At 30.2% G+C, this 72,089-nt stretch overlaps 1 protein-coding gene, 1 non-coding gene and 3 pseudogenes across 2 annotated transcripts; 1 reads left to right on the top strand and 4 right to left on the bottom strand.

The window, feature by feature from the left end:
• The first annotated feature begins 8,023 nt into the window (after positions 1–8,023).
• Positions 8,024–10,250, top strand: LOC129289219 (geraniol 8-hydroxylase-like; annotated as a pseudogene).
• Positions 10,251–19,534: 9,284 nt separating this feature from the next.
• On the bottom strand, positions 19,535–20,119 carry LOC129289220 (uncharacterized). Its single transcript, XM_054926013.1, has 2 exons — positions 20,006–20,119; positions 19,535–19,927 (listed from the first exon to the last, which is right to left on the bottom strand). The coding sequence occupies exons 1-2, from the start codon at positions 20,117–20,119 to the stop codon at positions 19,535–19,537; spliced, it is 507 nt and encodes a 168-aa protein (XP_054781988.1).
• A 3,611-nt stretch (positions 20,120–23,730) lies between these two features.
• On the bottom strand, positions 23,731–23,815 carry LOC129289728 (small nucleolar RNA Z159/U59). The gene has a single exon (XR_008588216.1). It is a non-coding gene; the product is annotated as a small nucleolar RNA Z159/U59 (small nucleolar RNA).
• A 1,359-nt stretch (positions 23,816–25,174) lies between these two features.
• Positions 25,175–25,263, bottom strand: LOC129289727 (small nucleolar RNA Z159/U59; annotated as a pseudogene).
• A 27,775-nt stretch (positions 25,264–53,038) lies between these two features.
• On the bottom strand, positions 53,039–57,609 carry LOC129289221 (cytochrome P450 76T24-like; annotated as a pseudogene).
• Positions 57,610–72,089: the final 14,480 nt, after the last annotated feature.

Raw genomic sequence — 72,089 nt, forward strand, 5'->3', positions numbered from 1 at the left:
AAATAGTCACAGTTCCTTGAAGTGAGATATTGATGAGGTATAATTTTCAATAGAGCCCATGCAGGGTGAACCAGGTTTTAAAATACCCGAGAAAATAAAAAAACAAATTATATAGTCAAGTCTTGATATCTCTATTTTTTAGCTTATTCAGGCAGGCCAAGAACCTTAAATTGTTAGAGTTTTTTTTTTTTGGAGCCTGTTTCAATTTTATTTAAAAAATTAATAATTTTTTATGAAACATGAGACTATATCGTAGTTTTTTAACAATTGCTTATCTGAGACTAACCATTGAAAGAGTGAAAATAAATGTATATAAAGTAATTAACTTCTTCTGTTTTTTTTTCTTTAATAATAATGTAAAAACAGTTCAATTATTCGGAATTGCAAATAAAGACTTTTACAGGCTTGCACCCTCTAGATGTGGCCCCACACTTGTCATTTTTGCAGATTCATGAAAAAGTAAAACAAGCAACCCATCTTCATTGTTTAAATTAATTCAACCACATATGCAAGTCTCAGATTAACATAGTATTAATTTTTTTGCTGTTAAACATGTGCTTGTGTTAATCTTCTTTTAAAAAGTGAGGGAAATTACGAGCCTTGTATCTCTTTTCCACTCAAGCCAACCTTAATTTATAGTAGAATCTAAGTGGCTCATGTTTATTGAGTTAATTAAGGTCACTTGACCTTGTGAGCCGACAATCCTACTCGGATACATGTCCAGAATCAATTTTGGGTCAAAAATTATGGTTTTAAAAAATTTTATCCAAATAATTGTAACTTTTTTCAAACTCCATTTACATTTTGAGGCTCCATCTACACAATATTTCTTTTCTCCGATTACCTCAAATATTTGAAAAGTTAAAGATTTCACCTCTTAAATACTAATTCTTAAAGCTTCTTAAGAAGCTTGAATGGTGTCAAAGTGATGACTCTACAAACATTTACAATCATGGGAAGCAGCTCCGGCCAAGGATACTTTCACCTACTATGGACCACAGATTTTTCTTTTTTATAAATACTCAAGGTGTTGATGTCTAATCTATTTCACATAGTATTAGGACTTCTAAACAGATGTAGAACTGTGCACTAGGGCTTCCACAGTGCTAATGTATCATATAGATTTTCAAACAATGTCTTCAGCACAATTATAGGGTGCACTCCCACATTTTTACAATGATTATGCCAAACATTTGCTCAATCCTTTCACACATAGCATAAACTTGTAATTTGCATGTAAATAGTCATTTTCATTACTAATTACACAATGCCGCAAGTACTTATATATGAACATAGGATTTAGCATAAACTTTCAAAAACCACAATTATACAAAACATACTTATCCATTTTACTTCACATAAACTTTCCAAATCATAATCATTCATATTGATAATATACTAATCCAAGTCTATAATACTAGCTTTCGCAATTACACACACAACTATTCAAACATGCTATTATCTAAATATGCAAATAGAGAGTTTACGTAATTCGATTATCTCAACCCTTTTATCACTAAAAAGGTTACCATGGTTAAAACTTAGCTCCACGAGTGTCTACTAGCATATTAATACTTAATCAATATTTAATCTACGAGATTAAACACTAAATTATCAATTCACACTCTAATTAACCCTGTTTTAGCCTAATTTTGGATACCCTCTATATCCAAAACCTTAAATTAATACCACCAACTCTCCCAACACACTTCATTAATCCCATTTAGCACCCAAATACACTAATAACACCAATCTTCTACACACATTGCTCTCAAACTCTCAAAATTTCATTTAGGATTCGCCTAAATTTTAGTCAAAAATGGCAAATCACTACACAAGCCATAAACCTAAGTTTTGAAACTTGATTTAACTCCCTAAGATCTTAATTAAGACAATGGGTTCAGTTACAATTTAAGGAGAGAAAAAATCAAACCACAACACCCAAAAGTACCAAAAATTCAAATAAAGGGAGAGGGAGAAGTATAAGAAGCTTACTCAATGATGAATCTTGTTCCATATGCTTTCAAATAGCTCTCAAGGTCAAGCCCTAGTAATCCCAAGTTTGACCATTGTCCTTCTCACGTTTTTCTCTTTCTCTCTTCTATTTTTCTACCCAAATCACAAGTCTAATAAATGCAGATTTTGTCCATCCACAACGGTGCATGATGTGTCCGCCATGGCGGATGGCACAAATTGGCCCAACACGATTTTAGGCCCCCCTTTTGTGCCCCGATCCACTCAAACTTTGATGTAATTCTTTTCTAAGATTGTCTAATGACCACATTAGTTATCCAAAAATATCATAAATTTATAAATCACTTAATTTTACCAACTTAACCTTCTAAACACTTGAAAATTTAAGATTTAAAACTTAGGATGTTACACATTACCTTGCCATGGCCTTAGATCTACTGTTAAACTTCTATTGTTGCTTTAGATCTACTCATTGAACTCCATCCAATTAGGATTGGAGTCTGGAGATTAGTATTTAGCATTCTTTTTACTTTTTACTTTTTTTTTTATCTTCGTTCTTTTCTCTATCAATTTACTGATGCTTTTTACAATTATAAGAATATTTTGTGGTATTATTTAGTTTTTGATTTTATTTGGGATATGTTAATCCATTTTTATTTTTTTATTTTCAATCTTAATTATTTGATGTTAATTTTTTTGTTTTGGTTTTGATTCCTAATGATGAATTAATAATTATATTTTGGGTCTGTTTGAATTTTAGTTAGGTACAATTAATTATAAAAAAATTAATTAATATAATAAATTTTAATTATAATTGATTATATTATAACGTGATGATCTTTGGATAGTATTTTTAAAATTGATTTTGATGAAATTGAAGATATTTAGGTGATTTAGTGAAAATTAATTTTAGATGTACAAATTACTATTAAGAATATTGTTTTTTAAAATGTAAATATTGATAAAATTGTATATAATATTTTTAAATTTGTTGAATTCTATTTAAAAAAATAAAATATGTTAATGTTAATTCAATAATAATAAAATAAATTTTGTGAATGTATTGAATAAACAATATGTGCAAATTAAAAAGTAGTTTGGCCCCATCAATAATCAATAATAATATTAAAGCTAAAGAGGGAGACACGAAACCTTTACCATCCAGAGATGCGACAGTGACACCCACTCCCACAACACTCATCAAAATGTGTATATTTTTGTTGTTGGCAAAAACATAAATTTGAAATTAAAAGACAACAAAGGACATGCAGCTGTAATGGAGATAAAGCTCAAAGTATATTTGAAATTTGCTGGAGGGGCATGCCGGGGGGTAAAATTTCTGACAACTGATGAAGGGAGCTAATATTGAAATCGATTTTGACAAGTCATCCTTCTCAGCTTATAGCAAAACGTGGTTATAGTACAAATAATTGATTATATCAAAATGGGAATGTTTGGGTGATTTTTGCTAAAATCATGGTTTTGGTTTATATAATCGATTTTGGCACCAATCCAAACAGGCACTTAGTCATTATCTATATTTTTTTTCTTTAAATTCAATTCAAATTTGATCTTCTTAGCTGTTTTTTTTAACCTAAATTCCTTTTTTTTTTTTTGCTTCTTCATTTATTTTCTCTTAGTTTCTGGCAGAGGAGGGAATTTCGTTTTAGTTTTGGTTTTCATTTTTGGAATGATATTCAAGGGTAACACAGGAAATATACTGTTTAACAAATTGTAGATCTACAATTACAGATGATGCGCTTTACAATATAAGATGGTGATTTAATCAAAGTTTAGTTAGACTTATTAATTTTTAAAGAAAAGAAAATATTTAAAATAACAAAAAAATTTCATCAAGACACATATAGCATGTTTTTTTCTGCACCAAAATCCCCTGGGTCTAGCGGTATCACGTTGTGCCTTTGTGTACTAAGTTTCAGGTTTGATTTCAATTATGAAAAAATTAAAATATTTATTATATAGAGTCGTTAATTATTAATTTTTTTATTAATTTATTAATATTATTTATAAATTATAGCCGTTCATAAAATAATCAGTAACATCTTCAAATTTTTCCCAAAGGTCAAGCAAACTGCTGCGAGACAGACGACAGCTAACCTATCAGCTGTAATTATTGGAAAATGACAAAACATAAGTTATTTTCCTACTTTTGAAAGCGAGGAACCAATAAAGAGGGATGAACCCACAGTCACACGCCCGTACAATTGTTTTACTTTTTATTTGATGTGATTTGACAGCACGTGTGAGAGACTGCTTCTGGTCCTTGGAATTATTCATAATAAATTAATAATTACTCAGTCCCTAGGTTTTCCCTAGGCTCCTATCTCCCTTCTCTCTCACCTTTTTCCTGGCTCACATCTCTGGCAGACAATTACCTAATCATAGGCTTTGCTTCTCTTCATTTCTTTTTCTATTTATTTTTTCTCTACTTTTTATCTTAATTATTAAATTTATTTTTAAATAATTAAAATTTAATATTTTATAAAATTATTATATTTATTTTTTATAATAATTTTATAAAATATTAAATTTTAATTATTAAAAAATGAATTTAATAGTTGAGATGGAAAGTAAAGAGAAAATAAAGGGAGAGAAAAATGGGGAGAAATCGGGTCCACTCCGGAGGTGGTGGTGAGTACAAATTGCATTTGGTTCTCCGTGATAATAAGCTCAGAGTAATTCTAACTTTCTATTTCAATTTAAATTAATTTTTTATATTTATCTCAATTAATTTTTAAATATTTTTAATAGTATATTTATTAATATAAAAAATTTAAAATTTTAATAAATTTATTCATTATCAATCTGCCAGTACAAATTTAATTTAGTAATACAATTTAATATTAAATTTTTTTATAATTTTACAATTTGACTATCCAAATAAAATCTGAACAGTTTAGATATAATTTAAATAACTTAATTAACCATTTAAATGTATTATAAATAGTTCATATTTAATATTAAGTTTTTTATATTTTTTATTTTAATAAATATAATATTAAAAATATTAAATCACTACTCACTCCGTTAAAAAATGTGAAGCATTTTTAACCGAATTTTATCTCCAATAAAATAGTTACTTATTTTTCAACTAATATTGTCTTTTCATATTTATTCTTATTAAATATCCTATAATAAATATAATATTATTATCAATAAGGACACTTTTTTTATAAAAAAAAATAATGATTATATCTCGAAAGATTAAAAATATATTATATTTTTTAATATTTAATTTTTTAAAAATATTTTATATTTTTAAGCAGAGGAAGTAATTTAAAAAAAAATGAAGAGATCATTTTAAATTGAAATCGAGGGCAAAATTGTTCCTGACGCTAATGAGCACTTCGTGCACCGAATGTAGACGCGTGGTGAATATGGATTTCATCTGCAAATTTCTTTTTGAGCGCATGATGAGTATGAGTTCAGTGAAGAAAAATCACGGTGACTACTAAATTGTCATTGATCGGATTGTATATGTTCGTTCGTGTAAAAAATAATTCAGTACTTGCAGACAAACCTCTCTTCAATATTTTGGATACCAAAACTATTACTTTGCACATTAAGTGTGCATTTAATTTTCAGTTTATCAAAAGTTTATTTAATAAAAGTCAGTTGTTGTAATGAAATTTGTGTTTAGATATATTTTTTCAAAAGTCAGTTTGATATATTAAAAGTTGTTTGATTTGTGATAGTGAAATGTGCTTTTAAATATACAATTATCAAAAAAGACATTAATTTATAATGATTTATAATTTTTATTATACAGTAATATATTCAAAATATTTAAAAAATGTAATAAAGATTATAAATAACATAAATTTTGATCTATAATGCTAAAAATTTGATCTCTAATTATTTGTATTTTTTAATTTGTAATTTTAAAAGATGTAATAAAGATTTGTAATTTTTATTATACATTAATGCTAAAAATTAACATGATTAATTACTCAATTTATAATACTAAAAAAATTGATATCTAATTATTATTATTAAAATAATAATTATATTTTTAATGAATTAACTATTTTTTAAATAAAAAATAAGAGATTAAACTTAGGGTAGTATGATCAAATAACATTCTACTTTTCAAATCCACTTTTCAAAAGCTTCAAATAGTTATATTTCAAAAATTTACTTTCAACTACTGTTTGAATGTACTTTCAGGATGTGCTTTTCTGTAAAATATTCTACCCAAACAACTTTCAACTTTTTGAAAGTGAAATTTTGCTTTCTGAACGTGAAATGGAGGAAAACCAAACGAACCCTAAATTTATTACTTTACATCTCAAACCTATAACTTTGCACCTTAGGTGTATCACCTTGTATAACCTTGCATCTTTAGTATATTACCTTGTACACAAAACTTATTATCTTGTATACTAAACCAATGACCTTGTAACAAAAAGTTACATGTTAGCTTAAAAAAATCCTGTATAATTTACATGCTTGTAATTTGAACAATTAATTGTTCATATTATTATTTTTTTGTAGATTGTCACTTTCAAAATAAAAAGTTGTCTTTTTTTTAAAAAATTCATTCAGGAATATTTTTTGTTTACATCAATGAAAAAAATAATTAATTTTTACTTAAGTGTTAGCTAAACGGTCAACATTTAAAAGATTGGATGAATTGATCACTTTTACACTAATTCTGACAACGTTATGAATATTTTTGCTTATGACCTACGACTTCATAGGTATTTTTGCTTCTAGCCGACAATTTCATGAGTATTTGTGCCTCTTTATTAATCAACATTAGTAAAGGCTGACACATGGCATGTACAGTTAGCATTTAATAGTTAAAGTTAATGACGTTAGGTTAAAATTAATGGTTTGATTACTTTTACACTCATTCATGTAACGTTATGAATATTTTTATTATTATTTTTACTTTAAAATACTAGGTGCCTGTGGCTGATCATTTTTTAAATATTTTTGCCCTTTTATCCAAATATCTATAAACTTATACTAGCCCAATACACGCACAGCACGTTATAATTTGACGTAGATTTTGACTCATTGTATATCCTAATCACAGCTAAAATTTAACCTGTAGTGCTAAAGTGTATTTTGTTTTCAGCACTGTTAAAGCATATGTAACTTAAATTAAGATTTAGTCAAAGTTTAGTTAGACTTATTATTTTTTAAAGAAAAGAAAATATTTAAAATAACATAAAATTTACATCAAGACACACATGTAGCATGTTTTTTCTGTATAAAATATTGACTAAATGATATCTAAAAAAAAGATGAAGGAAGAATTTTATTAAGGTTTTTTAGATGTGACATGATTTCGGTTGAATCCTGAAAAAAATTTAAAATTTCACTGTTAGCCTGGAGCATTGAAATAAAATAAATTATATTATTTAAATAACCAAAATGCCATTCAATTATAATTAAAATTATTAAAATAATAAGTCATTATTTATAAATAATATTATTAGAATAACAATTCAAATTATGGTTTTTATAAGTAACATTTTTATAATAATAAATCAAGTGATGATTTTTACAAGTAATATTAGCAAAATAACAAAGCAAGTTATAATTTTTATAAGTAACATTGCTATAAAAATAAGTCAAGTTATGATTTTTTACAAGTAATATTATTAAAATAACAAGACAAGTTTTGATTTTTACAAATACTATTACAAGAATAATAAGAAGTTACTTTTATTCTATTAAGATCACTTGTAAAACCTGTAACTTGATTTATTATTCTGCTAATATTACTTATAAAAATTGTAAGTTAATTTATCATATCAGTAATTTTAATTGTAATTAAAGTATATTTTGGTCATTCAAGCAAAAGAATTTACTTCACTTTAATACTTCAGCCTGTAATAAAATTTTTTAAAATTCGATTAAAATGATATTAGTAATTATAATTATAATTGAACGATTTTAGCACTCTTTACTTTTTTGTGATTAGGCAGCAGGTGGCCAGGTGCACTGATTTTGAAATTGGCGATGTGCTAGTTGCTTGTGAGCTTTCATAAGAACTTAAGCTTGCTCAGTTATTGATATGGCGATATTGGCCATCAAAGTTGGGACCGAAGTCTGTCAACATCTCAATCTTGGCAAAATTTCCATTCATTCTAATTCCATTGAAGCCACTAACACATTAAGACGAGACAACACCTTAGATCAACCATTTGAAAGATGATATCGCTTACATCAAGGACCATTTGTTTGTCCTGCATGATGTGAAACAACACCATTCTTATAGAGACATCATAGGGTGTGCGGACTTTATGGCAAGACAATTAAGGTTACAGTGGCCCCTCTACCACGACTTTGAAACCTCATATACCTACTGATTGTTTATTCATGCATCTTGAAGATAAGAACCATCTTTAGGTTCTTTATGCTTATTTTTTCTTTTTCGAGCCTAGCTTGCCATCTATATCAAAAAAAAAAAAAATTTCTTTTACTAATTTTAATTAAAAATATAAATAATTTAATATATGTAAAAAATTTCATTGTATTTCTTATATTTATTAATGTAGATATTTGTGTAAATATATCTCTCATTGATCATAGAGTATATTAGTAATTAAGATTAGAATAATATATATATATATATATATTTATGAAAATGATAATTTTATTAGTATGCGATTTTTTTTAAATCATTTGTATTTTGGATGAAAAATACTTTAAAATTTAGAGAGAGATTTGCTAAAGTATAGGGTTACTATTTCACATTTTAAAAATATTAGCATGAAAATAGCCGTGAATGAGTCACTTTTTCTCTTACATATGAGTTATTCGTAGAAGCTATTTATATTAGCTTTGCCAAATAATTATATATTTGTATGTATGTATGTAAGATTTTTTAAGTTTTCATTATTTTTAAAATCATAAACAAACACATTAAACTTTGTAGCTTTTGTTGGCTAAAAAAAAAAAAACTTTGAAGATGTTGTTATACACTTAGACGTAGATTTTGACTCATTTTATATCCTAACCACAACTAAAATATATCCGTCTAGAACTAATTAATCTAAGTACATTTTGTTTTAAGCACAGTCAAAGCATGCGTATGTCGGTCGCTTAAATACGGTTGAAGTCAAAGTTTAATTAGTTAGACTTATTATTTTTTAATGAAAATAAAATATTTGATATAACATAAGATTTACATGAAAACACATTTAGCATGTGTAGTTTTTTTTTCCTGTGCAAAATGTTGAACAATGGACATCTCAAAAGGGATTAATCTAAATTATTGCGAGACAAATAGATAACCTACCAGCTGTAATAACTGGAAAATGACAAAAATTAAAAGATTTTCGTAACATTAAAAGTGATAAATTGAGAAAGAGGGATGAACCTAACCCCTTCAAAATTGTGATTTAATTTATGATTGGACAGCAGGTGGAACCATTGGAATTTTTTGCCTTGCTTTTGCATGATAACATAGTTTAAACGATGGAGAGATGTTTGCTAAAGTTTGTAATTCCATTCAATGAGATTATATTGCGTTGATTGTGTTATTATTTGATCAAACTTTCGTCATCAAACAACACACACACACACACACACTTAAATGTAATGATAATTGATATCTTATATCAGTCTCTCAGCTTTATTTGTTAGTATACTATGACAAATTAACGATAATTGTATTATAGGATTTATTTGTTGCTGGGATAGACACAACGTCAAGCACAATAGAATGACCAGAACAAATGAAAATAGTTAAAGATGACCTTAGATCCTTAAAGAAGATGAACAACTTGAAGAATTGCATATCTCAAGACTTCGTTTTTGAGAGCAATTGTGAAAGAAACTATGCGTTTGCATCCATCACTTCCACTTCTGGTACCCCATGAAACAGAAGATGAAGTAGAGTTATGTGGCTGCTTTGTGGTTCCCAAAAAATGCACAGGTCTTGTTCAATGCACGGGCTATTGTAAGAGATCCGAATGTTTATGGTGATCCAAATCAACTCAAGCCTGAAAGGTTTATGGACAATGAATATTTTTGTTTTTAGTAGGATATGGACAATGAAATTGATTTTAAAGGGCATGATTTTGAGCTCATTCCTTTTGGGGCTGGCAGAAGAATTTGGTCCGGATTGCCTTCGGCTAATAGGACTGTGCACATTGTATTGGCTTCTCTTTTCTATCATTATGATTGGAAGCATCCTAGTGGGCTTAAGGCTGAAGATATGGATATGAGTTGGATGTATGGGGTTAGCTCTACACAAGGCCATCCCATCACTAAAGGCTATTCCCATTAAAGCTTAGACCTCGTTTCATATTTTACTCTTCGTTTGGATGAAAAAACAAAATAATCAAAAAGACAGAAAACTGGGAAAGGAAATTCTTAAAAATAGTAAAGAAATTTACTATTTTTTAAAATTTCTTCTATGGTTTTATCTCATTCTTATTTTCTTTCAACTTTTTTCTTCATCCAAACCAAGCTTTAGTGATTGATAAAGGGAGTGGTAATGTTTCTTTACAATAATGTCTAGTATTGTTTCTAATTACATGGTAGTGAGTGTGGGCATATAGGAAGATCATTAATTAATTCCTCCAGTTATGAAAATTACATGTGTGCCTATGATGGGTTGTGATATTTAACCACCACTATTTTACTATTTTGAATTAATTATACCAAATGTTAGAAAAATCGGTCAATCTACTATTGAATTAAACAAGCCATTGGTTCATGGTTAATTAATCAATCAAGACATAGACAAACTAATCATAATTAAATTAAGTGTTAATAAGATGTATTTTTATTTCTGAACTTTGAAAGATGGCACAATGTCACCCCACAAGTATTAAAAAGGGTGCAATGTTACCTGATACGCCTGAAAATTAGCACTCACAAGTGCAGAAGTTCCAGAATAATATGGTGGCCTAATTAAGGTCAACAACCCACAAGGAGTTATTACAAAGAATTTCTAAGCACTTAATAAGCCATATTCATTCAAGTTGAGCGAGTAAAATTTGGAAGTAGAATTATCAAATGAATTTAGGAAAACAAGTTGAAAAGATCCCAGAGTCATAATCCCCTTGATTACATCATTATACATGCCAAAATTAATTTTGAACCCAAAATAATGTTTTTCTTTAAAATATTCAAACACCTTTATATATGTGTGTGTGTGTCAAAATCAATTATAAACCCAAAAATGATTTGTAAAATAATTTATATGATTTTTGGATAATTTTTTGGAAAAGTATAATTGAATATATGAATTGAAAAGTAAGTAATAGTATCTTATGAAATAGCTATGATTTTGTGTTCATAATTAATTTTGGCATGTATGGGGGTATTTAGATATTTTTAAGAAAATCATAGTTTTGGGTTTATAATTAATTTTGACATGTATAATGGGTGTTTGGATATTTTTTGAAAAATATGGTTTTAGATTCACAATTAATTTTAACATATAATAGGCCTGTTTTGATATATTTTCATGAAACTATGGTTTTATTAATTTTCAATTCTGCTTTTCAATTTTTCTTTTCAATTTTAATTAAAATAATTTTATTAATCACTTTTATAAATAAATTATATACCTAATAACATAATAATTATATTTAAAATCAATCATATTAATTAATTTTTTTATAATCAATTATGCTCAACTGAAATTCAAACATACACCTATAGCAATAGAGGAAAACCATTGGTATAGAATGAAAAAATGTTACCTATTACTACAGGCAACTATTTTTGACCATAAAATATGCAGCCGTAACCTATTGTCTAGGACAACAATATTTTAAACTCTGGCCATAAATAGCAAAACCATTGCATATAATTTGACTATAAGCAACAATTTTGAGTTGTTAAATTTGGCAACAGTCTTCAACGATTGCTCACATGAACAACAATTAAAAACTAGGAAAAATGACAATCAAGTCCCAAAGGATTAATTTTATACCAGTTAAGTCCCAACTAATTCTAAAAGGCTAATCAAGTTCCATGCTATTTTTCTCCAATTAGAATTACGACGGAAATAATGAAAATACCCCTAGGAGTAAATATAACATGTACACTCATCAGCTCCAACATTTCCCTCTGGATTTGTCTCTTTGCCATCATTAATGAGAGCTGCATGTAAGTAGTGGAGTTGTACGTTGAAGAATACCCATTCCTGAAATAGAGTTATGCTTGGAAGAGATGAGTTACCTTAATTATTGACTCAAGGAAGCCTAAGGAGTTGTGCTGGTGCGTGTAGATAGGTATTTTTTTTTACAAATCCTTGCATCTGAACAAAAATGTTTACTCCATGAAGGTCTGATTTCTTGCAAAATGACTTTTGCAAGGAAAAAGATGAAACAGTTTTCTGCAACTGAACATGAAATATTTTTTTTTATTTTACGTTTCTAAATACTTGGTATGAAGATTCGACATTTTGCAATTGAAAGTGTAAGAAATTATCATTGAGTATCCATATTTTAAGATAGAACGCTGTCATTGTTTAACTAATGCGAAAATTACTTATGTCAAAAGTAACTTATTTCTAAGTGATATATTATTATATTTTATTTTATTTCTTGTAGGTTGATATTATTGGATATGATGGAAAGTAGTTGTTTAAAGGAAATTTTTGTTATTTTCATTTTGGTAGAGATATTGTAAAAGATATGCATGAGACAATGCATTATGATGGGGGGAGTTGTAATGGAAGAATGATTAGAGAAGGAATGTCTCTTGAAGGACTTTTTAGATTGATTTCATCATGCTTGAATTGTGATTTAAATGGAATAGAGTTGAAGTACACAGTGAAGTTTGATTGTAATGCTCTTTTAGATCTTAAAGATGATGAAGGGATAAATCAATTCATGATATTGAATGATAATTTTGCTAATGTGCACACCATTGGGAAGATACAGTAAAGTACAGAGGCAACAAGAGATTCAATTGATGGGTAAGTTTTTTTAATAGTTGCATAATTAATATTATGCTAATATGAATATAGATGGTAGTAATAAACATGATTTGAATGAAAATGCAGAGCAGGATGTTCAGCTGAGAATTCACATGCTACACAAGATGTTGAAGTTCTACCATGTGCAATACAAAGTATCCCAACACCAATGCCTGAGCTAAATGCAACAAAGTAGAAGGATTTGCTAGTAGGACCTGGGCAGATTTTTGCGAGTACTAATGATTGTAGACAAGCAATCTACAAGTATAGTATTGCATACAGGTTTGAATATAAATTTGTGAAGAACAACACAAATAAAATAATTTTATTTTGCAAGGCAAAAGGATGTCAATGGAAGATAATAGCATATTCATTAAGGAAGTCTATGCCCTTGCTTTGTGTAACAACTTTCAAGAATGAATACTTACATTCTGCCTAAGAAGACCTTGAAGTTTCTTACAGTACAAGGTGCACACTGACTTCGTCTATAATTGATGACGTAGTAAGGTCTAATGTGAAAAAAAAAACCCAATGAAATCAAAGCTGACATATATAGAGACTATGGCATAAGTCTAACTTATTGTCAGGCTTTAAGAGCGAAAGAGAGGGCATTGGTGGAAATAAACGGGCTTCCTAACCAATCATATATGCTTGTTCCTTAGTTGTGTAATAAACTAACAGAGACTAATGCTGACACTTTAGCAAAATGGGTTGCTTTTGAGAACAATAGATTTGAATGTTTATTTATTGCATATGGTTGTTCCATTAAAGGATTCTTGCTTGGGGCTAGGCCTATTTTATATGTGGATGGATGTTTTCTCGATGGTCCTTATCGGGGCACCTTACTGGCAGCTTCAACGTACAATGCCGATAATGAGTTGTTTCCATTAGCTTTTGCAATAGTTAGGAGTGAAACTCATGATGATTGGACTTGATTTCTGTAAAATATTAAAGATATCCTTGGTTCGCTACAGGTAACTATTGTTTCTGATAGAAATAATGTTATTATTAGTGCTGTTAAAGCCAAATTTGGTGGTGGTAGACATACATTTTGCTATCAACATGTTAAGGAGAATTTTAGCTTTGAGTTTAACAAAGTTTGTAGGGGAATAGGAAGGAACAGCAAAGAAAAGGCACTAAAGTTGCTTGATTACATTGCCTATGCAAGGCATGAGCACAAATTTAGTATAGCCATGGGAAATTTGAGGATGTTCTCCCCACAATTAGCAAGATGTGTTGAAAATCAAGGCGATGTTGATCGGTGGGCACTATTGTTGTTCCTATTTTAAAGATGGGATAAGATAACAATCAATTTGACCAAATCATTCAATGCATGGATTCTTGAAGAGACGAGGCATAATATATGTGTTCTTATAAATAAGCATAGGGACAAGTTGAGCAAGAAATTTTTTACAAGTACGGCCTCTATGAGTAAGTGAAAAAGCATAGTTGGTTCTAATGTTGAAGCAAAGTTGAAGGAAAATATTTTTAAGGCAGAAGTTATGATAGTACAGTTGCATGGCTCACATATTGCGTTGGTTCAGACACCGTGTGGAGATGTATGTGTGAATCAGATACTAAGGGAATGAACATGCAAAGTTTGGTAAATGTCTGGCATTCCTTGCCCACATGCTTGTGCAGCCATTAAAGAAGTGCATGGTAATGTGTATAACTATGTTGAGGAATGTTATCTTCATAGCTCACAGGAGAAAATATACAGTGGCACTATGTATCCTGTTGAGACCCATGACATGCCAAAGCTAAATGTGTTGACAGTGTCTTAGCTTATGAACCAAATCTTTTTACTGCCTCCTAGAACATCTCGACCAGCTGGCAGACCTCGTCGTGTGAGGATCGAGTCTCAACATAAAAAAAGAAGGTTTATCATTGTTCTCGCTGTCATGAAGCAGGTCATACGTGAAAGAGGTGTAGAAATCCAAATCCAAGTTGATGTTATTGTAAATGGGTTACCACATGAACTTGGATTTAGGTGACATAAACATAATGGTTGTTTTAGGGTTTTTTTTTGGCATATAGCAGCCCCTATTTTGTAAATCTAAGTTGATGTTTCTATAACATGAGATTAGATCAACTTGGATTTGGTTGACATGTATAGGTTTATGTAGATATATATTGGTAGTATTAGGGGTTTTTTTGGTACATAGCAACCCTTCGTTTGTAAATCTAAGTTCATGCCTTTATGTATGTGGACAACTAAAATGTGCAGATGCATTAGATGAATTAGTACATGTTTCTTACATGTACAGTTCATATCTTATAGTTTGTCGATCTAAAATTTCATGTATGAGTTGCCAATTTTTTGTAAGGAAGTTGCAAAATTTGGTGTCTAAATTACAAAATACTGGAACGATGTCCTAAAAGATTTAACTCTTATAAGAATTTAATAGTTCTTCGATCCAAAATTTTGAGTACGGGTTACAAATGCTTCCTAAGGAAGTTGCAAAGGTTGGTGTGTTAGTTGCCAAATATTGGAACATTATCTTGAAAGAATAACTCTTGCAAGAATATAATAATTCTTCGATCCACAATTTCGTGTACGAGTTGCAAATTTTTCCTAATGAAGTTGCAAACTTTGGTGTCTCAGTTGCAAAATACTGGAACAATATCCTAAAGGATTTAACTCTTGTAAGAATTAAATAGTTCTTTGATCTAAAATTTGGAGTACGAGTTGCAAATTTCTCCTAAGCAAGTTACAAAATTTGGTTTCTCACTTGCAAATTACTGGAGCTATGTCGTAAAGGATTTAACTCTTGAACGAATTTAATAGTTCTTCGGTCCAACATTTCGAGTATGAGTTGTAAATTTTTCCTAAGGAAATTGCAAAATTAAGTTTCTTAGTTATAAATTACTGGAGCTTTGTTGTAAAGGATTTAACTCTTCTACAAATTTAATAGTTCTTCAATTCAAAATTTGGAATATAAGTTGCAAATTATTTCTAAGGACATTGCAAAATTTGGCTTCTCACTTGCAAATTACTGGAGCTTTGTTTTAAAGGATTTCACTATTCAACAAATTTAATAGTTCTTCGATCCAAAATTTCAAGTGCCTGTTGCAAATTATTTGTAAGGACATTGCAAAATTTGGTTTCTCACTTGTAAATTACTGGAGCTTTGTCGTAAAGGATTTAACTCTTCAATGAATTTAACAGTTCTTCGACCCAACATTTCGAGTACGAGTTGCAAATTTTTCTTAAGGAAATTGCAAAATTCAGTTTCTTAGTTATAAATTACTGGAGCTTTGTCATAAAGGATTTAACTCTTCTACAAATTTAATAGTTCTTCAATTCAAAATTTGGAATATAAGTTACAAATTATTTCTAAGGACATTGCAAAATTTGGCTTCTCACTTGCAAATTACTGGAGCTTTGTTCTAAAGGATTTAACTCTTCAATAAATTTAATAGTTCTTCGATCCAAAATTTTGAGTGCCCATTGCAAATTGTTTGTAAGGACATTGCAAAATTTGGTTTCTCACTTGCAAATTACTGGAGCTTTGTCGTAAAGGATTTAACTCTTCAACGAATTTAATAGTTCTTCGATCCAACATTTCGAGTACGAGTTGCAAATTTTTCCTAAGGAAATTGCAAAATTCAGTTTCTTAGTTATAAATTACTGGAGCTTTGTCGTAAAGGATTTAACTCTTCAACAAATTTAATAGTTCTTCAATTCAAAATTTGGAATATAAGTTGCAAATTATTTCTAAGGACATTGCAAAATTTGGCTTCTCACTTGCAAATGACTGGAGCTATGTTCTAAAGGATTTAACTCTTCAACAAATTTAATAGTTCTTCGATCCAAAATTTTGAGTGCCCGTTGCAAATTTTTTGTAAGGACATTGCAAAATTTGATTTCTCACTTGCAAATTACTGGAGCTTTATTGTAAAGGATTTAACTCTTCAATGAATTTAATAGTTCTTCGATCCAACATTTTGAGTACGAGTTGCAAATTTTTCCTAAGGAAATTGCAAAATTCAGTTTCTTAGTTATAAATTACTGGAGCTTTGTCATAAAGGATTTAACTCTTCAATGAATTTAATAGTTCTTCAATTCAAAATTTGAAATATAAGTTGCAAATTATTTCTAAGGACATTGCAAAATTTGGCTTCTCACTTGCAAATGACTGGAGCTATGTTCTAAAGAATTTAACTCTTCAACAAATTTAATAGTTCTTCGATCTAAAATTTTGAGTGCCCGTTGCAAATTGTTTGTAAGGACATTGCAAAATTTAGTTTCTCACTTGTAAATTACTGGATCTTTGTCGTAAAGGATTTAACTCTTCAACGAATTTAATAGTTGTTCGATCCAACATTTCGAGTATGAGCAGCAAATTTTTCTTAAGGAAATTGCAAAATTCAGTTTCTTAGTTATAAATTACTGGAGCTTTATTCTAAAGGATTTAACTCTTCTACGAGTTTAATAGTTCTTCAATTCAAAATTTTGAGTACCAGTTGCAAATTGTTTGTAAGGACATTGCAAAATTTATTTTCTCACTTGCAAATTATTGGAGCTTTGTCCTAAAAAAATTAACTCTTCTACGAATTTAATAGTTTTTCAATCCTAAATTTCGAGTTCCGGTTGCCAATTTTGCCTAAGGAAGTTGGAAAATTTAGTCTCTCAATTGCAAATTGTTAGAGCTTTGTCCTAGAATAATAACTTTCTTGAGAATTCATTACTTACCCCACCCAAAATTTTGATACACAGTTGCGACATTGGCTATATATAATTGATTTGGTTGCTTGTTCAGCTTGCTTGATTGTCACAAAGAGTGTTTTATTTAGAAAATTCCATGATTCATTTGTTATATTGAATTGTATCACCATATGATTAAAGTAATATAAGTAGCAGCTCGGCTGTATCAATTGGCAGGAAATACATGTTATTTTAATTTGTTGAAAATAATAAGTATTAATTAGTACCTGTGATATAAAATCCAAATGGAGGTGTTAGCAATCTTGTTCAGACAAAATCATAATTTAGTTAGGTAAAATGCATGCATGTGACCAAATTTTGATCAAATAACATGTTTTGGATGCAAAATTAATCAAGCATATCCCACAAAGGCCAGCCTAATTTTGCAGCCAAAAATTCTATTCTTATACTCCCTGCAATGTATTGGTAAAAATATTCTTATAAGCCCTAAAATTTGGATACAGCTTCAAATTCAATTGAGCATATCCTCACTTGTACAAATTACATAGTCCACCTTCAACTAAAACACTTAAGGGAAAAAAAATTAAAGAAGAGGCAATTTCTACAAAATCAGAATGGTGAACATTGATGAGGAACAGGACCTTCAGCGAGGCAAATGCATACACCCATTAAAGATTAATGATGAAAACATGTCACAGATTAAAAATTCATCTACACTTCTTTCTTGCCCTCTTTGGTCGATTAGCTGCTGAGACAGAGGCAAATACTTCATTTCTCACTTCATTTCTTGTGTGATTTACCAGCCACCACACCATATCCACCTTAAACTATCTCAGTTGTTCCTAAAAAAATGTAAAGAAAGTTTAAGTTTCATATTGATAATTGGAAGAAAAAACTTAGAAAGATTATGGATCACATATACATATGTTTGAAAAGTCCTCTATGGTCAGTCCTCCTTTTCTTCTTCTACCATCCCATTCTGCACAATACTTTATCATATATACCCCATAATCATCTCTATAAATATGAGCAACTAAGGTAAGGCAAATTGTCTACTAGAAATGAATACATTAAAAGGTAGTTGTTTTTATAGATAGTTACTTATACATTACTCTGTTTGGGAAGTTCTTCAAATATCATCTCCATTTGAAAATCCTCTCCATATTTCTTCGGGTCACATGCTTATAACAACTCAATTATGCTAGTTCTCTATAAATAGTTTTAGAGTTAGATAACCATTCCTATCTAAAAATTTAAGTAACCTAAAGTAGTTATACAAAAGCACTAATAAGGAATACCATAAATTCGGCCATCATCTTCTTCTCTTTAAATAACTTCCTAGCCAATGAATCAAGGATGAAAAATTTTTCATTTTCAAATCAGCACAATAACAAAACCAGTGATTGAACACAAGCATGGGCAAGAAGAGGTAATCATAATTTCTAAGGTTATATCCAAGTTGATCTGACATGAGCATCTTTGCATCCTCAAAGACAGACCATCTTAACTTTTTATCCCCTAGGTTGGCCATAAATCTTGAATCAAATATGTACCTCTGCACCTTCCCTTCACGAAATTGCTCACCAACCATCACTTTTGTGACCATGCTCATAACCTACAAGGATCACATCCAATACTCAATGTGCTATCCAATTAAGCAACTAATTAATTAAAACTATCAGACATACCGCTATACTTATCCATTTTTTAGTACCAAGACTTTAGCATTCGGCCCTAGTTAAGTAGTAATCGTACATCTCAACGAGGTTCCTACTAAAGAAAGTGTTATTATATCAATCATAATGCACCATGATTATCAAAAAGTAATATCATATTACTTACTCTTCACCCTCTGCTTGATTGGTCCGCCTAGTGTAATATTCATATATTTATTGTTCATTTGTAATTCTTCCTTGTATTGGTTCTTTCAAAAAAGGTGACCAATTTACCTCAACCCTTTTCCTCTCAGACCTTCAAATCATTGGGCTTTCATCTGTTCTCCTCCTCTTCTTAGCATCTTGTCTTTCATCACTTTCTTCCTTACTATCGGAGCCTTCATCTTCATCTTCTTTAGATCCAGCTCTAGCTGCAGTTTCATGTCCATCGTCATCCTCATCTTCATCCCCAGCTTCATATGCATCTTCAGCTTCATCTTTGTTGTTGTCTCCATCTTCATCATCTTCTTCAACTTCATTTTTATCTCCACATTCCTCTTCCTCCACTTCTTCTTTGCTTGGTTCGCCAACCCATATGATAGCTTTACTATCAGATATTTGAAGCTGGTTAAGACTTTGTTGCAACTTCAGCACTTTACTTGCAAATGTGTTGGCATATTGTAAAAAGTCTCTGTATATCTCCCTCACACCCTAACCAAGTTTCAATACCAAGCTTATTAAGCAAGTGAAAACCAAAACATAGATAATAAATTATAAACATTTATATACCAGGTGAGTTATCGTTGCAAGTGGAGGTAAAACTTTAGACACTTCATTAGCCTGATCACTATAAAGAATGTCGTGGATGCTTTCTTTTTTCAGCTTAACCCATTTTTGCACCATGTATTGGTTCTACAAATACATCACAGGCGTTCCACCATCTACTGACGGTGTTGGGCCCAATAGAAAGTGGTGCATGTAAAATATCTGCACCAGAAGGATAATTATAATCTAATCAATAACAAATACATTTGAATAAAATATAGAAGGATTTCAAATAGTCTATACCAGTAAGAAAAATAAGCATCCTCCTACATTTTTCTTCCTTTATCTATTCTTTAATACTGTCTTATAAGTTAAAATTTCTCTAATAAGCTCTGACAACATAAAAGATGACTAGTAATATTCTTGAACATTTTTCTTCCCACTCAAATTAATACTCTTCATACTAGCAGTTGTACTTGTTGTGGGATAAAGAAATGTTTCAAAAGTGAATAACAAAAACACCGTTTCAAAAATTTTTTCAGCCTTGCCGGATATTACCATACTCTTCAACTCAATGAAGGGTTTGCCAAGATAATTCTTCTTTAATGCTTGAGATGCTTCATTGTCATCATCTAAAAAAACAACTTTCCTATCATAAGGCACACCTAAGATAGTGTGCACATCCTTTCCATTAACACTTAATTTCTTCCCTCTAATTCCAAGTGTTGAGGTTGGTGTGTCAAAAGCAGTAATTACTTGTTCACATAACTCTCTCGGTAGTTTATTAAATTTAAAATCCAAGAGAGATTGGAACCCTATTTTCTTAACCTTGGTATATAACCTTTTATGTTGGGATATGTATTCCACAACTTCCTTGAACTAGCTAAGAGGGAAATGTGTATTAAATGAAACCTACAAACTAAGAGGAATAATATAACACCATACAATGCATAACAATCATACTAAAAAAACTCATTAACTTAAAATAAATACAAGTGAGTGATATCATTGCCGTGGAACAAGATGCTGATTCCTTGCCTCATCCATCCAACGAAGCCATGTTTCTATATCTTTCTTATTCAGCATTTGATAATTTTTGCCAACTTTCTCTCATTGAGTCATTGGCTTCTATAAGACCACTGAATCTTCATTTTTTTTAAGAAACTCTTTCTTGAAGTTGTCGTATCCGGACTTTTTTTTTGTTTTAGCTTTCTTGTTGTCCATAGTTTCTTAGTCTCATATGCAAATTACTTTTTTTTGGTTGGCAACAAAAGCAAATGAAACAGATTTAGCCAAATGTTACACCCAAAAACACACCACATACATATACACTAACATGGAATAGTGAACATGCAAGGTGGCAGCTTTTAATTTAGCCAAATTCCCTCCATTTTGTCCTACTATCTGCCTTTTACTTTTCACACTATTTAATTGATTTGGATATCACAAAAATGAGGAACATCTGTGATTGGTCAGCATTAAAAATATCAAGCCACTGTGATTGCATATAAGCTAAACTAAAGGACATGTATACGCAATGATTACAGTCCCAAGCCACATTATTACAAATATCATCCCAATACAAATGCTAGAAATCCTTTGAAACACACACCACACAGACATAATATACACACACATAGCTAGCTTTTAAAGATTAAATCCATAAACTTCATATTTTCACTTCAGCTTAAAACATAGCCCCATCTTTCATTTGAAGGTCATTTAAATGTCATTAGAACTAAAGTTAGAAAGCACTCCCCCGCTTCAAGCCTATGCTCTGATTTAAAAAAATGTCTAAATAGAAGAGAGACATTTAGGTTAAGCAGCTTTTGGAGTGTAGGCATCCTAATTATTAAGGACTCTAAAACCTATATATATATATATATAATATGAATGAATGGATCATGAGATATATACAATTGCAAAATAATATATTGTTGGGATGTATACAACACTTAACTTTTAAATAGGTTTCAAGTACTTGGCAAAACTAAAGAATGCACATACCAAACACTACCTAAAAGATTCTTCATATTTCAATGTATCTCATCATATTTTGGCTACTGTAATCATAAATGGGTAGGGTACCAATGCACACATTATCTATCTCATGCTGTAACAAACTTAGAACCTCACATAAAAGTAAGCAAAACAAACATAGAAGACTGCATAGAAGATATGAACAAGAACCAGGTCTTACAAAATGCTACTCGAATTGGAAACACCGTATTGATATGCCATATTTTGTTACAAAAATTAACACCTAAATAAAGGTATTTTACAAAATCTCCCATGCATATTCCCACAACTTACATTGGTTTATCATAAAACAAATGAGTTTACTCAAATGTTTAACCAAATTGACAGTTTAACTTAAAGAACATCAAAATGATCACTCCAATTAATCTGTATCAATAAATATTCATTGTTCTTACATCAAATTCCCTGTGCAATCCAAGTTTTTCAACCATGCATTTATAAGTGAATAATGTGTGCTTAAATCCATCTTCCTTTTTCACTGAGTTGAATATTTCAAGAGCTTTAAGTGGGTCCTTTTAAGATCTTACAACAATAGTGACATGTTTAGGAAGTAAAGTAGGACTTATTCCAAAAGATGACACTATGAATAATTCTATGTATAATAATCAAATAAAATCAATCTACCAAATATGAGCAGTTCTTTGCTTGTGCATGTACATTAAACCTTCAAAGTTACACATGTAAAAATAAAAAATTATTTCAGTAGCAAGACATAAGCCTACTACCTTGCTTCTTTGTGCCCTAACAAACAAGTTTCGCACCTAATTATCATTGATGCAAGTCCTAAAAAAAATTGGTTAAAATTAAACCAATAAATTGAAAGAAAGTAAGCAGTAACAAGAAGAATTTCATTAACAAAGCCTAGCAAATTTGCTCATGGTTAAAGGGCACAACAAACATGCATGTCCACAAGAAGAGAGAAGCTGAACTTTTACAAAGAGAAATTAAGAAAAACACAAACAAGTTTTGGGTGAGAAAGATTGCACTAACAAAACCTAGAAAATCACTTTATTTTCTTTGATAGTTAAAAAAATGTCTCTTTTTGCAATAAATTCCCAAAACTGTTTCTTTTTGCGTTAAATTCTTAATCCAAAAAAGGATCTTTAGTAGGATAAACACTCACAGGAAACAGGCATAAAAAATGCACCTTAAGTTATAGGAAGTGAGAGTGATGCTAGTGAAGGCTGGCCGTTTTATGGCCTAATGTTGCCAGTCAACACCGAATAAAGAGGTGGGGACTAGACACTCCTTTTGAATGGAGGAGGGATGTTTCCTCCCCCTCGGGGGGGGGGGGGGGGCGGGGTTTTTTTTATATTGGTGGGGGGAGAGGCTGGGTCCAGGAAGGCAGAGGAAGATAAATTCACTAAACTACTCATGAAGAAGCAGAACAGATTGATAAAAGAGACAGTTGCATGAAATTGCCCAGAAGAAGTGAAGCAGATTGAAAATTTATTTCCATCCTTTAACATTAAAATATTTACATGCATTGGTGAAGAGAACTTAAATATTGTCAGCATTTCCATAGATTGAAAAATTATTTGCACAGAAGCACAACAGATTTGCACAGCCGAATATCAGTAAATTGTACACTAAAATGAAAATTGTTGCTCCACACAAATGTTGTATCCAAAGAGAACAACTATAATCACATCATTCAGCTAATTGTGTCAAATTCCTTCGAACATCATTGATGATTCATACTACCCAAAGTCTACTCAGATCAGGTCTCCGTGAAATTTCTTCATGATCAAATCAGTAGAACGAAAGTTTCTTTTCCTGATCATCCTCATAGGCATTCGATTTCTAAGCATTTGGTGAAGACAGATTCAAAAAGAGACTTAAGAGATGTGTGTATATTTTTCTTTAATTTTAAAATTGAACTTTTGCTCAGAAAAATTTGGACCTTGAATCTACCTTGAATCTTTGAGAAAATTTTTAACATAAATTCTTATAAATTGGCCCCTTCTACTTGTTATAAAACTTATTTAAATAAAATTTTTATTGTGAGAAAATTTTATTCAATTTAAAATTTTAGGGTCATTACATTCTTGCTTACTACAATGGTACCTCAAATTAATCTAGCATATAAACCAATACATTTTATGTCATTATAAATTTCCTTTCTTATAATAAACCAAAAATCAATATTCAAAATCTTTGTAATTCCTAAAATTTCCCATTAATCCCTTAATCTTCAATAACCCTTCTACAACTTCTACCAAATAATCAATAACACTAGTTAGCATTTAACCACCATCATTAACACAACTCTTATTACACACTTAAAAAAAATATTAATTATCATTTTTTCTAACAATTTCCCTTTAGATGTTGCGCAATTTCAAGAGGTAGATCAACTTTACAATTTATGTAAAAACATAAACTTTCTTAGGTAGCATAGATAACTCCTCAAGGTTCTACTATGAAAATTAAACAATCACATTTCCATCAACTTCTTTCAAGCCTTCCTACAAATACCTTGAGAGCATTTATCATTGACAAAATTGTGAGATGAACAACTAAGCAATTCCAACAACTCTCAAGCTTTTACTTTCATTAACCAAATTTAGATCAGTATCATGATAGAATAACATCAAAGATTAACTAAAACTACACTTCTAATGGATTCTAAAATTCTGTGATAGCAACAATGAGGATTGGAGCTGTCATAATTCAACCAGAAGAGGGAGAAGATCGTAAGGTGCTACTGTAGGAAACGAAGAAGAAAGAAAAATAGCAACTACCTTAGCTAAATACAATAGCAACAATTGTGGATCAACAAGTGGCTTACGATGAAGGGGAAGAGGAGAGCTTCAATCTTTTACATACAAGAGAAGAAAGCAGGCTAAACTTTTAGCCAACAAATAAAAGAATCAGCCAGTACACATACATAAGCAGGACTTCAACAACTAGAAAGGAAGGAAAAAAGAAAAACTAAACATGCATATACACACACCCCTAACAGCATGAAACAGAGCAGGAAAGAGGGAGGGATTCAGCTGCTTCCACCAAAAAAAATGAACGACCAGCTGAGGGATCTAGGTCCTGAAGTCCCAACAAACAATAAGGGCAAAAAAATACACGTATTTAACAGAAGCAAAACAAATCAGGTATAAACCTAAGAGATACAAGGGTGTGTGTTTCTTTAAGAATGTCTCTTCAGTTCAGGTCTCCAAAAACATTCTTCATGAAATTCTTATCGGAAGAATGAAAGTTTATTCAACTCAATCCTCATCAGAGATAAAAGCAAATCACGTAAATTCAGAACAAGCACATCCTAAGAAATATTCATAATAAAAGAGTGGTAGAAAAACACCAACAAAACACCACGGGCACATTTCCTAGCATATAAGTTCCAGGAACTTTTAGGAAGAAGAATAATGTAGCGAAGCCACAATATTAGTTTGGATATACCTCGCTGAGCGAGTAAGATTTAAAGATTTGAGACATGCGTACGAACTACAAATGGATAAAAAGAGAGTTTTCCTATATTAATATAATCTGCCCCTGGCCAAGAAAGAAGAAGAGAGATTTAGGCGTATAAATTTGAACCTTAACGAAAAAAACCTCGCCCCTGGCTCTCCATTTTCCCTCATCTCTGTCACCGCCGCCAACATTTTCCTCTTTTCCTTCAAGTGTTTAACTCTCAGTTGCCGGCTACGCGTGCCTCCCCAAAAACATCACTCCCCCTGGCCCAACTAAGCCCTCGTTCACCCTATGCAATTGCAACCTCAATTCAAGGCAGAGAAGCTTTCCTCCAGTAAATCAATTAAAATAGCTCCTCGCTAGGGTAGAGAAGATCAGAACAGATCTCATCGCTAGGGCAGAGAAGAGAGCTCGTAGCATACACGGGATCTCGTTAGCAAGGCAGAGAAGAAATCAAATTTCAGAGTTACTTCAACAAGGCTGACCCAGAAAAGAGAGCTTGTCGTACAAAGGGAACTCGTTCGGATCAAAGAACGCTGACCCAGAGAAGGGAGCTTCGTATCGCACACTGGGACTTATTCGGGCAGAGAAGAAAATGAGCTTTTACTTGAAGAAGGGTGTTTCAATCTTTTCTTATGACATCAAAATACCACTTAAGGACTTTAGAACTTTATTAGCTTTTTAGAATTAGTTGGGACTTAACTGGTATAAAATTGATCCTTTGGGACTTTATTGTCATTTTCCCTAAAAACTATCACCTGTAAACTATAGGGTATAACACTTTTTTGACTGTTGCCATTTTCTAACTGAATTATATATATATATAATACAAACTTAATTATATCAAAATATGCCATCTAATTTTTGTTATGTTTCTGTAAACTAAGTTTGGACTTCGATAAAAAGAAACTTGACTCAATAATTACATAATTCTAAAAGTATTCATAATAGTCAAAATACAATTAATTTTATATAATACTTACTAAAGACATAATACCACTTACAAATACTTTCCAATGAAGCTACTTTAAGAGCCTGTAGAATCAAGAAATACTGATAAACCATTGCACAATAATTCTATTGTACACGATAAATAAAAACTTTCTTTAAATAATCACTCTTCTTTATATCCTCCGGAATATACTTCTTCACAAACTTCAAGTTTATACATTTGTACAAATCCAAAATCTTGAATAAGTCACTCTGCATGCCCATGACCTGATTAATTTAACTGTCACGAGTCTCACATCAGGGAGCCTCACAAGTGGTGTAGAGTTTATAAGTTCAAGGAGCTATACCTCTTAACAAGCTAGTCTTTTGAAATGGGTTCTCCCTTTGGGCTTGTGCTCGTTACATTAGTGCTTTCATTGAGAGGCCGATGTTATGGAAAGGGCTACCTATGGAGGGTTCTGATCGGCAGGAGGTTGAGTGAAGTGCCATAGAGTGGAGCCGTTAGGGATGTCAGCTCTTGATGGGGTGGTATTATCACGAGTCCCATATCAGAGAGTCTCACAAGTGGTGTAGAGTTTTTAAGTTCAAGACACTCTCCCTTCTAACAGGCTAGTCTTTTAGGATGGGCTCTCCCTTGAGCTTGTGCTTGTCACATTAAATGTCATGATACAAATATCGAGTGGAATGGGCCAAGTAGTTATATAGGCTAGAGATATAATGAGTAGGCCAAGAATTAAGTCAAACCTTTTTGAAGGTGAGAGGAATAAAGGTTATAAATATTATGAGAAGGGGCATAATTGAAGGTGTGAAGAATTTTGGTGAAATCTCTCCTTCCCTGAATTTCTACCCAGCCTTCATCCTTGGAGGATCTTCTTTTTCTTTCTGATTCTATCCTTCTCTATCTATATTTCCTTTATGTTTCTACTTTTATTCTTCCTTTAATGAAACCCTGTGGCTATTTTACTTGAGCTTGTCCTTCTATTGTAATGCTATATGAGTAGATTGAGCTTTAGTGTAACACAATTTTAGTATTATACAATTTGTAGCTATCAAGTTTTATATATAATCATGACAAATGGTGATTTCATTGAGAGAACTATAATGGCAAACTTTACACCCAAGGAAGACATCCTATTAGATGAAATTGGAGCTTCTTTGAAAAGTTTTTCTGCATGGATGGTACAGCAAAATGCATGACTAGAAAAATTAGAGTCCTTTATTCTTATGGTTCTCCAAACTCTTGATTGATTAACAGTGAGAGATGGTCAATACTATCAATAACCAACTATCAACATTCCATAATTAGACTCCATTCCTTATTCAACTTTACAATTGGATGTGCTATCTTTGAGAATTTATACAAAGGCAATCATCCCTTCCAACTTTGAAGAAATGGTCGATGGAGATGATTGCAAGAGTAATGAAGATTACAATGATGAGGGTGTTTCCCAGATTGCATCAAAGATCATTGAGTTCATAACACAAATGGTGTGCTTGAGGTTTGGCCTTTCAAAAATGGGTGTTGCCTTTTCAAACATTGAAACAATTTCATAATTGTGTCACAGTACTTCAAGCCCAATTTAGAATTGTTCAATTAGCCTTCAACTATCCTAATGACTTTCTCTTCAGGTGCATTTGGGTTTTGGTGCTAGCTTCTTATATCTGCCCTGTTCTAAATTTATATTTTCATAATCTCTTCAATCCCTTGTCAATGGTTGCTATGTGTAATCAATGGGTTTTACTTGATTTTACTATCTTTGATCTTAGTATTTCATATCTTAATATTTGTTTCACATCTTCACTTTCATCTTCTATTTGGGAGTTTATCTAGGTATTGCTATTTGTTGGGCTCCCTTAATATTTTCAATATTGCAACTAAAATTGCATCTTAATTTCCCTCTTGTCATTTATTGAGTGTCCTTCACAGCTAATGAGGGGAAGCAACCATGTGGAGATAGTCCTATACAAATTCCTACTTGGGTGTTACTACAAGGTGCAATTATTATTTTTCTAGTGGATTCAAGTCTAGATGTTAGAATTGAAAAGACTAAATGTATGAAGTGTCAATAATTAGTTTTCCAACTATATATGTTATTATCACAGCAGCCATAAGGTCTCTTGAAATGCAAAATGATTTGACTCTTGAGGAATCTCTTTATGAATGTTACTTTACTTCTATTTCTACTCTTGAGACACAAACTTGGAATTTACTCTATTGTTGTTTTCAAAGTTCTATTATATGTCTTCATCCTTTGCACTTGATGTTAATTGTTACTCGTATTGGTGCCTTTAAAGCTGTCATAAGATTTTGGCACTCAAATTTTGTTGTCCCTATGATTTTTAGAGAATGTTGTGCTTCTACATTAGGTACACATCAACTTGAAATTCTTGACCAGAGGAAACATGTTAAACACCCTATTTATGCCATTTTTGCTACTCATGGATGCATCACTATTGTCATTGATGAGAGCACTAGAGAAAATCAATATTTGAAATTTGGTGTTAAATGCCTTTGGCCAACCTTATCATTAGAAGCAATAGATTTTACTCAAGTTCTATGTCATTCAAAGTTGCTACTCAAGAGGTGCTATAAGAACGCTTAGGGTGTAGAGAATATTGAGACTTTCTCTCAGCTGGTTGCTCAGTTTTGTGTCTTTTATGCCTCTCAGTTATTTCAAGATTATGAGGTAACACTTAAAAACTATGCTTGTTTTGCTTTATCTCTAGTTACCTAACAGAGAATGAAGAATTCTAAGTTTTTCATCTAGAGTTAATATAAGGTTACCCTTACCAATCCAACTTCATAATAACCCAACACAGGTAATCATTGATATTAATTCAAGAGGAATTACACAAACATGATTAACTGTTTAAAAGTAATTCAAAACTACAAGTATTTCTTTAAAAAAAATGAGATCATAAGTTTAAGCTTTAATAAAAGTAGTCAAAAGTGACTTTATCAAATCAAAAATCAAGAGCAAATGATTACGGAAGCATGGGATATCATCTAGTAGTTTAAAACTAGTTGAAGAATATTAAGAGAGTGAAAACAAAGGAACATATTATTGCATTGTGCACATGTGCCATGGCTTGTTCTTCTTTATGCTGTGTGCCACGACGCACTGTACAAAATTTTCGCTACTACAAAAATGAACTTTAATGGCATTTAAAATTTTAGTTTCATGGTGATTATAAAATGCTATAAGATTCAATGCTATAATAGGTCTTAGGTGATATTTTATTAATTAATGAAATACCACGAGATTGATGTAAGAGCAAGGGCACTTTGTTTGACAAACGCCATGATAAATGATAATTTTATATATTTTTATCCTTTTAATTTAGACTTTTAAATATTTATTTGAGGCTAATTGAGTTTAATTAGATATTATTTGATTTTATTAGCCAATATTCAGTTTTGGAATTTCAACTAACTAAATCTTTGATTTTAAAATATAAATGATATCTTTAATATTTTTGCACAGGTGCTATTTAATTTAATTTTATTTTATTTGTGCAGATTTTCTAGATTCAATTTGAAAGATATTGATAGAGAATATTTTGGATAAGAAGAATATGGGCATGCTTGGAGATCAAATCAAGAATTAAATCTTTAAAATTTTGTTTAAATTTACTTTGGGTATTTTAGTGTAGTTTTTAATTAGGATTATTTAGGATAATTTTATCATTTTAATAAATTATTAGATTTTATTTTCTTTTGGAAGAGACGCAGCACAGGAGGCGCATGACATTATATATATATAAATAAAAGAGAAGACTGGGACGACTTGGACGGAGGCATCACTGGACGAATTGAAAAAAAGAAAGAACCAGAGGCATCACGGAAAAAAATCACAGGATAGCGGCGATTGCGGTTCACTTTTTCTTCGATTCCTCCAGCATGGCTTCTCAATTTCTTATCTTATGTTGTTTGATTTTTAGTTCTATGGAGAGCTAATTTTCTTGGTGTGATCAATCACAAACTATGATCCTAAATTTTAATCAGAGTCTTTAATATTCAGGGAGATTTTATTCTAACTTTATTTCAATTTACTCTTCTTCTCTCTACCTCTAAATTTTATGCCTTAATTACTATTGCTGATTAGAGTAGCTCTACTGTATAATTTTTGGGTTATAAATTTTATCTGAGGTTTTAATTGCTATAATCGATTGATATAGCATTGTAAGAGTAATTTGGCTTGGCTTGGGTGATTATCCATGCTTTGTTTTTGGTGTGGCTATAAAACAATTGTTAGGTTGTGGGTTAAGGGAGATTTCAATTAATCTATAACTTAACTTCTTGTTTAATTCTTGAATGATAATTTGAGAAACATATAATGAAACCAGAATAATAAAGTTGAATAAAATTAATTTATTTTGTGGACGAGGGAGGTTAAATTTAGGTGATTGGGTTGTGATTGATTGCGCTGCTTATTCTCGGTAATTTTCTTAGTTGAATTTCCTCTATTTATTTATTTCTAATTTAGTTTTTATTTCATCATAAAAAAAACCCCCCATTATTTATCTTTTCATAATCATAATTCAAATAGTTACTCTATTGACTCTTAGGGAGACGACCTAGGTTGCACTTTACTGCAAAATCTAGTTTTTTATTAATTTTGGTGCTATTCGACAGTAGTGTCAAAATTTTGGCGCCGTTGCCGGGAGTCAAAAGTGTTAACTTTTTGAATTTGGTTGTTAATTTTTTTTCTCATTTTTTTGAATTTTCTAGAATTTTTTTGGGTGCTATTTTCATCTTTTTTTTTTTTTCAAATTTTGGGTTATTTTTCATTTTTTCCTAGATTTAATTTTTTGATTTTTTTCCTTACTTTTTTTTAGGTAGTTTCTTTTATTTTTTTATTTATTTTAGTGAGGATAGGGTCCACAAAAAAAAAATTCATTATTTTGATCATATACTTGAGAGGACTTTGTGTTTTCTTTTATTTTCCTTTAGCTTGAGTGATTCTATTTTGGCTATAGAGATGGCTTTGAATGGTTATCACCTTGATACTAATTTTCTCCATCTATGCTTTATCATGATACTCATAGTTTTGAAAGGAAAATTGATGAGTTGACCTATATTGTTAAACAAATACTTGCTGAACAGGCAATGGCACAACCACTTGAATTGGCCCCTTACCATCCTCACTATTACCCTTTTGGAAGTTCCCCGATGTATAATGAGCAATGGTCACACTACCATCCGCCCCATCACTTCCACACCTATTCTTATGAGAGTACCCCAGCTTTTGTCCAAAAATACCCTTATATGCAGGCTAATGATTTGCTTGAGACTGCACAGCCTCTACAACCTGTAAGCCAACCTATCCCAACAATTGAGTTTAGTGAGGGGAGTAGTTTTGAAGTTATGAAGAAGCAGATATTGGAAAATAACATGCAATTTCAGCATCCTCAACAGAGCAGTCAACAATTTCAACATCAATGTCTTGAGGCTCAGAAAATGGTAAATCAAAGTTCTCTAATAGAACAAGTGCAGGAGGACTCTTCATTTGATAATGATATAGATGAGGACATTATTGTTGAATTCCCTGACAGTGATGAGTCTAAAATCACTAAACCATGTTCTAGTGGTACTGAGGAATTGGGTGCATGCAAGAGCAGCGCTAAGATTGATATATCCCCTCCTGATTCTATTGACCCTTCTTGGTCTAAAGAATTTATTGAATATGTTAGTAATCTTGCACTACCTGATATTATTGTTTTTGATGGCATGATCTATTTTACATCTGATGATACTTGTGATAACATTGATTTAGAGTGCCCTGAGACAATTGAGTCCAAGAATGTTGAGCCATGCATTGATTGTGTTAATATTGATAAATGTTTACATTGTTCTTCCTTTGACTTATCTGCTTCTAGTATTGAGCCTACAACTGTTAGTAGAATTGAATTTTCTAATTGTTTGAGAGATGATAAGATGGAGAAATTACCTATAATTGAGAACAAATGTGAGGGTGACTGTGAGATTAAAGTGAATATAGGTGGTAAGAGTTTTCAAGAGGATGTTATGCTTAAAGAGCACATGTTATCTTGCATTAATGATGATTTTAGTAAGGAAACTCAGTATGATTATCTTTCATTCATGACCGAGAAACGTGATGAGACTTGGGATGATTTAATTACTGAGTTGCCTAATATGGTGAATTATGAAAATATTATGCATTGTACATCTGATAGCTTGCATAATTGTGCTGCCTGTGTTGAAATAGATGAACTTATAAACTCTGATGATTTGTTGGATCCTTTGGTTTCCATTAACTCTATTGAATATGATGATTCACTTGACTATATTGATTCTACCGAGGCTATTAATTCATCTATTTGTGTTAAGCCTTCTAATTATGATAATGCTTATGAGATTGTGCATTTAGTTGGTCACCTAAATAACATTGATTTTGTAATCCCTATGAGCTTTTGTGATGGTATTGATAATACTAAGAGTAATGAGATTATTAATTATATTATACATTTTGACTCTAATAGTGCTTGTGTGGAAGATTTTTTGTTTATGTTGAGCTTCATGAGCAGGTACTTATGATTAGAAAAACTCCTTTTACTATATTAAGGCCATCTTCAATGGAGATATTGTCATGCAACCTTCAACTAGATAAAGGAAAACCATTGCCTAAAGGAGCTTTTGATAAACTTGAAGAGAAAAATATTTTAAACAAGCATTCATTCTCCATCAGAGATGAGAATTTTAACTTTAAGAGCTTACAGAGATTTAAATTATCTGGTTAACTCTTCTCCTTTCACTTTTACCTTGCATCTTATATTTTATTTTTAGATTAACTGGATTATTCTAAATTGAATTGCATTGAGGACAATGCAAGATTTAAGTGTGGGGGAAGGGATTTGTCTTTATTTTGAAATTTTTTTTAAAAAAATTATTAGGTGTTTTCTTGCATTTTTTTAAAATACTTTTAGTTTTTTTTGTGTGAAGTTGTGGGTTTAAGACAATTTTAGTTTGAATGCATTTGAGCATGATAAGTAATTGATCTTATGTTTAGAATTTAAGTTAAGTGGCAATGAGTTTGGTTTCAATGAATTAATGTGATAGTCTTTAGCTTGTAAGGATTTGAGCCTAATATTATTCTCTTTTTGTGTGTATTCTGCTATCACTACTCCCACTCTAGAACTTGTCTTGATTCTTAGTTGAGACTATAATTGCATATGCTTTGCATGAAGATGATTTAGGCATTCTTTTTTTTAGCCTACTTAGCCAAATAGCCATCCCATGCAATTTATTCCTTGTTAGCCCCTTTGAGCCTAAACCTTTTCTTTAAAATTTTAGCCAATTGAAAACATAACCTATAAAAATATTTTCCTTTCATTCTTCTCACCCTACTTTAGGTGATGAAAAGTGTATTATAATATTTGTTGGAATGAAAGAATATGCTTGAAGAGAGATTTGAGTTATTTTGAAAAAAAATGAGAGAAAAAAAAAAGCAAAGAAAGAAAGGAAGAAAAGAAAAGAAAAGAAAAGAAAGAGCATAAAAGTCATAACGCAACAAAAATAAATAAATAAAAAGGTGCATGAAGTAAAGGAAAGGAAAACAAAACAAAGTGAGAAAAATAAACCCAAATCAATTTATTTTGTTTCTTTCATCCTATATATTTCGTTTCAAATATACTTTTCATTATCCTAAAGTTTATTAACCTTCATTTTCCTATATCATATCTTTACCTAAGCCCCATTACAACCTAAACTAAAGTCCTATTGATTCTTGCATTGCATATGACATAAATAGTGGAGACCTAGATGATAAACAAGCCTATGGTAGTGAGGTTTTGATAGGAGAACTTGAGTAAAATACTTACCTATATACATTTGAGAGTTGAGAGTTAAACACTTGACCTTTGAGAGGGGCTATTGCTTAATTTATTATTACCAAATGAAATTGCCATGATACTTGTTATTTTGAATATAAGAGATATTGATTAGAGTGTTGAAATGTTGGAGAGCTATGATTGTTTCTTATACTTTGTTGCTTGCACATTTCTTTTCTTGAATTTTGAGATTTAAGTTTTGCCCAGGAGTGCAAAAGTCTAAGTGTGGGGGAATTGATAAATGATAATTTTATATATTTTTATCCTTTTAATTTAGACTTTTAAATATTTATTTGAGGCTAATTGAGTTTAATTAGATATGATTTGATTTTATTAGCCAATATTCAGTTTTGGAATTTTAACTAACTAAATCTTTGATTTTAAAATATAAATGATATCTTTAATATTTTTACACAGGTGCTATTTAATTTAATTTTATTTTATTTATGCAGATTTTCTAGATTCAATTTGAAAGATATTAATAGAGAATATTTTGGATAAGAAGAATATGGGCATGCTTGGAGATCAAATCAAGAATTAAATCTTTAAAATTTTGTTTAAATTTACTTTGGGTATTTTAGTGTAGTTTTTAATTAGGATTATTTAGGATAATTTTATCATTTTAATAAATTATTAGATTTTATTTTCTTTTGGAAGAGACGCAGCACAGGAGGCGCATGACATTATATATATATAAATAAAAGAGAAGACTGGGACGACTTGGACAGAGGCATCACTGGACGAATTGAAAAAAAGAAAGAACCAGAGGCATCACGGAAAAAAATCACAGGATAGCGGCGATTGCGGTTCACTTTTTCTTCGATTCCTCCAGCATGGCTTCTCAATTTCTTATCTTATGTTGTTTGATTTTTAGTTCTATGGAGAGCTAATTTTCTTGGTGTGATCAATCACAAACTATGATCCTAAATTTTAATCAGAGTCTTTAATATTCAGGGGAGATTTTATTCTAACTTTATTTCAATTTACTCTTCTTCTCTCTACCTCTAAATTTTATGCCTTAATTGCTATTGCTGATTAGAGTAGCTCTACTGCATAATTTTTGGGTTATAAATTTTATCTGAGGTTTTAATTGCTATAATCGATTGATATAGCATTGTAAGAGTAATTTGGCTTGGCTTGGGTGATTATCCATGCTTTGTTTTTGGTGTGGCTATAAAACAATTGTTAGGTTGTGGGTTAAGGGAGATTTCAATTAATCTATAACTTAACTTCTTGTTTAATTCTTGAATGATAATTTGAGAAACATATAATGAAACCAGAATAATAAAGTTGAATAAAATTAATTTATTTTGTGGACGAGGAAGGTTAAATTTAGGTGATTGGGTTGTGATTGATTGCGCTGCTTATTCTCGGTAATTTTCTTAGTTAAATTTCCTCTATTTATTTATTTCTAATTTAGTTTTTAATTTCATCATAAAAAAACCCCCCATTATTTATCTTTTCATAATCATAATTCAAATAGTTACTCTATTGACTCTTAGGGAGATGACCTAGGTTGCACTTTACTGCAAAATCTAGTTTTTATTAATTTTGGTGCTATTTGACAGTAGTGTCACGCCACCTCTTTGAGTTTTTTTTTTTAAATCAGAGAGGTGGCATTTCTTACTAAATGAAACACCACTTCTCTCCCATAATCTGATTAATAGAGGTGGCGTTTCCCTAAGTGATATATGCCACCTCTGTTATTTATATTTTAAAAAATATTAATGTCAGAAGAGGTGGTGCTTTATCAATCTGGAAATGCCACATCTTATGTTTAATTTTCTTTATTTAATTTCTAATATAAAGGTGGCATTTTTGAAAATTGGAAATGCTACCTCTTTGATTTATTTTTTTAATTAATATGTTAGAGAGCAGTCGCCTCTTTTGTTAATTTTTTTATATTAAAATTAACTTTGGTGGCGTTTCTTCCTTTGAAAAACACCACCTAAGTTAATTTTTTTAAAATAATTTTTTTTAAAATTTTGTATACCTAAATTCTTCATCTTTTAAAAAAAACAACCAGCAATATATACCAACCAGTCTAGTAGTTTATAAATAATTCATCTATACAATGAAAAGGTGCACAACATATCATATAGTAATACAACAAATAAGTCTATTCGACTATATTAATATATCCAAGTTCTCTGAGTAGATAAAGACATCTAATGAAAAGTTTCAATAGTTTCTAATCTTACAAAACCATTAAACACTTAACAATGTTCTAGCATCCTAAATCCAAAATAAAGGATGACTATTCTTCAATTAAATTATAAATTTGCTCATCATTATATTCCAAGCATTTTGTATTCTCATAGTACTTCAAAATAGATTAAAACAAGATGTCATACACAACTAAAAATAATCAAACACAAATAAAATTAAATGACATTAAATTTTCATACCTCAAATGAGACAAAAGTTTTACCATTAATGATCATGTCCTTCATGAATTTCATAACCACAATCATTGTTATTTGGTTCGAAAGGGCACTAAAAAATTACCAAAAGGTAATGTGAATTTATGAATAAAATAAATTTATTTTTAATAATTGAATAAATTATTTTAAGTATATATATACTATGATCTTTGTTCATTGATAAATTTTACATAAGTCTTTATTTCTAGAAAAGGAGAGATCTTTATGACCCCAAAAAATGTTTAATGCCCTACCGAAATAATGAAAAAGTAATCAATAATAACTGATGCAAATTATATTTGTAAAATAATTCTTATAAATATGAATACTTACTTATTGAATAAACTCAACATATTAGGCTGATTTGTTAACATACCTCTAAATAGAGGATCCAGTTAATAAATTAAAAGCAAAGGAATTGCCATGAGATTGATAACAAGCAAACTCCAATGTTTTATAAAAGAAAATTAAACCTTAATTATGTCTTAATAAAATTGAGCTACCTATCACATGAAGAAAGAAATAATTAATAAAATACTTAACCTGCATTGTAAGGTATTAAGAATCACATATCAAGCTCTTTTTGTTTGTCTTATAATCAGCATGATTAGCATTTGAGTAGGTGATTAGATGAGACTCTCCTCTTTTAGGAAAGTAGAGTTCCAACTGTGGTGTGCCATTTAGGTACTTAAAGATCCTTTTTCATAGCTTTTAGATGAGACTCTCTTGGATATGATTAGAATCTTGCACACATATAGACATTGAAGATAATATTAGTTCTGCTAATAGTGATATACATCAATGATCCAATCATTTGTCCAAATTTGGCTTGATCCACCTTCTTCCCTTTTCATCTTTACATTTTGATGGAAGCACTCATAGGGATATTACTTGGATTGGAATTTTCAAATTCAAATTTCTTCAGTAGCTCATGCTTGTATTTGATCTGACTTATGAAGATCTTATCTCTCATTTGCTTGATTTGCAATTAAAGGAAGAAGTTCAGCTCCCTTATCATGGACATTTCAACCTCTCCTTGCATAATTTCAATCAATTTTTTTTACAAAGAACCTCGTTAGTAGCCCTAAGAATAATATTATCAACATAAATTTTAACTACTAGAATATCACTTCCTTCAATTTGGAAGAATAAGGTTTTATCTACTAAACCTCTTTTAAAGTTTTTACTAAATAAGAAAGTACTTAACCTATTACACTAAGCTTTAGAGGTTTGCTTGAGACCATATAATGCCTTTTTTTAGTTTGTAGACATGATTTGGCAAGGATGGATCTTCAAATCCTAGAGGTTGCTCAACATAAACTTCTTTATTGATTAGACCATTCAAGAATGAACTTTTAACATCCATTTGAAAGAGTTTAAAATATTTTATACAAAAAAATTCAAGTAAAAGTCTAATAACATCAAGTCTAATAACTAGAGCGAAGGTTTCATTAAAATCAATACATTCTTCTTGATTATAACTTTTAACTACTAGTCTGGCTTTATTTCTAACCACAAATCTAGTTTCATCAAGTTTATTTTTTAAGACCCATTTTGTTCCAATTACTGGATAATCGTTAGTTCTAGGAACTAAATCCTAAACTTGGCTTCTTTCAAACTGGTTTAATTCTTCTTACATAGCTATAAGCCAACATTCATCAAATAAGCTTCTTTAATGTCAAAAGGTTCAATATTAGAAAGAAATGTACTGAAATGACATATTTCTTTGAGTGATCCTCTATTTCTAACTTTGTCACTAACTTCTCCAATGACTTGATCAATAGGATGAGACTTACTATATTTTAAAATTTTTGAAAGATCATTTGCTTCCCCATTTAGATCACTAGTCTTGCAATCATTATTGGTTTCATTTTCTTCCTTATCATCTAGTGAGAAATCATCAAGAGGAAGATTTATAGTTTCTTCTTCTTTGTACTCATCCTTACAACTAAATTATCCTTACCATTTTTGAGAACAAAACACTTACAACTAAATACATGCAAATGTGAGATATTAGGCTTCCTTCCTTTATAGAGCTCATAGAGTGTCTTGTTGAGTATTGGTCTCACATAAGCTCTATTAGTGATGTAACATGCTGTACTCATAGGATTAACCTAGAAATACTTTGTTAGCTTCTTTTCTTTGACATTGCTCTTTCTATTTCTTCAAATGTTATGTTCTTTATCTCAACTACTCCATTTTACTTAGGAGTTCTTTGTCTTATACCCTGTTCTTTACAAAACTTAATAAAGTTCAAATTGTAAAATTCTCCACCATGGTTACTTCTTATCTTCACAATTTTCAAACCCTTTTCATTTTAAACTTTGGCGGCAAAAGCCACAAAATAATGAATGGTTTGCTCTTTGTGAGACATAAAGATAGCCATATGAACCTAGAATAATCATCAACAATAACAAAAGTGTAGAGCTTACCCCTTAGATTCTCTACTATTGCTAGACAACTAAGTCCATATGAGGCAATTCAAAAGGTCTTGAAGTGGACACCACGTTCTTGCTATGAAACATGGTCTTAGCTTGCTTTCCCTTTATACAAGCATCACATAACTTGTCAACTTCAAACTTTATCTTTGGTAAACCAATGACAAGATCCTTTTTAACAAGCTTGTTAAATTACTTCATATTCAAATGAGCTAGCCTTTGTGCTACAGGCAGCTCTCATCATTTTCAAATATAAGACATTTGGTGTTTAAGGAATCATCATCACAAACATTAATGAAGTACATATTTTGAATTCTTTTTACTTCTAGAATGATTTTTCTTGTTTTCTTATCTCTTACAATGTAATTCATAGCATTAAACAATACTTCATAATCTTTGCTGCATAATTGACTTATGCTTAAAAGATTATGTCCTCAATTATCAACTAAATAAACATTATCAATGCAAGGTAAGTCGGTGGAATTCTTACCAACCTTACCAACACCCAATATTATGCCCTTTTCATTATTCTGAAAGGTAATAGTGCTACCATCTTTTGTTTCTATCATATATAAAAACATAGAACTATTACCAGTCATGTGCTTGGAGTAGCCACTGTTTAGGTAACATTTTTCATGTGTGACTCTCCTTGATACTTGCATAAACATTAGATTTTATTAGGTACCAAAATTTATTTAGGTTCTAATAGGTTAGTAGATTCCTTTAGAACCCACTTCATATTTTCACTCAACCCTTGTTTCATGTGAATACATGACTTAGCCATGTGTCCTTTTTTATTACAGTAAGAACAAGTGGACTTGAGTGAGTTAGTTATAGTTGTAAATACAAAGAAGTTCTTATAATATTTTTGCTTTTACTTAGGTTTGTAACCCAAACTAGCTTTATCAAAGACAATTCTTTATTAACTTAAAATCTTATTCAAATTTTCTCTTTCTTTAACAAATCTAACAAGTGCATCCTTCAAATCTTCTTTTTTAGAAACATGAAGTATGCAATCAGTACATTGAGTTTTACTTTCTAAATTGTATATCTACCTTCTTATTTAAAGATTCATTTTCTATTTTCAAAATTATATTTTCCTTTTTTGAAGATGCAAGCTTCTTTTTAATTTGAGCAAGATTTTTCATAAGTAGAAATGACTCATTATGCAATTCTTTAAAAGTTATTTTCAATTCTTTAAAGTTAAAATCAACTTTAAAGTCTGGGTCATAATCATATACTTTCTTTTTGTCACATTTTTCCATTAGATAGAGATTTACTTCTTCTTCTCCAGACTCTTCATCGCTATTGCCCTATATTAAAGAGAGATATGCCTTGAATTTATATTTGTCATACTTCTAGTTTTTGCTCTCTTGTTTTAAGGGACAATGAGCTTTAATGTAGCCTAGCTTTTTATACTTGAAGCATGTGATCTCCTTATCTTCCTTCTTTGAGAATCTTTTGTTGAACTTTTTCTTTCTAAAGAATTTGCTAAATTTCTTAACAAACATAGCCATTTCTTCATCATAATCTTCATTGTCAATGATTTCAAAATTAAAACTTTCTTTTAAGCTTTCAATGCTAATGATTTGTTTTTCCTCTCTGCATCTTCCTTTATCATGGATAACCTTCCTTCATGTTCAACAAGACTGCCAAATAATGCAACAACTGATCTCATTGATTCACTCTTTGCCCTTCAATAGGGAGTTCTCTCATGATTTTTCTAACTTGCTCCTTTTATGTGTATGTCTTCCCAAGTGTAGCAAGCATATTCATTATATGAGTACATTTGATCTGAATTTCTTTAATACCTGGCACCCAAAAGGGGGTGAATTGAGTGACTTGTAATTTTTCTAAATTTAAAGAAAAGTAGAAGTAAATAACAAGTGATTCAAGAAAGAAAAGCTTTGACACCAATGATTTATCCTGGTTTAGCCCAATAACTTGCCATATATCTAGTCCTCAAGATCACCCTTAAGATTTTCAATTATAATCACAAGCTTAAGTATGTGCTTGTAATCTTAGTGCAACTCTAAAGACTTAACTAGTCTTGTTTCAATAATAAACCTTGTTACAACCAACAAGTTATTATAACTCACTTAAAAAACCTTTTTTTTTAAGATTTTAACTTTGTTGTTAAGAAGAAACCTCTAAAAGAATAACTCTATGTAAATAGTAGATTGAATACAATGAAAGCTTAAGAACTAATAAGAGCATTTTCACAAATTTGTCAAGAGTTGTTATATGAATGAATGCAAGACCTTTAATGCATAAATTGAATGTTTTCAAGAATGATTAGACTTAGAATAGCTCACTCAATAATAAAAACTATTGTTCAAAAATTGAATTAAGTCACACATATAGTTTAGTAAAGTTCATACCTTTTGGAATAGTGAATGTAACTGTTAGTGACATTTCAAACATGGAACCAAAAGATTCATGCGTGAAATAGAGCTTAGCCAAGTTCTAATCAAGCATATATGACAATTCAATCATAGACACAAGGTGACTCATGCATGATTTGTAAGGTGTAAGAATCAAACCATTCTATGTGACAAATCAAGCGTGGGCCCCTTAATCTCTCGGCATGAAATGGCTAGTAGAAAGCCAAAGCCATTCGGATGATAAATCACATGTGGAAATAACTTTTACTTATACGTGAAATGGCTAGTAGAAAACCTAAGCCATTCTATATGATAGATCATGTGTGGATCCAAAGTGCATTCAAGCATGGATAGTATGATAAAAATACTTAGTTCATTTAGATGAAAAATCATGCTTGAGCACATTACAAATCAAGCTTGAATTGGTATTGACTTTAAGCTCTTTTATGCTAGATTGTGTTCAAGTGATAAAGTGACAAATATAATTAAGGGTAGAGATTCTCCTTCTAAGCATGAATTGTCACTTCTTCTAAATGCAATATGATGCTATGTGATAATTCAAGTATGTGTGCAAATACCTTTCAAGTATGAATTTGGAGCACATAAGTTTCATTAAGACATCTCACATGCATAAGTGACAAATCATGTGTAGATCATTTCTAATTCAAGTGTGAAACGTCATGCAATGTGCCCAAAATGAAAAATCAAGCATGAATTAAACTTGATTCAATCTTGAAATGTCATGCAGTGTAAAGCTCAACTTTTATGATCCAATTCAAGCGTGATGCACTTTTCTTTCAAGCTTGAATTGACTAAGACAAGTCCTATATAGCAAAGATCATTTCAAGTGTGGATCATTCCAAATCAAGCTTGAAATGTACAATTAAACACATATGTACTCTAAATGTATGACAATTAAAATCAATAGACTTATGAGCCTAGGTGATGCATTCACTTTAAATTGATGGCATGTGATTAAGGTCTCATAGTTTTCACATTGAATCTACGAGAAATAAATAACTAAACCTATAAAACTTCTTCTTCTCTTGATTCTTCTTGTTCTTGGAGTTTTTGTCACATTAATGAATCTTGATATCTGCACAACTAACACTCTATCACCTTGTGCCATGTCACTTTGCCACGTATGCATCACCCTACCACGTCCACATCACTTTGCCACATGGCTTGGTTTTGGCCATAAATAATTAATAGTTATTTCTAAATAATCATCAAGTATTTGTGACATTTTTTTAAAATAAGGGGCTCTTTTTTAAAGCAACCCCCTGCATAAAGATACATAGGTACAAAATAAAATAGCCAGCCAGTAACTAAAAAAATACAGTGAATGTTTCTAAAAAGTTTTTGCTATTTAGGTAACATTAAAATTCCAATACTTTTAGCCTTAAAACGTAAAAATCTATACGTAACTAATTTGCAAACTAAAGTTTCAAAACTAAGTAACCTAGGCCATCAAAATTGGCCAAAAATATGTAATGTGTAAAATGTAAATATATACCTAACTAACTATTATGCCGGCCTAACCATTTGTTAACCATATATTGAACACACATTGGGCTACCTCTTTAAGGATTTCTTCTACATTTGCAGCTGTATAACAAATGTAGTAGGCATCCTCGAAGTATTGTAAGTAAATAGTCACAAAAATTTCAAGTTAATAGGTTGCTTGTTAAAATTAGTTAAATTTTATAATTGAAGTGTAATTAAATATAATATATATACCTTGTCAGATAATGTGGTAAGGGCATAGGTGATAATGTCCTTCATGAACTTCATTAAGCAATAACCCCAGTTATTGCTCTGACCTAGCTAAAGTGGATACTATAAAAAAACATATATCAATGAAATTGTAAAACATGACATGCTTTCTTAATTAAAAACTTAGTCAATTAAATGAATACCTTAACAATGACTCATTTCTCTAAAAAGTTTGAATGCCCTCATCCTAACAGACATACTCTTATAGATCATAGTGTAATACAACACACAGCTCTAAGAAGAAAGTATAGAATGAATGTGAGAAATATATATGTATGGAAACTAAAATAACAAGTGAAAAAATCAAACTTACTTATTAAAAAGTACAACTTTGTCTTCTTTGTTGCTTGGTTCTCTATTAAAGGATCGAAATACCATATTTTGGAGTAATAGGATTAACAATAATAAGTATCCAGTGTCCCCTAACAAGAAATAGTATGTGTTATAAAAAAAAATTTATTCTTAACAAGTGTTAGCAGCTCACCCTTGACAGTAAAAAATGAGAAACAAAGTATCCTTGTTTGCTCCCCTTTCCTAGAATTGATCTAAAAGCGTTCTTGCTTGCTCTTCAAAAGCTTCCTTTGTAATATCATTGTAAAGAGAGACATCATGAGGATTGATTAGGTTGATCCTCGACTCGAGGCCACCAGGAACCATGAATAAGGTATAAAAGTGACTTAGGTGAAAAAATAAACAAGTTAATGAGCATGCATACACACACATATATAATTCAAGTAATTAACTGAGCAATATTGAAGAATTACCTTAGGTAGAAGGTCATCAAACTAGTACTGGTGGTTGAGAATTTCATTTAAAATTTCATCCCAAACAACTTCAAATGACACTCTATTGAATAGCCCATCCTCAAAATTAATGATATCCTAATCGACACTTGATGAATCATCCTTATAACTGAAGCATAAGTCTCAAGAGAGCCACATGATTTGTTTTCTACAACATGCATAAAGGCTAGATGCTATAAAATTATGGATGACTCTTAGTATGGCTCGACACCTTATTGTTTTTCCCCCTCAACTATACAACGAAAAAGTTAGACATGAATATTAAAATATTCTAAACAATTATTTAAATCATATATACCGTTTTCTTTTCCAGCAATGGGTCCTTTATCAACTTTGGGTCCTTTGCTGGCTTTAGTATACCTACTGTTATAAGGTGACTAGGCCATACAATGAAGCTTCCCAATGCATCTCCTACTATTTACTCTCATCAGTAGGATAAAGTAATGGATACTTTGTATCGATTGCAATAAGCAAGGAAACCTTAACACAATCGAGTAGGATGGGAAGGTTATCAATTATATCCCTAATAATGTCGTACACACATCCAGTTACAACTACTTTGCATGAAGGATCATCTGCTAGATAGTTATAGTCATTCTCACCCTAAATAAAGAAACAATGTCATGTTCTTAGACAAAAAATAGTTAAATAAATTTAGAAGATAAAATGTATTACCTCGAGTATTTTGTCTGAAGGGACTGTGCAGCTATCTTTCCTGCCAGGACTAATGTCATTCAAGAGCCTCCTAAGGATCTGCTCCTTCGGTAGCATGCCAATTATCTTCACTTGGGCTGCAGATACTGCTTCATAATGACTTCTCTTTTCTCAGCTCTTGGACTTCAGATGAAAAAGCTGATGTTCGCTTCTTAATCTTACCAAGGTATTACTTCTTCGTGACACCAAAGCCAACACCTCTGACATGACCAAGGTAGTCAAGGGTTCCCAATGCTCTAGCCAAAATATCCTCATGCTCAGGAAGCTTGCCCTATGAGACTTCCTGAGAGAGGGAATCCTATGTAAAGTAGATATGATTAGTTTACATTTTCATAAACATTTTTAATTGATAGATAATAACAACACTTATAATTTTTTCAATAACCTCCTTCATACAAGGGTTGTCAATAATTTCATCTTTATTTATTCGTGCCAATGTACAGAGTCCTTGGCGGGATATGGTAACATCTGATCCCTCTGCCTCTACTTGTTTCTGCTCCACACTTGCATACCTCAATCTCCCTTCTCTATAAGGACATTCATTCTTGGCCACTTTCTCATTGTTTTGGGTTCTTAGTTTCTTTAATCAATAACACAAATGTCTTGTTAGTACACATATATACATTCAATAAAAAGAACTAAAATTTAAAATTTAGAAACACAAATACCTTGAATTCCTTCTTATGTCAAGAGGTAATAAAAGCATACCAATCCTCTTGTTTACAAAAGGATGTAATAGGGGAGGAACTTAGGCTACAAATTTAGCATCATAGTATAACATAATAAAAATTAGTAAAATGCAACTTACAACCATGGTTTCCTAAATAATATCCTTCGTAGATTGATCAACTTTACGCCATAATTTTTGTGTGATAGATACAGTTGTCTTTGCCACTGCCCTAATATAACTTATAAATTTTGCAGATTTGATGGCTTGCCCTTTCTTGTTCCATTGCATTGCTATTTTTTTGCCTGCAACTCTTGTTTTTGTAACCTCTTCTATTATTGTTAGGCCCTACTAGATGATATTATATTCCTACTCCATTTTTTTGTGTGATGACAGAGCGTTAGTAAAAGTTATAGCAGGATCTGATGGAGGGATTTCAGTAGATTTAGAATCAGAAGCCATTTATCTATAATACAAGAAATTCAAAAATTGATCAACCATAGTTAATTTAAATATTAATCAACTTAAATAAAAATGGCACAAATAATTTAAACATAAATCATTCTAAATAAAAATGGCATAATTAATTCAAAGGTTGCATGTTCAAGTCACTCTTTTTGTTTCCTTAACTCTTGTTTTTTACTTTCCCCTCCTTGAAATATTTTCTTCTTATGCTAAAATAATTTACCCCTCTTTGAAATCCAAATACCTTTATTGTGATCATTTTTCAAGTATAGTGCCTCATCTGCATTGTCGTTACTTTGATTTGATGTCCTTTCAAATGGATCATTCTTAACTGCTGCATCTTCATTTATTTTTTTGTGTAACAGAAGAATATACCATCCTTTATTAGCAGGGTTAAGGACATATAACACTTGTTTAGCTTGTTGTACCAAAATGAAAGGCTCATCTTTATACCTTTCCTTGCTCACATTTACTTGTACAAATCCAAATTGATAAACAAATTTCAAGCCATTTTTTCGATCAATCCACTTACACCTAAAGACCAAAACCCATAAGGATATGTAATCTCAATCCCATATATGCTTAATTAAATCAAAGTATGACATGTTTTCATAGATAGAATTTTTAACCTTAATACTAGAAATATGCATGGAATGAGCTATAAGAGTTACACCACTATTTTGCATCATACTCTTATCATCTTACTTTTTTATGTGAAATGTGTACACATTGACAAGGTAACTAGTATAAGAAATGGCCTATCTTGGAACATTAGCTAACCATATCAATTTTTTAAAAATTGAATTGGAATCAATATTTAACATTTAAAGAATTTTCTCCCATTTTGTAAAATGTTTATTGCGTTCCCTAGCATACCAAATTTCTAATCTATTGAGATTATCCCTTCTAAGTTCAGCCATATTCTTGTCTACATACTCTTCAACCTCTTTAGTATTGTGCAGCATATATAAGTGGGCTTGTTATCACTATACACTTGAGATAATAACGAATTTGTTTTCCATTATCCCCTCTCCACTTATTCTACCCATATGTCAAGACTTGGAAGCCTAACATAAGTAATATGGCTCAGGTACTAGGTATAAAAGTCAATAACCTCTTCACAAATATACTGTTCAATAATGCAACTCTCGAGTTGACTCTTGTTTTTCACATAACCTTTTAAAATCTTCATATAATGCTCAATAGGTCCATCTTAAATAAGAATGCCCACACTTTGAATCTCCCTAACCAAGTGAACGGTTAGGTAGATCATAATATCAAAGAATGTCGGTGAAAAATACATCTCAAGCTCACACAATGTTAATACAATTCGGGCTTGCAACCTTGAAAACTTATATGGGTTAATCACTTTAGTACAAATTGACTTGCAAAATAAACATAACTTAGTGATCACCCCTCGTACTTTAGGGGGTAAAGTTGCAGTATAGCCATTAAAATGAAATCATTTATTAAAACATGGCAATTGTGTAGCTTTAATAACTTCAACTTCAAATCTTTCATTGATACAAGATTTTTAATGTTTGAAGAGTAACATTTAGGAACTTTAACTGCATTAAGGAACTCACAAAATATAGTTTTCTCTTTCTTAGATAGCGTATGAGCTACTAAAGGGAGAAAGATATGGTTCCCCTATCTTGGGGTGTTAATTCTTATCTTATTCCTAAAGAAATCATGTCCAACCTTGCCTTTATGCCATATTTTGTTTTTCCTGACACTTGGAGTAAAGTACCAATAAGACTCTCAGATATTTTTTTAATATGCATAATATCAATAAAATGCTGAACATCCAAGGTGATCTAATAAGAGAGTTTAAATAAAATAGATCTCTTCTTCCATCCGCTTGTTCCAAGGTTCCTTACAAATGATTTTCCAAGTTCAATATCCAAATCCTTGATCTTTCTAAATAGTTCATCACCTGTTAATAGTAAAGGTGCCTTAAGTTCTTTTGGATTTCCGTTGAATGCTTTTCTCAACCGCTAATAATGATGTTCTTGGTGTAAAAACCTATGATTCCTAAGGTAAACGTTCTTCATTCCATGTTGCAGCCTCATAGAATGTATTCCCTCTCTGTAAATAGGGCATTCAAGTTGCCTTTTAATGCTGTACCTTGATTGATTACCATAGGCAAGAAAGTTATTAATTGTATTGAAAAGCATAACTTGTAAATTTAATCTTTCTTCTCTATACCCATCATATACCTCTACACCTAACTCCCACATGATCTTCAAGTCATCAATTAGAGGAGCCAAATATATGTCTATGTCATTCCCCAATTGCTTGGGTCCCAAAATAAGTATGGACAACATCATATACTTGTGCTTCATGCAAAGCCATAAAGGAAGGTTATAAATCACCAAAATAACTAGTCGTGTGCTGTGGCTACTATTTTGAAGCCTATAAGGATTCATCCTGTTAGTAGACAAAGTAAGGCATAAGTTCCTACTCTCTTCCCCAAATTCAAGGTACTTATAATCAATCTTTTTCCATTGTGGAGAATCAGTAACATGATAAAGCATTTTGTCTTTAATCTTTCATCCGCATGCCATGTTAAGCTTTTTGCAACTTCTGAACTACTACACATGCATCTAAATATAGGTATGATTGTAAAATATCATAGTGCCTTTGTTAGACTTAATCCATTATGCTTGGAGTGAGGCATTACACTTTGAACACTTGGTTAACAATGGATCTTCATTTCAAAATAAAAGGCAATCATTAAGGCATGTATATATCTTTTCACAACTCATGCCAGTTGATCGCAGTACTTGTTTTGCATTATATGTTTGGTAAAGAAGCTTATCTTCCTTAGAAAGTAATTCTACTTTCAAATACCCAAGCAACTCAGTAAATCTTACGTCACTCCATCCATGTTTTGCCTTCATGTATATAATTTTAACACTGCTAACAACTTTGATGCACTACAACTATCGTACAATGGCATCTTCGCATCACTTTTCAACTTATCAAACATTTTTAGACAATCCTTAAGGTCCTCTTCAATTGTTTTGGCCATCTGTTTAAGACAATCTTCCTCAAGTGTACATGTATCAAAATCATTAGGAGATGATACATAGCTCTCACTATGCTCCTAGCTATAAATGATATCATCCCTTGTCTCACCATGCATTGTCCAATACTTGTAACTTTAATCCATCCCATTAATCAATAAATGTTCTTCACAAGTATTTGGACTAACCTACTTCATAAGGTTGCACTTTAAACAGGGAAAACAATCTTAGCAAGGTCTCTGCATGCTTAATTACAACTTAATGAAATTTGCCACCCCATCCTAATATTGCTTGGATAGACGATTGATAAACATCCATTCCTTATCCATAATTTCTAGAAAGATTAAGAGGGAAATATGATTAGTGACTTTGACTACTCCTAAATAGTGGGAGAGTTAGATATAAGGATCAATCAATCAATAAGTCACTGATCACATGTTGCACATTCTCCCTTTAATCTAATTTAAAACTAATAGCTATATGTTAATGCTAGCCATTAAAATAATTTTGACAATATAAATGCTTAAAAAAGAGAGTTTCTCTGGCTTTATGCCCTCTCTATATTAAAAAATTTCATCTTGTAAGTTTTTATATAACTTAATCATACTCAATCAAGTTACCCAACAACAATTGATGTAAAACTTTCATCCTAAAGTTCTATCACATAACTCAACCAGACCTAATTAAGTTATCCAATAACAAAATTATCATCACCACCACAATAAAAGAAGTAAATTTTCAACAAAATCATAATACCTAATAATAAAATAATTTTTATATAATCCTAGATTTAACTTCATTATTAACGAAGAACCTAAAACCAAAAGCTATATATTTAGTCACTAGAATACACCTAACAATGAACAAAAATTTCATATTCCAATTAATTACTCCCTAATTACATTCAATGGACAACAATGCCACAAAGAAGAAATTAAAGGGTCGAATAAGGATAGGTCAATTTACTTGAGAGAAGTACATCACTGCACAAGCTAGGATGAAGAAGAGGAGGAGGAGGAGAGAAAACCACGATTTTCACTATTAAAGAGCAAGAAGGGGAATTTCAAATGGGATTTACACTAAACACTAAACCCAAATAAGAATTAAGAAGACAAAAGAAAAACTCAAGAGCAAGGGATGAAGCATGAACTTAAAATGCACAAAATGCAGTCTTGGCTGAATGAACTACGCTTAAAGTTGAGAAAATGGAACCCACAAGCAAAACCCACTATGAATTGAGTATGAATTCGTGTTTTAGGCAGTTTCTATGATGAAAATGGATTTCAAGGAGTCTCAGTGTGTTTCTGAAGATGTTCAAGTTGCAAAAAATGTGAAAATGAAAGGTTTTAGAGTGTAAATTTAAAAGGTAATACTTGATAGTTATTATGAAATAACCATCAATTATCAATTACTTAACGCTTACTTTAAAAGAACCATCAAGTATAAGCCAAACAAACTTGACGGTTCTTTTAAAGAAAGTGTCAAGTAAATATTTTTTTTAATTTCTTTTAAAATTATATATTTGACACATGTTAACATATAACCATCAAGTATTTAATCTTAATACTTGATGGTTTTATACAAACAAGCATCAAGTAAATATTTTTTAACTTCTTTTTAAAATTATATATTTGACACTTGTTAACATATAACCATCAAGTATATAATAATATATTTGATGATTTTATTCAAACAAGTATCAAATATATTTATATATAACATTTGACGGTCATTATAATAAAACTATCAATTATATGTTTAAATACTTGACGATTGTTTTGAAACAACCATTAAGTATTTAATGCTTTTTTTACTTGTCATTTTAGCTTATAAATGTCAAATATGTGACATTATATTGAACTTATTCTATGGCAATGACTCAAACTAGAAAATAGTTGTAGTTATTCTTTTGAATTTATGGATTCATCTCTTGTTTTTAATAGTATGGCTGATAATTTGAGAAATTTGAATGAAAATCATGATGTAAATAATGGAAATAATAATGGACACAATTTTCATGCCAATAATAATTAAGATAATAGGTCCATTAGGGAAAGAACAACCTTGAATTTTAATTATGATAGAGTTGGTATTACTAATAATGATACATTTGAATTAAAGCCATCCTTGCTTAACTCTTTGTCTAAATTTCATGGATTAGCAGTGAAGATCCCAACAAACATATTCAAGATCTTTAAATAATTTGTTCATTGATGTGATCTAGTGTAGTCCATGTTGATGATGTCATTTGGAGGGTTTTTAAGTTGCTACTTGAGTTGTGCCCAAACCAGTTCTTGCTGGAACTTGTTGATTCACTTGAGAAGTTGATTATCTCTTTGAAAAATCTCAAGTGTGTAGTAGAGAGCATTGAAACCTGAATACTTTGCGAAAAATCCTAATTATAAGCTTGTGTTCTAGAACTTGCCCAACCAACTTTCAAAAGAATTGGATCCTACCCATACGAGAACTAGAAAATAAAGAGGTCATTCACATCTACCATCTAATTCTCACTAGAACTAGAGTGAGCCATCGTTGCAAGAACTAGGTCGCATCATCATGAGAAGCAGATTGAACTTAACCTAAGCATTTTTGCCAAGTATCATTTATGTGAGAACGAACTCCTTCACACAAGAAGTAGAGTTCTGAAACTCATTTAGTGAACTTTGCAGATAAAGTTCTTTTTTTCATAAGCTACTTTCAAAACACAATGATATTACTCCAAGCAGCTAGTTTGAGGTCTTTAATGATTATATTTTCTCACACTATCAATAGGACCTCATTTACATTAATGGGTATTAAATGATGTGTACATTAACTTATTTCAATGCTACTTGCATTCATTACTTGCAAAAAACTTTTAGTTCTAATTTATAAGCTTTCCTTGTATTCTATCTAATTTTTTTGAAAGTTTTTAAAACTATTTTGCTCAATCTTTTATTGCATGAACTTATGGACATGTTTTCCTTAAATGAGATTTTATCTTATAAAGGTTTGCAAGGGATTTGTAAAGTTCAAAACTGTGAATCTTGGTTTTGTACTAAGATTGCAAGCACCCAGTTAAGCTTATGAATTTAGTAAAAACTCTCAAATATGATCTTGAATACTAGATGTAAGCCAAATGGTTAGGTTAAACCAATATAAATATTCATGTCTTGCTTTTCTCTCTTAAGCTGCATTTGTATTAAACTCTCTTCATCTATTCTGTTTTATTGAAAATCATGTTTACTATTTCATTAGGAAAAGGTTTTAAAAAATTTGAGAAAAACCAATTCACCTATCTTGGAGCCAACTTATTTAACACCTTAAATAATTAATTTCCATGAAAATCAAAATCCATAAGGATTACCTACGTCTAATAAATACATTCCTTCACTGGAGGCAAAATTAGCTCCTAGACTAGTTTCGATGGTCCAATTTTGAGTTTCTTCTTCCAAGGCTTAACCCAAATACTCAAACTCACTAAGTAGTGGCTAATCACTAAACAGGAATTAGAAAGCACAGGAACAAGTAATCAAAACCTCATTTCTCAACAAGTAAAGAGTAAATCAAGAGTTCATTACACAACTAGGCTCATTATCCTCTAAAACAAAAGAAATTTAGTTAAGAATATCACTTAGTAGGCATATAGGAAGATGCCTTAATTCCTCCTGTAATGAAAATCGCAAGTGTGTCTGTGTTTGTGATTTGATCACCACTATTTTAACATTTTGAATTAGTTATGCCGAATGTTGGAAAAATCGGCCAAGTTATTGAATTAAACAAGACATTGGTTCATGCTTAATCAATCATCTAAATATTTTTAGTTTTGTTAAATTACTTTTTCTAAAACAAATTCAAATATAACCCATGTTACAATAATTAACTTTTACCTAAATATCAGTTTGAAAACCTTAAATGTGTGGAAATTAAACTAAATTAAAGTTTTGCAAATAATAATTTTAACACACACAATATCTATGTATAAAGAAAGGTGATTTGCTGATGAAAAATGATCATAATTAAAATTTCAATAGTTTAAGGATTACTCCAATCTCCACATACTAAAACAGGATTGAGAATTACTAATGCCATATTTGTGCTACTATAGTTATTAAAAAACTTTGGATGGAATGGCTTTGAGAGGCTGAACCCTTTTCAAAGTAAGCCCAAATTTTTCCTCCATATCAATCTCATGAGGTTGGAGATCATCTGCAAGCTTCCAATTATACTGGTGGATTATGGAAGCTAACATTAAGTGAACTGATCTGAAAGCCAACGGCAATCCAGGACAGATTCTTCTTCCTGCTCCAAAAGGAATCAATTCAAAATCATGACCTTTAAAATCAATTTCACTCTCCAGAAACCTTTCAGGCATGAATTGATTTGGGTTACACCATATGGCTGAGTCTCTTCCCATAGCCCATATGTTGATGAGAATTTGTGCATTTTTGGGCACTGTGAAGCCACAAATCTTTGCATCAAAGTGCCTTGTGAGGTACCAGCAATGGAGCCGGTGGGTGCAATCGAAGAGTTTCCTTTACTACTGCCCTTAAGAATGGCAACGTTGAGACATTTGATTCTTCAAGTATAATATCTTTGCCACTGACACAATGTTGAAGCTCCTTTTTGGCCTTTTCTAATTTCTCTGCATTCTTTAATAGCCCTGCATTGCCCATTCTATTGTACTTGATGTTGTGTCTACTCCAGCAACAAACAAATCCTATAGAATGTGATAGAAAAATAAGTAATAGTTTTATGCAAACTTGCAAGAATTTAATTTGGATCGTCCCATGAAGAATCGTGTAAAATTTACTAAAAGTTTTTTTTATACCCCTTTTAGTAGATCTATATATAAATCACTTCAAGCATTTTCAACAGAATCAAAGAAAACATTAAGTCTCATTAACTCTATTTAAAAATTCAATAAATTTTTAACTTTACTTTTGTTAAATATACATATTTTAAAATAAAATATTTTAGCATTTAATAACTACCTCAAGAATTAATAGGGGTAAAAGGATATATCCTGTCTATTAAAATATATAAGGCATTTTTAATCAAATTTTACCCCTAATAAAGTAGTTATTTATTTTCAAACTAACACCATCTTTTCATATTTATCCATTTTTAATAAGGTGTTTCACTAAAAAAATAAATATAAAGTAAATTATTTATTAGGAGTACTTTTAAAAAAAATGCAATAATTATATCTTAAAACATTAAAAATGTCTTATATTTATTAACATCTAATTTCTCAAAAAATGTATTGTATTTTAAACAAGGAGAGTAGATTTATAAATAAGATAATCATTAAGATGTCTTAAAGACATGACCAAAATACTTACTTTATTTCAAATTATAAAAAACTTTTAAACAAATTACACATATCAATAAAAATCATCAAATAAACTTTACAATTTTATTTTTTTAAAATAAAAAAATTTTTAAAATATTTTTTATTTAATACTCAATTTATAAAAGAATATAATAAAAAGATAATATTAAAAAATAATATCATTAATAAAATTTTAGTTATATAAAAATATTTTATATTTAAAGATATTAAATTTATAAATATCTTTTAATTTTTAATAGTTATAGTACTTTTTCCCCGCCCACATGACAAGGGGAGTGGATATCTAGTTGGGATGATCGAAATAATATTGACCCATGTGACATATCAGCCATGTAAGGTCACATCGATTGACCTACACAATCCAAAATATGTAGCTTAGCCAGAAGCCACTTCAACAAATGTCAAATCATCTGAGTATGTATTTAATTTTTAATTTAATTATTTATTAAATTTGATAAAATTATTATTTTAAATATATTTTTAAAAGTTACCTTAACGTATTTTTAATTATTTTAATATCTTTCTCATACAAATAGTAACCACACCAGCATTTAATAAAAGAAGAAGAGGCGGTGGAAGAGCTTTTTATATAATTTAAAAAAACTTTTTACACAAACCAAATTGGCGTAGACTTAATTTTTCTCTACAAGTAATAGAGATAATAAATTTTCTAATTATATGGATAAAATATTTCAAACAATTTCTATCATTGCAATTTAAAGATTATATTCCTAATAAATAATTATTAATATTTAGGCACGTGAGAGAGTGTATTTGGTTTAAAGAAAATGAAGGGGAGGGGAGGTGATAAAGGGAAAAGTTTTAATATTATCTTATTTAATTTTTTTAGAGAGGAGAGGAGGGGGAATTTTTAGATTGGGGGAGGTAATAACTAATTTATTATTATATCTTTATATATTAGTTTAAAATTTTTATAATTATTTTTATAGAAAATAATTTTACATCTCAATTTAAATTGCATGATTTTTTAAAAATCCACTCTCATCCAATTATACTATCAATATGTGAATAAAAAATTAAACCAATAATTATAATGATAACAAGTTTTTATAAAAAAATATATAAATTCCTTAAATATATAATAAAATATGATGAATTGTAATTTAAAAAAATTGCTCCACTCCAAAATTTCTTAAACAAACTGTTCTTCAAAAACTCCCAACCAAACACACGTTTAGGAAACTTCAATATGATATAATCTATAGTCATATTGGGAAAGTAATTATTTTTCAAAAGATAATTAATACCAAGAAAATTAAGTCCAACTACAAAGTAAAAATTATGTATTGAATTTGGAATCTATACTCAAGAAAAACTTGCAATGTCGTTGATAGATTATCTCATTTAGACCATGTAAATGAGATTGTAAATTGTTTAAATAATATTAATTTTTATTTATTTTATGTTCCAAAATATCATGGAAAATTACAAATTTTTAATATATAACACTTCAAATTCATGATTAATTTCAATAAAAAAATTCTACAAAAATAAAACGGCTAAATTTTACACAGACAAGGTAACAAAAAGTATACTCTCTAGGTATAAGAAGAAACACCGTTGGAGAGGAAAACAAAATGGAGGAATTCATTCCAAAATCCCACTCTTTTGTTTATCGACATGTACTTAAAGTCTACATTTGGTAGATAGAAAAAGGGTCTACCTACAAATCAAAGGGTCTACCTTACCCCCTGGTTATTTGGAGGGATAGACCAGAGGGGAGTTTTAATGAAAAAAAACAATAGATAAGCGGATTTATAAATTTTTGGGTTAAAAAACAATTCCACTCTTAAATTATTGATTTAAAAGTATTTAAAATTTTAAACTCATTTTTTATGTATTTTAGTTCTCCAACTTATAAAAATAGTGCAACGTCACTCTTATCATTAAGTAAAGTTAACTTTGACCTTTAGTTAATAATAAAATTACAAAAAAAAAAACTTTAAAATTACATAAAAGGACAAAAGTCATAAAAAAATTAAGACTTGGTCTTTTATATAATTTTTTTTATTAACTAATTGTTAAAGTTAATATGATATTTGTTAATGGTAGAGGCAATATTATATCATTTTTAAAAATTAAAAAAATATTATATTAAAAATAAGTTCAAAGTCTCATATGTTCCTAAACTTACAATATAGAGGCAAATTTGCCATAAGACCTATACTTTTTAATAAAGAGAATATGTAATTTTAAAGAGTAAGAAAAATTCATTAATATCCTTTAATCCCGTTTCTCCATTTTTTAAATAGGACTCCTTAGAATATCTCTTCCCTTACCCTTGCCTTTATTCCCCTTAAGCACATAGATGATAAAGACAATATCTGTGATTGGATGTGCCTGAGCATGTGAGTGAGTGAGTGAGTGAGTGAGTCAGTGAGAGGGAGAGTCTTAAGATACTTACTCCAAATAAATGGACAATGTCCAAACGACCAATTTGAGGTTTGTCTTCTTCCATTTGAAGGAGAAATGAATCCAACGCGTCATTCCAAACCTTGGGCTCCATTTTGCTGCTCTACCTTCCATTCTTTCACTAACAATATCATCAATAATATTGATTAATTTGCAGCATAAATGTCCATTCTTGATCGTGAACCTTGTGGATCAAGTACTTGAAGAGCAGGGAAAAAATCTGCAATATTAGGCTTCCCAGCTTCTTCCATCACACCCCGTATAGCATCTCTAAACTCTCGAGTTGAATCAGAAGTAAAACCAGCGAGGTCAATAGAGAAAAGAATGCTAGATATAGAATTAAGGATTGTTGTAAACACTACTTCACCAATATCTAAAAATTGATCATCACCTTTTCTGCAACATTCATCCAAATACTCCAACATATCTTGGAGCTTCTTTAAACGAAAATTCTTGGTGGAATCAAGCTGAGAAGATGAGAAAACTTTTGTAACATAGGCTCTCCTAAGGGTCTTCCAATGAACTGAAGGGTCCAAAAACGCTACAGAAACTTTGTGATGGTCTAAGGTTTGTAGTGTGTGAAGGACAGTTCGACCTGAAAATGTTGAGTCGTGTTTATGAAGTACTTCTTTGGCCATCTCTGGTGAGGAAATAACTATGGTGGTTATGGTACCCAGTTTGATGGTCATAATAGATCCGTAAGTTTTTGAAAGTTCAGAGAGTGATTGGTGAGGGTTTTTGCCGATTTCTAAGATGTTTTCGATGATCGGAAAAGGACGAGGTCCTGGTGGTAGCTTGGAAGATTTAGGGCTTTGATTTCCACGGAAGAAGATGACTGTCCTAAGGTATGAGACCAGAAAGGCAAGTAGAAGCAGAAGTGTTGAGTTGTCCATGGCCAAGAGCCTTCGCTATCTTCAGACAAATTGCAAATCTGAAGATTATTTATATAAATAAATATGCCAAGCGATATTTAAAAATGAAAGTGCCTATCAAGTTCAGATAATCTACAAAAAAGAATTTATTATACATAAGACTGTAAGGAAGATATATATCTAAAAAATAATTAAGATGTGTACACGCATAGAGGATCCAAAAAATTATATTAACTTCGGCTAAAGTACTGAGTTCTAAGAACATATAATTTTTTTATATTTATAGACTAAAATATAAATTTATAATTTCAACTGGAGTGTACATACATACATATATACATACATTATTTTATAAAAAATAACAATTCAGTTTTTATAGTTAATTTAATAACAGCTTTTTGAGATTTAACTTGTCCAATTTTATTTTTTTTGGGGCCAGAACTTGTCCAATTCAATTCTTTGAGTTTTAACTGTTTAATCTGTTAGTCCTTACAGTTTTAAAAAAAATAGTTCTATAAAAATTAGCAATGAACCAAGTTATATAATATATAAACTAAGGAATTAAATGACTAAAATTCAAATGAATAAATTTCACTGGAATAAAATTTTAAGAAGGAAAAATTATACTCAAGTGCCTCCATAGTACTAAAGTCACATAAAAGCATCAAAGAATTCTGAAATCACTCTAAAGGACTAAATTAGAAAACTAATATGTAATTAAAGTTTAATGTAAAAAGACAAAATCACACCTCATTTATTTAAAAAAAATTATTCCATTGTTACCGGTCATCGGAGTTCCGGCAAAAGTGACAAGTTAATTATTTTTAAGGTGATTGAGGGAAGTTTGAACCCACTTGTCAAAAAAAATTAATTTGTCACCTTTGCCATAGTTCCAGCAGCCGTTGATGGTGTTCTGGCTATCGATTAACTTGGTTTTAATGGTAGAGCTAGAACCCAGAGTCATAGGTTGGAAATACCTCAATTTAAAAATTAATAATTTAAAAAATATTGTAATAATTTTAAAAATAATTACATTAAATAAAAATATAATAACATAAGTAAAATTATATATATTTTTATTTGGAAAAAAACATATTGGAGATTTCTTTAGGAAAAAAATATGTTGAGAAAGTTAATATACTGTTTAATTTAAAAAAAGGAAAAAGGAAACTACTACCGTGACAACGACTTTAATTTTTTGTGCTTGGATTTTATTATAAAATAAATAACTCTTGATTTATTTTTTAATAATATGTCTAATGAGTATAATTTTTTTGGTTTAAATTTATATAATATAAGATAAAATATTTATTTAAGAAGATTTTGAATTCAAATATTTTTTTATTAAGTTTAGAGGGTTCAAAATTCTAAAACTAAGGTGTGTGATTGTACCACCTATGCAATTTGCCTCATGTGAGGGGATGCATCCCCACACATACACTGCTTGATTCATGACTTGATTTTAAAAAAATTGAAGGTAGTTTTGTTTTTATATATTAAATTTTAATTATATTTTAATCTTTTGATACTGTATAATGGTTTCAGAATTTTTTTTAGTTCTGTTTTGCGAATAAGATGAAGGTCTTGATTGTGATATTCTTTTTAAGAATCGAATTCTAACCCAATTAAACTAAAATTATAGGGTATGACTTTTCCTTCATTGTATTTAATCATAGTGTCGACAATCATTACCCTCAAATAACGCTTGTGTAAAGCACTATAGGCTTAGCTGCTTAAGGTAGGCTAGGATCGTTAAAAAACGGGTACGATTCTTTGTCCTTTTTTAAGCATGACAATATATCAAATTATCTTGCAATAAAAAAAAATTCAAATTATTAGTGTCATCTCATATTTTATCATCAGTTGATATTTAATTTAAATTTTAAATTATAAACTTAAAGGTGATTTAAATTTTAAATTTTTAAAAAATAAGTTTTGAATTCTAAATAATTAAAATTAGAATAATTTTATTTTTACCGTTAAATTTCAACAAGCATTCATTAAATTGAGGCCTGATGTGCAATTTTTTTTTTAAATTTCACTCTCCATCTCTCTTCTACCCTCACTTGATGAAAATTTTATAGTAGGCCTTAATTTGACAAACGTTCATCTAAATTTAATGGTAAAGGCAAAATTATCCAAACTTTATTTGTTTAGAGTTCAAAATATAGCTTTTAAAAATTTTGGATTCAAATCATCTCTGGAGCTATAACTCAAGGTTCAAATTGCATATTAACCTTTTATTATATTTATTTTTTAAATTAATTTATCCTTCATTTAATGATTATTAAAACATTATAATAATAAATACTCCCTCCATTAAAATTATAAGTCACTTTTAATTAATTTATAATCCAATGAGCTAGTTAATAACATTTAATATCATACATTTTTTATATTTATCCTTATTTAATAATATATTTTAATTAAACATGTTTTATTAATTATACCCATAATTAAGAATATTTATGAAAAAACCTTATTAATCACATCTTAAAAATCCAAAATATCTTATATTTTTTTAGCATGATACTTTAAAAAGAGTGCTTTATGATTCTTAACGAAGGAAGTAGTAAATTAGTAAATTAATCCAAAGATAAAATAGAAAAAATGTTATTTAATATTACTAAGGTTGTTAAACTTATAAGTTTAAGTAAACTCATGATGTAGATGTAAATTCATAATGTAGATTTGAATCGTAAACTCGTAAAAAATTATCTTTACTACTAAATATCCTTTAAAAGTACATAATTAAATAATTAAAATATAAAATATAATCATAATTCAATTTAAATATATTTTAAATATAAATCATTCAAATTAAATCTATCTACATTCATAAATTATTATGCTCAACATAAAATTTTCAAAATAGGGAAACTTATTTTTAGTATTTTTGTTTTCTTTTGTTATTAATATTAGTTTTTTTTTTTGTTTTTGTTTCATTTTTCATTGAACCAGATCCTACCGCTTCTATAAATCAAGTTCTAATCAATATATGCATATCTTGCTCAATGAGTTTATGAGCAAATTGACACAATTTTATAAGCTAAAAATATAAAAATGGTAAACTTGAAAATTCAACTTGCAAGTTTAACTGAGTGTTATCTAATTTGAGTTTATGAGTGAGTTAACATAATTTTATAAATTAAAAATATAAAAATGATAAACTCAAAGAATCAACTAGAAAGTGTGACAACAATAAATATTACTTTACAATGTTAAAAAGAGATGCAACATAAAACAAATTTTTTCTTTAAAAAATAAATATAATGAAACTAGAAGTATTTGTGCAAATGTACAATTGTAATCCTTTTAATATATCAACAAATGAGCTCAAATATACATATAGAACTCCTCTCATCTTAAAAGTTTTAAGTTAAACTCTAACTTTTTATTTTTTATTTCACCTATAAACTTTCTTACTGTTGTCTTTTAGTTATTTCACTAATAAAAATTGTCATGTCAATTAAAAAAAGACACATAGTAGCTTATGTGATATCAATAACATTAAATTAAAGCTAACAATAGTTTTATAAAATTTTATTCATATTTTTGCATTACTATTAGTGTTTCGCGGTGGATTTGCACAAGCTTGTTAGAAAAGCATGTTCTTAAAAAGTGAGATAAACCTAACTTCTAAATCAAAATAATGAATTCTTTGGGTCTTTTATCACAATTTCTCCAAATGTAAGTACTTAAAAATAAAGTGAATAAGGAAATAAAAAATGGAGAAAATATGATATTTTTATTGTGAAAACAAATATGATATTGATAATGATAAAAAAATTAGAAAAAAAGAAGAAAACTAAAAAAAGTTGTTGACCCATTGTTATTACTATTTTGTTAGGAGCTAACGCTTTACTAGTTATTGAAGAACCAACTACTCTTTATTAAATGCGGCTAGTTAAGGGAACTCTATTGAATTTATTGAGAGATAGTATCTAATTTGGTCAGTCAAATCAAATGTTGAAGAATTTGGAATACTTTTAGATTGTTTTGAGTTGTAGTTGTTGAATATATTAGAGAGATTGTGTGTGGGGTCCCTTTTTATAAGCACAAAATGCTAGTTTGTTCATATTTTTCACTTTTTAGGATCATTAACTACATTTTTTTTTTTTATGTTTCTTCACTTCTGCCTTTGTGGATGACTCTCAAGTTTCAACTAGCATTAGAACTTTAGTAATTTCCCTCCTTCTAGAGATGTTAGTTGAGCCTGATCAAATTTCTTTTTAGATTAAATACTTGAACTTGAGGCAATAATTTAATTTTAACACAAACAATTAGCTTATAACAATACCACAGAAACAGGTATGCATTTTTTTAATATAATATGATAATGTCTATTAAAAAAATAGCTTAAAAAATAATAGTAGAAGAGTTTATGTTTAAAAAAATAAAAAATTAATAAATTTAATTTCATATTTTTAAAGGTGAGAAAAATTTTATATAATTGTTTCAAAATCCATGGTCGCTTGGTATATTTCAAGTTAATATGAAATATAAAAGAAGTAATGGAGTGCCAGACTGCCGGTTAGCATCTTCTGTTGGGGACAATGATAAGTACTTGGATTTATTTGTGATATTTTTTCTGAGAAAATGACATACTACTTCTATCTAAAAATATAAGGTGTAAAATTATACTCCACTAAATATAATTAATTAATATATTTTACAGTAATTAAAGACTTAATGCAAAAAGGTGATTACCAAGCTTTAGTGAAAATTCAATGGATCTCAAGTTTTTTAAATAAAAATAAGTTTAAATCAATCAAATCCTTTACATCAAAGTAAAAATAAGTTATAGAAGTATGATATATTTCGAAGGAGTGAAGGAAATTAAAAACAAGTAAAAAATGACTCTTATAATGTGTGACAAAGCAGTACGCTGTGGCTTATGCACGCTATGCCGAGGCGTGTTGTTCTTTGTGCCATGTGCTGAGGCATGTTGCATGAAAATTACATTGATTTTGCTGTCATTTGACAGCAGAATTGAGAAATTTTTGACATGCCCGATTCCTCGTCTGACATCCTAATGGCGTAACCTAAGTATCTATGGAAAGCTTTTTACATGAATTAACTAATGGCATGAGTTTTACTTCCAAATAAGTCACACTAGGAAGTTGGAGACCCAAACACATTTTAACAACTTTTCACAATTTTAACTTAAAATGGGTGTCCAAAACCCTCAATATGTACCAAAAGCCTTTTCTAACATCTGAACTATGTCCCTTGGATCTAGAACTACCAGTACAACACATCACACATACCAAAACACAAGCTTAGCATAATTTCACTCCTCAACCCCATTTTATCAAAAATAAAGGGACAGGTAAATTGTCATTACTTTAGATCTAATTTAATCTAAACATGTTCAAATTATCAATTCTACACTTGCACTAATATTTTGGCCCTATAAACATATATATCTCAACATACATAGATACTCAGTGCCCAAAATACAAATCAAACATTTTTAACAACAAAATAGTACAAGCGATATGGCATACAATTTAGAATTAGCAAACATATACTATTACACAAAATAAACTAAGCTAGAGGCATGAAAAAGGAATATGCTAATTTCTAGCCTCTTAAGCCTTCTCTCTCTCAACACCAGAGCTAGAACTTGAAAAGTGTTAAATGAAAGGGGTGAATCTAGCCATTCAGTAACCAAGGTTAAACCTACCACACATATTATAGCTTGTCATTTATCATTTAATAACTTCTTTATCTCATATATATTAGATACATTGTCACCATATTCTTAGATATATGACCATGACCCATTATTTACGTGACTTGCCATAACTTAACTCGTGTGACACATCATATGTTTACTTAAGCAATGATCAACCAACCTTATATTCTCTTTATTTCCTTAGACTGAAACCGTGGGCTATAACACTGAATAGGGTTTCGTCTATGTGACTGGACTACCCAAGCTCACCAATTATGAGGTGTGATCCGACTAAAGATCACATGACTGACTCTTGAACTATGGCTTTACCCATTCTCAAAACTTTAGGGTGTCTCATACCCTAGGCTATTCTCCTTATTGAACTGGTGGAGATAGCTAGGTTCTAGTCTCGACAAATTATGGGACAGTTCCTCGACAAACTGTGGGATAAGGCTATACTCCTGTGCATTGGAGGGCAACCTAAGTACCATATGAATTTTTCTCTACTCTCAATCCCTAGGCGAACTCCCACCACTGATCATGCAATAATTAATACTCACTCATTTTTACATTTTTATTTTTATTTACTCATTATCACAACAATTACATTGGGCTCACGACTGTGCACTATCCAAGTATATATTCTCATCATTTTCTCAACATTATTTTCAATTATATTAAAATCCACTTCTCATTAACACATAATTACCTCTACACAACATCACATTCATTTTCAAAAAGTATAAACATGTTCATAGTTCTAAAACCCTCTTGACTTCACATTTTGCTTTTCACGCCAAAAATAACATTATGTACATTCAAATTTTCATACACTCATTTAAACTAATACATGATTTCACATTGAAAATCAATCCCATGTATGTAACATTCACAATTCACATTTAACAATCAATTATCAATCAATTAACACATAACTACTTAAAGTAGGGTTCCTTTAGTTATCTCAAACTTTTGAGAGGTCAACCTCTCAATGTTTTAGCTTCCAAGCTTGAATTTTCAAGTCAAGATAGATGTCCAAGAGCCAAAACTACAATCAATCAAGTTGAAATTTCATCAACATTACTAACTCAAGGATTAAACCCTCAGTCTCCACTTTTAAATTGCTCAATATTCACTTTACATAAGTTTTAGCCTATCCATTGGGTTTATTATCTCTCTTTAGTTTCCAATAACATTAATGAGCCATTGAACTCTCATTAATGGGATCACACTCTTCCAACCACCCATATAAATGCAATTTCAGATATTAATGGAGCTCATATTCCAACCACCAATAAAATTATTAATACTATGTTTAAATACTCTAAAAAAACTCCATTAACTTTATTTAAGTCAATGGGTTCGGACCCATAGCTTATATGGACTAAAATCATCATCCTTATTCAAACCCTAAGTCAAATCCTTGAGAAAAATGAAGAGAAAAGGAGAAAAATAGTTTAAAAATCTTACCTTGGATGCTTTGGGGCTTCAAACCTTCTCAAATCCTCCCCTAGGTTGTTCCCTAGCAGAGAAAACACATCTCCTTCATTTTTCTTTTCTTCCCTTCTATTTTTCACTTCAAATCGCGTATTATTTTTGCAGAATTCACGCCATGCGTCGTGGCACTTGTCCCCACGTGTCATGGCATGTGGTACAGAGAAGAAAGTTCTTGCCTGATGGCTTCGTGTGCCATGGCATGTGGCACAGAGGTTGCTTAGCTTGTTCTTTTCTACTTTTTTAGTTCCCAAGTGACCCAATTTTACTTTGGATCTAAATTATACCTGAAATTTCAACTAAAACACTTATTATTCTCCTCTGACCACACATCACATTAACTTACTTAATTATCCTTATTAATCTTAGTAAATTAGAAAATTAAAAACAGGGATGTTACATAAGGCATTATTAATCTAATCTCTTCCCTCAACAAAATAGTTATTTATTTTTAAACTAATCGTATATTTTTATATTTACTCTTATCAAACATTCTAAAATAAATATAAAGTTATTCATCAATTAGAGCACTTTTAAAAAAAAATAATGATTACACATTAAAAGACTAAAAATTTCTTACATTTTGAACATCTAACTCTTTAAAAAATATTTTATATTTTTAAACGGAGGGAATATGTCCTAAACAGGATTAATTTAACCTAAATCTCAAATGTCAAACTTTAGTTATTTGTAAATTTAACTCTCAATTTTATAATTTTATTGTGATTCATTCACAACTTATTTTTAAAATTTTAATATTGTTAAAAAATAAATTAATTTATTTTTTATTAAAATATAAGTCATAAATTTATTATAATAATTTTTTAAAATTAAAAGTCAAACTTATAAATTTCTTAAGTTTGATATTTAAGTTTTAATTTAAATTGATCAATTTTTTAGGACTTATTTATCATTTTTCATATTTTCTGTGGGTCATGATTCTCATGTTCGCAATGATTTTGGGGGGCCCAGCTGGTTGGTTACAAAAGTGGGTAGGGTTTAGATTCAGACATTTGATATTACGTCGGGACACGAGATACTTTGGACTATAATATAATATAAATGGATATATTTTGGACGGGATATTTGAAATTACGGATGACAATATTAATTACTCAAGTATGTTGACAAATTCGGGCTTCAGATATACAAGAGTGTTCATGAGATAAAATGAGATCAAGACATTCTTCTCACATATCTTGTCTCTCAAAAAAAATATTAAGATTGAATTTTTATCTCATGTTCTGTCCTATCTTAAACATTATACTGTCCTGTTAGAAAATTAGATAGGATTAGGATAAGATCGGGACGTTCCACTCCCCTGATAAATTAGACAATGTTGAAGAAAGATTTAAATAATAACATTTATTAAAATTTTAAATTATATAATTGATTAAGTTTAACATTAAAAAACACAAGTATATAAATCATAGCAATTTAAAATTAATTATTAAATTACATTAATTACAACTACACATTATGATAGAAATTATAAATGATTTTTAGGTTATAAGAGCGACAATAAGAGGCAAGCCAAGCACAACATCAAATCATTATTCTTCTACTTTAGTTAGAATGTGCTAAGCTAATTACTCTTTTAAAAATAAAACAAAAAATACGATATAAATAAAAATTATTAAATAAATAGATATAAGAATAAATTGTATTAATATAATTAATATATTATAAAGAAAGATATTACCTTATTTATTCTATGTCATCAAAATTATCATATAAAAAACTTTAATTTTATATAAGAATTGTAAGTGTTAAAATAATAATTGATATAATTAATATAAGTATAAATTATATCAATATATTTAATATATATTTTTAAAATAAAAAATAATATACATAATATTTAGTATGAGACAGGATGTTTTAATAATAATCCTGTGTCCCGTCTTGTTTTGAATCTATTTTTTGTCCGGTCTCACAAAATCCCATCTCAATTATGTTTGGGTTGAGATGAGACCGTTTTGATATAATCAAAATAATATCGGATTAATTAAGATGAATACATGCTGAACTCTGGATACAAAAAGGTGAGCGATTTATTAAAGGGACTTTTGAAACTTGTAAGAATGTGCATATTGATTTGACAGACGTCAACATTTAAGCCTAGCAGATATTTTTCTTAGTCTTCCTTGATATAATTTTTTTTCTCAATAAAAGAAATGGTTTAAATGAAGTGTGCTCCAAGGCGAACAATCTAGAGAGAATGTGTAACACTTGCCCCGAGTGTTATCCAAAAATCACACAATTCAAATAAATTAGGTGTGGTTAAGGAATTAATCCTAAAACCAACTTAGGAAACAAACCATTTAAATCACTAAGCAAATACACAATTGTAAATTAAACATTTAAAGCCTTTAAAAAATTTTAGAGGTTCTACCTATAGCGCACAGAAGCAAGTTAGACAAAAGAAGGATAAAAATATGCTGTCATGATAGCATTAAATTGTTGTCATGACAGCCCTCCTGAGTCAACTTCAGGGAGGCACCATTCTATCTTTCGATCACTGATCGAAGAAATTTTAAAGTTCACACATCACATTCAAAGGGTACTATAAGTGTACCAAATTTCAAAAAGATCCAACGGTCGGATTAAAAATTTGACATATTAAAAATTTGGTTACTTTTGCTGTCATAACAGCTAAGCACTTCCGGACCAACTTTCGAAGTGCACCATTTCATCATCTGACCTCTGATCGGAGTGATTCCAAAGCTCACATGTCACGTTTTAAGAATACTATTAGCATACCAAATTTTGAAAAGATCTAACATATGAATTGAATTTTGTGCAGGTTACAATATAACTACTGTAGCTGTCATGATAGCAATGAAATGCTGTCATGACAGCACCTCCAGACCAAATTCTGGAGTGCGCCGTTTCTCCATCCGATATCCTATTGACATGATTCCAAATTCCACATGAAGCTTATAAAAGGTTTTACTTGTGACCCAAATTTTAGAGAAATCCAACGGTTGGATTAAGATTTAGACACCTGGATGTAAAAGTGCAGCTTTTTGGTAAAAACCATTTTCAAAATTGTCCAAATCTCATCCTAATGGTCACAAACCTGTGGGAACACTTTGGACACATCAAATAAGACTAAAAACACCTGATAGAACATTCAAATGATGGAAAACCCCCATACATCAAAATTTGACCACCCGAGTGCCATTTCCCAAAATGGACCCTAAACCCTTAAAATGCACAAATCATACAAGAGTGGTCACAAATCAATCCAAATATCATGTATTTATATAAATACATATGCTAAATATTTTCACTTGGCTCAGAGCTCCTTGTGGGGCCCACACACCCACTTCTCTATCCAAAGTATATGTTTGCCCATAGCACACCATTTGCAATGCAATCACTTTACATTTGCTTGTATAATCATATATATATCAAAATAAATATCTATTTGTAATAGAAACTTGATCTACTAAATAAATCCATCAAAACCACACACCATAACCAAGTTTCCTAGCCACAAGTCTACAAATAGACAAAAATTCATATACAAGCACACAATCCACACATTTTCACACACACATACATAATTATATCCTACTGGCACCCTAATCCTAAAGATATTGCAATATATTTGCTCAAAAGAAAGGGGTTGCAGTTCTTTATAAATCACAAGCAAACCCCTAGCTTTGCTCCTTTCCCTGTCCACCACTGGATCCTTCGCCTGGATCTAGAATATTGAAAAGAAAGGGGTGAGACAACCACAGTCTCAGTAACAGAGAAATCTACATTGATTATTACAAAGTAAGCTATAATCAAATAAACGAATAATAAATTTAATATAGTATATAATTTAGCCATTTAAAATGCATGAATGCATGACCTAGGCCGGTATGGCCTTTCATGACCAACAGAATGCCCCTGGCACTCTTTAACTCACAGGTAAACCTTATACCTACTTATACCTCCACAGGTACAAAACATAATCTAAGGCATGATCTAATCTACCGAATTGCCTATGCCCCTTCGACGTGAATCCTGAGCAGTCAAAGCTAACTCCCTCCCAGAGCCAGCCCGACTTACTCTCTATGTAAGGGCTACCTTGGCCTAGGCACTCAACCTCACACTTCATATGTCGGATTCCCTCCCCCACTGAGAGGTGTCGAACACTTAATACACTAACCACTTTAATGCACTGAGCCTACAATACGTAAGACAACACTGAGTACTGACAGGGTGCTATAGAATATCAAAAATCCACACCTTCTCATTGGTGAACTCCCACCGAGATCATGCCTTTTACTCTTATCTACCTTTCTCGAGTATTGATCACTTCAACACTCTAAGGTAGTATAACATTTATAAATCTCCCTTAAACGGTTCCTTAGCCTATCTAAGGTACCTTACTTAGTTACACTTCCTTAAGTGCAACTTCTATTTCTTGTGATTAAAATACATGTAAACAAATCTCGTTTTCATAAAAACATTGTTATTAAACAATTAGAAAACATATTTGCACTATAATCAAATTAGTACCTCATAACTCTTTATAAAGCACATTTAATCTTTTAAAACATGTAATGCATGATAGCTAGTAATATTTATTCAAAAATAGCTAAAACAGAGTAATAAAAAATATAAATTTTCCCTGTTACCTCAACCCTTTGGTACCAAAAGGGTTCCTTTCGTACAAAATAGAACTTGACTTGTTCCTTAACTTTCAAACAAATTTCACCAACAATCCCTACAACATATAAGTGATCCACATCACTTATCATGTCAAATAATATTAATGAAGACTATAACTCATACCACATAATTTGGATCTATGAGCCATAATCCATCCCAATGGTCTATATATTTAACCAACCATTCACATAGTATCACTTAACCACCAAAACCATTTATTAGCCATCACTAGGCTAATTTTCAATTTATATAATTTTTAATCAATTAAAAACCTTTACTTAGTGACACTAACTTTTACCATTAGCCCTTATAATGAAAATCAAATCTTAATTTAAATCTTATTGGGCTCAAATAGCGAAATTATAACTAAATCAATAAGCTTAAACCATTGAAGAGCAAAAACCCAATTTCTCAAGATTTATTTTGTGTCCAAAACACCTCTTTTCATCCAATTATCTACTCAAAATATTAGATCACTATATAGAAACTCAAAACATGCTCTCTAGGATCCAAAGAAACAAAAGCTTACAAGAATAAAGCCTTTGGGATCAAAATCTAAAAATTTTCTCTTCCAAAAATTGAAAAAAATTAAGAGAAAGAGAAGCGAATTGAAGTAGGGAGTTTACCTATCGTGTAGCCGAGCTCGCAACGGTCGTAAAGACTCCTAGATTCAAGCCTAATTCCCTCCCTTTCTCTTTTCTTCTTCCTCTCTCCCTCTCGTGCATTTCCTTTCCTTTCCTTTCTCTGCATTTCTGCGTCTGTTTTCCCCTTATAAAAGCTGATCTAAAAGTTTTGGAAAATTACAAGAAATTGCCCAACATTTTTTTATTATTGCACAAAAGCCTGGGTCAAATTTGGTAATTTTTTTCATAGTTAAAAATCAAATAAAACCAAACTTTTGCTTAGTAAAATTCAAACTCTGGGCCTCTATTAAATTATTCTAAATTTTAATTTAATTATATATATTTTATTTTATTTTTAAAATAAATTTGAGTTTTAAAATTTTTAGAATGTTACAGAATGACAAGCAGGGATATTATAAAAAAAATATTAATACTAAATCAAGAGTTTTATTACTCAAACATAAAAGAAGAAGTATTAAATTTAAGAATATTAGTGTAAAAAAATTTTAATTTAATATTAATATTCTTATAAGATTCTTAATTTTTATTCTTCCAAATATCTAATCAATTATGGTTTATTTCATTTAAATGATATGTATGTGGAGGCATGGAGAGAATGCAAGTGCCCCCTTGCCTTAACTGTTGATGAGTTAAAAATCTGATAAATTCCCTTGATTCAGGAAAGAATGCATACTATTCTCCTTAGCAAAGAACATGAAGAAATTTGGTTCCTTGGTCATCATGATTGGACATTTAACTTTGCTATAAATTTTATTTGTTTTGTTTCTCTTACCATGTTTTGCTTAGTTATATTTGAAGTTCATAATATTCCTTACCAAATCTGGATCTGGATCAAGTGAGTGACTTAAATTTACTCACTTAATAAGTATCGTATATGACATAATAATAATTATTTAATTTAATTAAATAGCAGTAATATATTTTAATATATAATATTTAAAAAGTATCAATTTCAAATTTTTTTGAGGGAATAACAAATGTATATCAAGTTGTTGTTAATGGCCAATAGTTTTTAAAGTTTGGATTTAGTGACTATAGGTAGTGATTGCATATATCATCTAAGCCATTAAAATTCATATTGATAATTTAGATAAACTCACTTATTTATTAATTTTAAGTAAAATGTGAATTTAAATGCTACATGTACTCAATACATGTATTAAGTGTAGACATTAAATCCAAACTCAAGTTTTGCTACCTTCAAATAAATTGAATCTAAATATTATTTATAGACATAAATATAACAAACAATATTTAATAGTGAAAGTGTATGTCAAGTTCAGATAATCTACAAACAAAAATTTATTATACGACATACGACTGTAAGAAAGATATATACTTTAAAAGATGAGTACATGTATAGACAGACTATAGAGGATCCAAATTATATGAACGTCGGCTAGGGTTGGACTTTTCCTAATAGTGTGTTTGGATTGAGGTGGTTTTATATTTGAATTTAAATTTAGTGCAAATCTCTCATTTAAATATATAAAAATTTATGAATTTTCATTTTCTATTATAATTATTTTATAATTTTAAATCTCTTTTACACCCTAATTATTTAAAGTTTTAATAATTTCAAACATATTATTTTTTTATATTTTTATTATTAATGTCTCTATAATTATTGTATATTTTCTCACATCTCATTCGTCTCTCATCAATTAAAGAAAAAATCTCACCACCTTTAATTTTTTATTTTTATTTTAAATCTCAACTCACTTCTTTTAATCTTTTATATCATTTAAATAAAAAAATTAAATATATTAAATTTTAAATGTGAGATTTAAAATTTAACATTTAAATTCATCACTTCAAATGGAATCATGGTGTCGGCACTCGGCAGTCTGCACCGTTTAATAACCATTATGAAAAGCACTAGAAGGCTTAGGATCAGACACGATTCTGAAATAACGATACGATTTTAATCTATAAAAATATATCAAATAATCTTGCAATAAGAAAAAGGAAAATTGACAAAACAATTTTCTTAGATAATATCAATAACAATC

Source organism: Prosopis cineraria, unplaced genomic scaffold, assembly GCF_029017545.1.
Source record: "Prosopis cineraria cultivar Desert tree isolate PC_DT_omini unplaced genomic scaffold, ASM2901754v1 PC12, whole genome shotgun sequence".
Classification (NCBI taxonomy): domain Eukaryota; kingdom Viridiplantae; phylum Streptophyta; class Magnoliopsida; order Fabales; family Fabaceae; genus Prosopis; species Prosopis cineraria.

Bases quoted from the DNA above. Each gene is read 5' to 3' on its own strand.
- LOC129289220 (XM_054926013.1), bottom strand. From the start codon at position 20,119: ATGGTGCAAAAATGGGTTAAGCTGAAAAAAGAAAGCATCCACGACATT. The intron at 19,928-20,005 runs GTATATAAATGT...AAACTTGGTTAG, and splicing joins TTGCAACGATAACTCACCTG to GGTGTGAGGGAGATATACAG.